Source organism: Coffea arabica, chromosome 5e (genome assembly GCF_036785885.1).
Source record: "Coffea arabica cultivar ET-39 chromosome 5e, Coffea Arabica ET-39 HiFi, whole genome shotgun sequence".
NCBI lineage: Eukaryota > Viridiplantae > Streptophyta > Magnoliopsida > Gentianales > Rubiaceae > Coffea > Coffea arabica.
The window spans coordinates 38,672,314-38,744,402 of NC_092318.1; the positions used below are offsets into that span (position 1 = coordinate 38,672,314).

Below are 72,089 nucleotides of genomic sequence, written 5' to 3' on the forward strand. Positions count from 1 at the left end.
CTTTCAGCAGTATATAGTAGACATGTATGTTAAACTTGAATCCCAAAGGCTAAATTTCTTTGGATTACAACAGGAAGAAATAAGAAAAGAGTTTTTACAAGTTATACAAGACTTTATAGCTGTTTGTTGAACACAGGTAGCAAATATTGGTCAAAATTTTTTTTTATCGATAAACTTTATTTTTTTTCCAACAAACAACAATACAGGGGGATAATCTAACTATAGCTCAACACACACCAAAGAGAGTCTCACTCAACCTAAGGGGGGACCCACAAGACTTACCATCCAGGCAATTGCTGACTGGAAGGCAAGCCCTGAGGACCTTAAATCTTGCTACTCACTCATGCTAAGCTTCGATGTGGGACTAAACTCACAGGGAGAGAGGTCCAAGAAATATGAGAAGTGTGACGACTTGAAAATTCACCTATATTTTCCTTATAATTCCCTCTTATTTTGAATAAGTTAATTTATAAATTCATTTTTTTACAAATTTTACTCTCTCAATAGGTGTAATATATACTAGAATCAAGAGTTTACCTTTACTTTTATAGTTAGCGTAAATTAGGATTTTTGTGCATTTTGGCTGTGTGATCATTTGGTGAGATATGTGTACTAAATTTGGTGGATAAGAGTGAGTATTAAGTAAGAGGAAGTGTGTGATTAGAAGTGCTAATAATCAATTAGTGAATCATAAGTTAAAATACAAGTATAAGAGAGTTAAGGAAAATAGGCTTGAACCGACGTGCACCGTTTGCTACCGATTGAGTATACCACTTGACCACTACTTTCTTACCTTGTTTTTATTTCACCTAATTCTCCCTAAATTAACCCTTAAGTCAGCCACCATTATTGACTAAAGAAAAGGAAGAAAAGAAACAAAAACAAAGAAAAGATCTTAAAGTCACAAGTGTTGGAAATCTATGGAAGTTTGACCAAGACATTTTCCTTTCTTCTTATCTTTTCTTTTGGCTCATTTTTCTTCATTTTCCTTCATGTTGGGCGAAATTCTTGGAGAGAAAAACAAGAGAGGAGAAACCTTCCATTTCCACCTTGATCTTGCTTGTTTGAGTTGAAACAAAAAAACTAAACCAATTAAACCTTCACTTTGGTGCTTAGGAAACGTGGTGTGGTGAAAGTTTTGGAAGAAATAACTTGGTTCTTCACTTAAAAACAAGTATTGGAAGGTATAAGATGATCCACTCCCTCTCTCTTTCTCAATCTTACTAAATATGCTATAGAAGCTTTTAATCTTGGCATATGATGGATGATTTTCTAGTTTTGGGTTGTGCAGTGAAAATTTCAACTAGGGTTTTATATTTTCCAACCATAATTATGTTGTTTAACTATCAAATGGTGTTATTAAGCTAGGAAATGGAACTTGTGTAGTGATTATGGGCTTGATTGTGGCTTTCTAGAGTTAAAAGTTGAATTTCCAGCATTTGATAGGTTCTGCCCTGTTTTTGGAATCAATTTGAACTGCATATTCGTCCATAGTAAAGGCCAAATCAGTTCTTATTCAAAACATGAAAGTTGTAAGAATTTGAGTTAGCTTTCTACCCAAAAAATTGCAACTCAATTGGAGAACTATAGCTTGTAAAATGACTAAAATACCCCTGACTGCCCAAATGTTGTGTTTAACCGACAGCTTTCTGTTTTCTCTGAGATTTCAATTTTTGACCATGAAAATGCATGATTTGGCTTTGGAGGTCATCATAATAAATGTAGGTCTATGTCTTAACTTCGAAACGCCATAAAATTTACCTAGATCCGATATACCTAACTGCAGTTATGATGAAAACACCAAAGGATGACAAATCTATCATTTATAATTTCTTATTTAAAACTGGTTTCCAGCTTTGATCTTGATGGTTTCATTGCTAGAATTGACTTGTCTTTGGATGATATTAAACCTAGTTGAAGAGCTATTTTGTTAAGCTTGCTTATATGTTGAATTTGGGCTGAGTTGAGGAAAGAAATGAAGTCTTAAGTGATTGAAAAATAGCTAAATACAAAGGACACGCTACCCAAATTGTCACTCGAGGGTTAGGCGTATGTACTCGCAACTTGCACGAGGATTTGAGATCGAATTGAACTTGGATCGTCAAAGGTATTCGAGTTTTCTTTAGTAGATGTATATAAGATGAAATTTTACCGGAACTCGTGTCCTTGAAAAAAATGAAAGTAGTGACCCTTGAAAATATGATTTTCTCGATCTTTTATACCAAGTGCGACTTCAAAAATATGAATCACTTCTTTATTGAAACTAAAAGAGTGAGCATGAATTTTCTCGAGTTTGATAAGCCATATGACTACTACTTAAACAAGCTTCATTTACTTGATTTTTTTGAAACGAAACTCCTATGTTTCAAACCCTAGTAGATTTTAAACTCGTAAATGATATTTTATCGCAGATTTGGACTCCAACCAAGAAGTTGTACCTGAGCGTGATTTTGAGAAGCACTAAGTCTTTGGTGAGTGCTTCCAAGTGCATGTTTGTACTTGATACTTACTTTTACATGTTTTACTAATGTGCTTAGACAATATTTGACTTATTTGAATGGACAAGGGTGTACTTTATCGCACTTGTTCTAAACATGACTTGTTGTTGTGCCTTGAGTACACATGATTTGATATACCTGTCTATACGTGAACACTCTGGAATTCCAGAAACCCTGAGACTAGTTAATCTAGTCAAGCCGGCAAGGGCCTGGTCAATTAGATAATGAACTCTGGGTCTCTTGTTTTATCGAGTAGAGTGATACCTCCTCGACTAATCGGTATACTCGAGTATTACCACCCGTGTTTATTGAGAATTTTGGGTCCGGTGGGGGGTTTGAATGGTGGACGAAGACAGTAGTTAAGTGGTGCTCTACTGGACTGGTTACTTTACTTGAAAGTTGACGGAGTGTCAACTACTACTTGATCAAGCTCTGGTGAAGCAACGGGAATTTGGCTCTTGAGAACCATCCGTATCCTTATACTTTGAAATGATTATTACTTGTCGTGTTATTATTTCTTTTTAAAAACTTTTACACTCGCTCATTTTAAGAGGTCAAGTTTTACATATAGCCAACTTGCTACTTGGGTCCAATTCTTGACTTGTTATGCTCGCTACTTTATTACTTTGATACTTGTACTTTTAAATAATGGTCAACTTACTATTTGGAACCTCACTGAGCTTTAAATCACTCTATTCTGTTAAATTTGTTTTCCTTACAGGAAGTACGAGCGAGAGTATGAGGCTGGTACAGATTAGCTAGTTTTTAAATTTTTGGCAATTGTACGTGCACTAGTGCTCGATTAGAGTTGAATGTATCTAGAACTCAAATCTTTTGTTATACTTGGGAACTATTATTTCATTTACTCTTGAGGTTGTAAACTGTTTTATTTGAAATGAGTGAGTGAGTTCTGGCGAGAGTTGGGCAGGCGGTCCACTAAACCTTGGGGTACACCTTAGGGGGAGGTGGGGTCGTCACAAGAAGAAAGTATATAGATGCGATGTCTGAGGACCCGTAAATTTTTCTAATTTTATCTTATTTATTTTATTTCCTCGCGTGTAATTTTCTTCATTATACCCTACTATTTCGATTTTTCAGAGATTTTATAAGTGAATAGAGTTTTTAAATCATTTTTCCTAGTTTAAGTTAGTTCATGATAAATTTGAAGTGTATTATTGACGTGGGACCTGCTAGTGCGATAAATGCGATATATTTTTGACAACTTGTTGGAGTTTTGTATCAAGTGATATTATTTTACAAGGTGTTAGGATACAATTAGAGGTTAGTTAGATAAATTACCATTGGTAGACAAAGGATGAGAATGAAACCCTAAGGTGCCATTTGTTACAAAATCATTGGAAGTTGGACTTGCCTAACTTTCTTACCTTTACTAAATACCAAAAATTTGACCAAAATTTCCCAATTTCTTCTTCCTTCTTGGCCGACCACATTGAGAGAGAAAAGAGAGAAAACCTTTCATTTTGCCACTTCAATTCTTGTCCAAATCTTGAGTTCTAACCATTAACAAGTCAAATCACTCCATAAAAATTCTTTTCTAGGAAGGATTAAAGTGGTTGGTGGAGTTGTTTTGAAGGAGGAACCCTTAAGCTACTACCTTTCTTGAGGTGTCAAGATATTTTGCTTGAAAACTTACTCTTTGTTCCTAATAATGGTAGATTAGTAACTTGTGGTGGCTAAATAGGTTGTTTTATGGAAGATTTCATGGATTAAAGTGGAGCAGATAAATTTCTGATTTTTTTTGGGAATTTTTCTATTTTCATATGATAGTTATGGTTGGCCTTGGATTGATAGCTCTAAATTGTGTTAAATGGAGCCTTTGTACGAAAATTGCGGTTGTTTGTGGAGAATTTTCGAATTTGTGCGGAAATTCCAGTTTAGGGTTTCTTCTTACCCTGTTCTGCCCGATTCTGTTCAGCTATGATGGAGGCCGAATCAGCCTTAGGTTAAAACATGAAAGTTGTAGGAAATGATGTTTATAGTTGTCTGTAAAATTTCAGCTCAATCCAAGCACTGTAGCATGTGAAAAGATAAAAATACCCCTGACTGCCATAGGTAGAGTTCTGTGGACAGTGTTGACATTTCACCAATCTGATCGCATCTGTTCACCCTGATCCGTACTGAATTAGCATTTGGCCAAAACACAGAAGTTATAGTGTTATATCTTAGCTTTCTAACGGCCCTGAAAACACCTCAATCGGACTTCGGTAGCCTGAGTTATTGTCATTTAAGTATAGTACGATTAACTAGCCTGATTGTGGGATTCTGGTTCTGTAATTTGAAATTTTGATCTGATTACACTATGAACTGGACTGAGTGGTCTTAATCAAAGCTGTAGCCCTTTATTTTAGCTTCGAAACGGTATAAATTGTACACCAATTCGATAAGCGTAGCTTCGGTTGTGTCCGATACACTAAGCGACGTCAAATCTGTCTTTTGTTTTATGGCTTAAACTTCATTTTCGGACATTTTCCTAACTTGATTTTGTATTTGTACGACATTGAGCCTATTGAACGGTTATTGAAATGAGATTATTTTGTGTGTGATGTTGGGGCTGATTTGAGAAAAAATGAAGCCATGATGGTTGGAAAAGTAAGGAAATTTAGGGGAAAATGCTGTCCAATTTTTTAGGCCGTCTGATTCCTTTAAGTTGGAGTTGCATTGTGGTTGAATGAGGGGGTTTGGGGTTGTTTGTAATCCTCGTACCAACTGTTATCTGTTTGCTCAAAAATTTCATTTTTATTCTTTTGTACTCATATATAACTTGGAGAGGCACCCGACTAGTAATCGAACCTCACTTGTGCATTCCGTTTACTCGATTTTGGATGTGGAAACCTCAACTACTTTACCTTTGTTATTCTTAGAGTTTCATGGTGATTAAGGCCATTTTGGGTGAAAATTTTGACGTACCTGTACTTGAACTGGTGAGTGTACTACTCCCCTCATTTGTTGCTTAACTTGGTTTCTGCACCTGCAATCTGTGATTTGAATGACTGTACTATATATTTATTTTGTTTGAAACGAGGGTGTACTTTATCACACTCGTTCTCTTGTCTGTCTGAATGCCTATTTACTGTGTGTAATCTGTTATCTGTATCTGAGTCTGTTCGGACGTCGTTTGGAGGCTGGTATCCAACGACCTTTCTGTGACGTCTGAGCTCAACACCTGTGGTTAGTTACTCGAGTCGGACCGGCAAGGGTCTGATCGATTAGATAACGAATCACGGTAGTTTGTTTCTAGGAATCTTTGGGTATTGAGACTCTTAATTCCGGTATACTCGAGTATTACCACTTCTGTTTCTATTGAAGTGTTCGGACCCGGTAAGGGGTATGTTTGATGGACGAAATTTGGTGTAAAGTGGGGTCTACGGACATGTTGGTTCTATATACGTTGACGGAGAGTCAACGGGTTTGGATCAAATTCTGCCATGGAAATCTGGCTCCTGAGAGCCACCTTTATCCTTCCTATTTGAATCATGGTGTCTAACTGCTTTACTTTATATCTGGCATGTATATCTGATTGGTTAAACGTGAAATGCCAAAATTTGACTGCTATTATTTTGATATTTCATTGAGCGTAAACTCACCCCCTTCCCGTTATTTTTGTTTTCCTTTCAGGAGCAAACTTTGAATCCATGATCTTGGAAAAAAGGGTCGAGCTAGTGTAATTAATATTTTGTTAATCTCTTTTGCAATCGAAACCCGAATCATATTTTAAGTGTATGAATATTTTGGCTTGTATTTTAGTTTAGTTAATTTGCCAAAGACTCCGATGTAAATATATGTATAAGTGTTTAACCTTGTCTATTAAGTGTATTCAGTTGAGATTATGATTTTATGGTTTGGTAAGCATATTCTCACCTTAGTAGTCTCTGATTGTTCGTTTTCTTTGGGTCCTATCGCGCGTGCTATATTGGGTTTGTGTGATTCGACTCCATAGTCTTGGCAAGAGTTGGGCAGGCGGTCCGCCGAACCCTTTGATTCGTTTTAGGGTGAGGTGGGGCTGTCACACGATGACTTTGGTCTAAAAATTTGGCTAGTCAAGTTTTTATTTTACCATGACATGTAATTCTAAATGGTCGACAACAAATGAGCACTTAATTGAAGAAGAAGAAGCACAGAATCGGCCAGATTTAATTGTGAGGGTTTTTCATGCTAAACTTGAGGAGTTTAAAAATGAGCTTTTTAAAAAAATATATAGATTTGGTGAATTGACAGCCTATACTTGTGTTATAGAGTTTCAACAAAGAAACTTCCCATATGCACACTTCTTGTTAATTCTAAAACTTCACTACAAAATTTTCAAACTTAAAGAGTTTGACAAAATTGTGAGTACTGAGATTCCACACAAAGTCAAATATATACACCTTTAAAAGATGGTTAAAAAACACATAATGTAATGGCCCATGTGGTGTTTTGAATCCATAGAATGTGTGTATGACTAAGCGAGACAATTGTAGGCATTTCTAAAGAACTTTTGTGAGAATACAACCTAGACAATAGATGCCTAAGGTGAATAAACAATGGTATTAAAGTCAAAGTTAAGGGACACCTATTTCATATAATACCTATGTGCTTGCTAAATTTAGCTGCCATATTAATATCAAGATTTACTCAACAATTTGGACTGTTAAATACATTTATAAACAAATTTGCAAAGGACACAATAGGATCAGATTTCATGTGAATTTTGATAATCCAAATGAAGATATTGATGAAATTCAGTAATATCAAGCAACTCGTTGGGTCTCACCACCTGAGGGTGAATAGAGGCTTTTTCATTTTGCACTAAATGAGATGAAACCTACATTCATCCACTTACAACTTTGTCTAAAAAATTATCAGCCTATTAGCTTCAAAAAAAATATGAGAATCTGAACAATATTATTAGAAATCTAAGAAACAAAAAAATGATATTTAATGAATTTTTCTATATGAATAGAACAAATTCAGAAGCATAGGAACTGAAATGCACATATGCTAAATATCCAGACCATTTTGTTTGCCTAGCCGATGAAAAGCACTGGAAAATTAAAGATAGAGGATACTCTATAGGTATAATAAATTCAGCTCATCCATCCGAGAGAGAAAGATACTACCATAGACTCTTTTTATCAAAAGTTCATACTCCACAATCTTTTGATGATTAAAAAATTACAACAGAATACGAGTAAATACTTTTCGTGAGGCAGCACTTCTACGAGAGCTACTTGAAGATGATAACAGCCAAGAGCATAACCTCTAAGAAGTTTCTCTTTTTCACATGCCTTATAAAAATGAAAAGATATTTTGTGACTCTCTTTATTTATTCTTGTTCTTATAACCCTAGGCAACTATGATTAAAATTTGAGGTTGTAATGTTAGAGGATTTCCTTGAGTGTCTAGATTTGAATCCTAAAGAAGTTAGGAAAAGAGTTTTGCAACAAATAAATGGTTTCCTTGAATCAATGGGAAAAACTATAAGCTTATTTGATTTCGTTTCCAATAATTTCTCATCTTTCGATATTGAGAACCAAAAAGAGAATTGGCAGCAGAGAGAATCATAATGGTTGGCAAAGAGAACCTAAATATACTTGTTTAATGAAAGGCAAAAACATGCATTTGATATGATATCTCAGTGTATATATGAGAATAAAAAAGGTACCCTCTTTGTACACGATCTTGGAGGCACCAGAAAATCATTTCTTTATAGAGCTTTCCTGATTGATGTTAGATATAAAGGGTATTTAGCACTAGCAATAAACCATTTTAGGTATTACTACATCTATATTGCTAGGAGGTCGAATTGCTCATTTGAGATTTAAGATCCCCATTGATATCTCAGAAGTAAAGCATGTAAAATAAGCAAACAAAGTAGCCTTATTGATATGATCAAAAAGTAAAAACTGATTATCTAGGACAAGACTCCATGGCTAAAAGATCAGTAATAGAAGCATTAAATGATCTATTATAAGGTTTGTTAAACTCACAATATCTTTTTGGTGGAAAAGTTGTTATTTTTGGTAGAGACTTTAGGCAAACATTGCTGTTATCCGTACAAGGAACCAATTTGGGACAATAGATGCCTACATGATTAACTCTCCCTTATGACCAAGTCTTGAAAAATTGCAGCTAACGAAAAATATGAGAGCTCGAATAGATCCTTCATTCACTGACTTTTTATTAAATAAAAATCCCTTCTTCAATTTTGCTCAAAGACAGTTGGGATGAGTTCACACTTAATGATCTGATCAACAGTGTATCCAAAAATTCAATCAGAATCAGAAAGTGTTGGCACTCCACTGAATCGAGCAATTTTGACCACAAAGAATCAATTTGTGGATGAAGTTAATGATGTTCTAATTAATAAATGTCGAGGTGAAACAATGAAATACCTTAGTTTTGATCAAACTTTGAATCCAAACGATCAAGGACAGTATGAAGACTTCTTCAATTCCCTTTTCCCTAGTGGCTTTCCACTGCATAGGCTCATCCTTAAGGTTAATGCGCCATTGATTTTGCTTAGAAATCTAGATCCAACTAAAGGTCTTTGTAATTGAATGAGATTAGTATGCAAAAATCTTAGTTGGAATATTATCTATGCGCAAATTGCAGTAGGAGACTTTGTTGAAAAAGATGTTTTCATTCATAGGATCCTATTGCAACCTTCTATGAATGAGCAATATCCCATGCCATATAAGAAAACTCAATTTTTGATCCGATTGTGTTTTGCCATGACAATAAAAAAAGTACAGGGACAAATCCTCGATTTTGTAGGCATTTATTTGAAAGAATCTGTATTTTCACGTGGCCTTCTCTATGATGCACTATTACATGCAAGAGCAGATTTACAAGTGAAATTACTTATTAAACCTCCCTTTCTTGACACACCTAAAATAGATCAGACTAAAAATATTTTATATAGAGAAGTTCTTGAAGCTTCTCCGTTAGCCACCGAGTATATTATACATTTTTCTCCTTTCTATTTTGTATTTTATTAATTCCTTGTGAAAAGTTATTTTCTCTCAACAATTGAATTCTGTTTGTTTCTGAAATGTACACATGACCATACTAAGGTGATATCTTCCAGTGAATCAAGTCCTTCAACGTGTAACAATATGGATAGTACTCATGTAGGTCATTGAAAAGAGCAATATTTAGCTTAGCCAAGCAAAAAAGCTTGTGAACTATCACCGTTTCGTCCTCACAGATTCTGAGGTTACAAAAAAAGAAAAGAAAAAAAGAGCCTATGTTTGATTTTTTTTTTCAATTTTGATACATTTTTAACTATTCCCCATATCCATACTTATTTTCTATTCATAACTAAATAGGGAACCAAATTCTTAGCATTCATTTAAGGCAATGATATTCACTACTTTATTGCTATACTTATGCCATTCAGGAAATATTATATCTCTAGTGCAAGTCTGCATAAGGTTGACAAACAATACATGGTTAGTGATTACCAGTATTTTTGGGTCATATTTAATAAGACACTTGTCAAAGAATATGTGGAGGCAATTCCACCTACTATACTATGCCATTTTGAGCTTGTAGAATTCAAAAAACTCATCAAGTTTGCTAAGACAGAAAGATTGTAAAGTAAGCTTATCTCAACTCACATACTTGAAGTTAAATTTATTTTATTCTTTAATTTATAACTAAATTAAAATATTATTGCAAAAAATATTAGATGTGCTAGTTGTTGTGGTTCATGCTTTCCTCTTAAAAGAACAGGGTCTTGAGTCTACAATCATAGATTTCATTATTGTCAATGAAGAGTAAGTCAATAAGTCCTATAAATGTGTTCTTTTATTCAATTAAATAACACTTTATAATTCTTTCACTTTTCTATTTTTGTAAAGGAAAAGACCAATGCTTCTTATCTTGTGGAATGAATTTGAGGCAAATGAAGGAGCACAACCTGCTAACACTATTATAGTTAGGAACATCATCATAGCTATGAGAGTCAAAGTCATAACATTTAACTGTAACATACCCTATTTGCTAATTTAAATTTTTTTACTTCTTTGTTCATTTTAGTGCATGTCAAACGAAATCTTTTTACTTTATGTTCTTTTATTAGCTCTATCTTTGACAACAAGGCTTGCAAGTTGCCTTCTACTGAATGCTCCAACTTATCAAGCCAATCCACTAAAAGAATTGTAAAGTATTTTTGATTTATAATTATGCACAGATATTGCTAAATAAAGTTTGGTGTGCTCAATTGGATAGGTATGCTCATAATCCAGATGTGAGTTGCTTGTTTGGTTGAACAAGGCACCTACAAAGCCTCAACCAAATTGCTGCCGCCTCTTGCAAATATTGATATCATTTGTCTGAAGGATGCTCTCACGACACTAATAGATGTAGAGATGTAGTTTTCTTATTTCAACCCTTAAATTGTATTTTTACTTGTCAACAAAATTTTCATGTCCAATATCTCAACTCTAAAGTTAATAGAAAGATACCGAACAAATAAAGCATCTCTTGTATTTTATGGATGTTGAACTTAGTATATCAAAAGAAAAATAGAGCATTTTAGTCCCACAAAGACTCGAGATGAATCTTTTTGGTTCATAACACTTTTCTAGTCATATTTTTTCCAAAGAAAGTGATGCATATATGTCATGTATGAAATTTAAATGGAAAAATTGGTAACTCAAAAAGGTCACACCAATTGGTCTCGCTATTTATTCTTCTAAATTTTAGCCCCTCACAATTCTAAAATGCACCATTTTAATCCTTTATTCTTTATTTTCTTGATATTTTGGTGATCCTCAAATAGCATGAGTGTAGGCCACAGTAGCTGTAGGTGCTACAAGTCAAGAGCCAATAGCACTACTAATACTGACTGGAACAATCTTTTATCATGGGTCTCAAGTAATTTGAGTAGCACTTGTAATGATAAAGAACCAAAATATAGGAGTTATAAGATGATGAACGTGGTGTTGGTGGTGCTAGAGGTGGTAGGGGAAAGATATAGGTGATTGGTAACAAAAAAAAAGAGATAGTTTGATCCCATGGGAGGAAGAAGAAAGTAATGACTATTGGGGTGGTGGAGGTAACCAATAAAGGTGCTAGAAGATGGTTAGTGGTGAGACTAGTAAAAGCAGTGGTGATAGAGGTGAATTTGTTGTCTTTTGCTTCAAATTTGGCACATGTTGATCTAGTTATGTGGTTTTCTTTTTTAACAATCTTTCATCTAAAAGATGAAGGAATTAAAAGAATAATTTGGAAAGGTTAAAGAGAATGAGACCTATATGTTATTTAGTTTAAATTCTTTAAGTTGTCTTTTGCCCTTACTAATCAAATATGTGGTATATGAATTTGTTGTCTTTTGCTTCAAATTTGTCACATATTGATCTAGTTATATGTTTTTCTTTTTTGTACAACCTTTCATCCGAAAGATGAAGAAATAAGAATAATTTGGAAAGGTTAAAGAGAATGAGACCTATATATTGTTTGGTGTATACACTGACAGTGTACACCCTATCAGCGTTGGATGAATGACAACTATGCAAAATTTAATTTGAAATTTAACTTTTGCACACATGTCATGAATCAAACGGTGATACTGTATACACTGTTAGTGTATATAAAATGTACTCTTAAATTATTTGAGCTATTTTTTGCTCTTACTAATCAAATATGTGATATCTGAATTTGTTGTCTTTTGCTTCAAATTTGGCACATGTTGATCTAGTTATGTATTTTTCCTTTTTTACAACCTTCATTCAAAAGATAAAGAATTTAAAAGAATAATTTGGAAAAGTTAAAGAGAATGAGGCCTATATGTTGTTTGGTTTAAATTGTTTGAGTTGCTTGTTGCCCTTACTAATCAGTTATGTGATATATGCATGACTTTCTCTGATGACAACATATGATAAAAGAGTGTTTAGTTGGGGGGGGGGATGGTGCATTTTGAATTTTTGCAGTGATAAATTGCTTCATTTTGCTTGTATGAGATGAAAAATCAACATCACCAAAATGTGATGGATGACTAATGTGGATTTTCCATAACCAATTAGTTGGTAATTGAATCTGTTTACGTTTTATTATAGGATAATTATAAAGGCCAATGAACTATATATATATATATATATATATATATATATATAACATTGTTTAATTATATAGCAGTAGAGAAACGCTATGAGAGAAATAAAATTGAGCATTGTTCCGTCTTGAAAAGACAACATTCAACAGTCTAAGTAGAATTGCAGTTGAATTGTAAATTTGGATTCTAAAGCAATAAGGTATGATTAGAGCACAAAATTCCGTGAAAAAACAACATTCAACACTCAAAGTAGAATTGCAATTGATTTGTAAATTTGGATTCTAAAACAATAAGGAACGATCAAAGTACCGAATTCCAACAACTTAAATGAACATAACATTGAACACCAAATGTCAACTTTACTAAATATATGTTCACATTTTCTTAAAAAATGAAAAAAAAACTTTTTGCTATGTGATTGTATGTAATTTTTTTTTTGAAAGAAGAAACATTTTGATTAATATTAGAGTATGTTTGATAAAATAAAAAATTAAAAGTTGATATAGTATCTGAATATGGAAACTTAATTGTTAAAGTTTTAATTTGCTGAACCATATAGGTAAATTGGTTTGATAACCAGTTAATGAATAAGTGATTTGAAATATTTTAGTCCATATGTATAATAGTTTAAGTAATAATATGTTTATATTTATATTTTATTTATTTTTTAAGTAGTAATTTTTAATACTAATAAACTATATGCTAATATGGAAAGTGTATTTGTGTGCGTGAGAAAGAGAATGTGTTTTATGTGTAAAATGCCTATACCTGACAAAAGAGAAATGCAAATCTATATGTTTGATGGAGAGATTATATTTTAAAATGTGTAGTATAAAAGAAAAATATGTGCATATGTGTAAAGCTCTGTTTGATAACTCAATTCAGCATTTAAATTTAATGAATTCAAATCTTAACATATTTAGACATATTTGATGATAAAAAATAAAACATTTGAATTAATTAAATGACACTGAATTTTTTAGGCCAAATTTGTTTCAAAAAAAAAAAAAAAGATATACACTTAAATGTATCAAATTTAGTACTTAATAATTCAATAACTTAACAAATTCAAACTTTAGATTTTAGATTTCAGATTTCAATTTCATTAAATGCACTCTAAATATGTGATAAATTTTGAATATGTATACTTTTTAAGAGACGATGTGTATATGTCTGTAAGAATATGTAGAAGAATGAGGGAAAAAAGATTTTTTTGAGTAAGTGTTTTAGTTTAACAATTCAATAAATTAAGAGATATAATTCTGGCTAAAAATGAGTATATAAAAATTAAGTGAATCATGAAACAAACACAATAGACGAAGCAGTTTGGATTGTAGTTTTTTAATAAAAATTTTTAAATGTTCTATATACACATTTTTCATTCACTTTTCTATCTCACATACATTAAATTGCTACAGTATATTTTTTTTTTATAAAAATTTCAAAAAATAGCAATCCAAATAGCACCTTAATTCTTTAATTCCAAGTGGTTAATGGAGTTCGTTAACACACACTTTTACCTAGGAGTGGGCAAAATTACCCACTAAACCGAAAATCCACTATGTCTAATTTGATCTGATCTAAAAATTAGGATACTCGATTGGTATTATTTGATCGGGTCAAAAGAGGGTTTTGGTATATTTAAAAAAAGGTGCTACTTATTTCAAATTTTTATTAATTTTGAATTCTTTAATTTTTTTCATTTTTCTTGGATTCTCTTTGCATGATTATTTCTTGGTGAAGACTTTTTTTGAAAAAAAAAAAAATCTTTGTTAAATATTATATGAATATGTAAAATACAAATTTAAATTAGTGCATAAATTATTTTTTAAAAAAATTAAATAATAAGTGGAGTGGGACGATTACCCCTTGATCCGATCAAATAACCGGACACCTCTAATATTTGGGACGGATAAAAATAAAAAAATAGTCGACCTCTTGTATAGATTGAGTCAGCAAGTGGTACATGAGACGGATACCCGGCTTGTGCCCCAACCGACTTTTACCACCCAACTTTTACCTCTAGCAAAAAGGCTTAGAAAAAGACTAGCTAGAAAGTCTAGGGAGGTACCACAGTATCAACTCCTATCCAAGCACCCACCCGACCAAGTCTCATTTCTTCCGACCCCTCTCCTCCGCCTTCTATCTCTTTCTCTCTCTCCGTTTCCCCCTATTTTCCAGCAACTAGGGTTTCTGCTTCCCTCTTCACTGCTCTATTTCCCATAAACCCAGCAAGACTTCTCAGTCTTCGGCTTTTCTCAGTATTGTCCAAGCCTTTTAACCCAAAAATAAACATAAAAAACCATTTTTCATATTTTTCTCAGTCCTTTTCGTTTTCCTACTTACTGATTTTCCCAGAAAAAAAATTTATCATTTTTCAGGGTTTTTGAGTAGTCAAAGCTAAAGGGCTCCTACTGAAACTGAGAGTTATGGCGAAGACTAAACCTGGGAAGAAGGACCTGGATTCTTACTATATTAAGGGCACCAACAAAGTTGTCAGACGTAATTTTTTTCTAATTTTTGGTTATTTTGTTTTTTTTTTGGCTTTGTGTTGTGCAAATTACAATGCCTGTTGATATTTGTGTTTTTTGTTGATGGGTTTAAGGTTAATGGCTTTATTTTGCAGTAATCAAGTTTTTAACATGCGTTTTAGACTGTAAATGTGGAAGTGTGTTACTTTGGTTGTTTCATTGCTCTTATTTTTATCGGCACGGTTTGTTTTCGCACATTTGAGCTGATTTGAATTTTTGGAGTTTGATTGCAAGCAGAAATGTTTGTTGATTTTGAAAAGTTTGAATTTTGAATTGTTTTTTTTTTTTTGGGGGGGGGGGGGGGGAGGGCTATGACAAATGTGCTTATGTACTGAAAATCAATGCATTTCGGTTGACTTGGTGCTAAGTAAAGATTGAGGTTTGGTCTGTTGTATTAGTGGACATGTTTGGTTCATTTTTGGCTTTGTTAACTGTGACCTTTATCAGGTCATGGGGCCCGGAGTCTTGTAGACGTTTTTTCTTGCATTGTAAGCTTTGGACTTGGACTCTTTTGACCAGAATCTAACTGTTTGTACTTGCGCATTTATATGAGATCATGATTTTTCTGTCAGTAGAAAGTGATTTGCCAGCTATGTTTGCAGCTGGAGATTGTGTCTTGATGAGGCCATCAGATCCCGATAAGCCCCCATATGTGGCACGAGTGGAGAAGATTGAGGCAGACCATCGAAACAACGTGAAAGTCCGGGTAAGGTGGTATTACCGGCCTGAGGAGTCTATTGGGGGTCGCAGACAATTCCATGGGGCCAAGGAACTTTTCCTTTCAGACCACTACGATGTGCAGAGCGCTCACACCATTGAAGGAAAGTGCATTGTGCACTCATTCAAGAATTACACCAAGCTCGAGAATGTGGGTGTTGAAGATTACTTTTGTAGGTTTGAGTACAAAGCAGCCACTGGAGGCTTCACCCCCGATCGTGTTGCTGTGTGAGTTTGAATGTCTCGCATCTGTATGATGGATGGCACAAATTAAGTTCCTTAAGGCGTTTAATGGTTTTTTCTTTTTTGTGTTTTGTTCTTTCTATAGGTATTGCAAATGTGAGATGCCTTACAACCCAGATGACCTGATGGTGCAATGTGAAGGGTGCAAAGACTGGTAAAACTATTATTTATATTCAGTCTATATATGTGGTTTTAAAACTACTAATTTACATGTAAGTTGAACTAGTGTGTAAAAGTGAAATAAGTTTCTTTATCTCTTTGTTTTGGTCATGGCTCATTTTAGGCACTGCTGATTGAGACTTGTTCTTAATCTGGTACTTTAAAATCAATTTAGAAATTTAATTTGTTTCGTGCACCTGTACTTTTGGAGATGGTTAATCCGTGGTTATCCACTCTGGACAATTAGTTTTTGTGGTAACTTAGAGGATTACGAGAAGGAATATTTTATATTTGGTAAATATAAGAATAGAAATCATGAACTTGTTTACCAAATGAGCCATGTAAGAGAATCCTTTGTCCTTTGATAACAAAAAGTAAAGATCTTTGCTTCAAAAGAAAAAGAAACTAAAAGAAACCCAGAGGTAATGGAGTAAAAGAAATTGTATCCATAACACTTTATAATGATGACTGAAGGTCCACCAATAGTCGATCTTTTCCAGTGGCCATTCAGAGTTAGGACTAGTTATAGCAGGAAGCAGTGTGTTAATGGATCACTAAATGGCATTTGGGGTTCAGAGACACCAAAGTACAATCTGACAAGAAGGAAATTATTTAAGGAGCAGAAAATATGAAACTAAATGAAGATTTCTTGCCATTTTTCTTCTGAGTTTACCGGAACCCAAGACATAGAAAAGTGCAAGGACTGATCCATCATTCACTCAAGAGTATTATAAAGAAATTATCACTAAATGAAGTGTATTGACTATAGTTTTATAGCAAATTTACAGAAAATACTGCATATTAAACACATGTTTATAAGAAAAGACTGACATTTTACTGTAGATTCTTAGCATTATTCTTCAAGCAGGTGCTCTAAGTTAGTATGGTGCATGACCAACTAAACTAGATTTGACATGCCCTTTATGGCCGCCAAAAAGCAGAGCATCACTGTAGTGTAAAGAGAAAAAGGAAATGAAAAAAGAAGCAACATGCATTGTAAGACACATTTGTGGTCATAATTGTTGTAATTTTATAGTTGCAGTCAACCAATCTGGTGAAATGTTGTTCCTTTAGGTTGTGTTAGTTGGGTTCTTTTAGTGACAAATTATTCATAAACCAGTTCAGAATTTGGAAGATTTTCTGTATAATTATTCGCCAAAGTGTATTATGGATATTTAAAAAATTATTACTAAAAAGATTAGGGAGAGAATGAATAATCGTGAATGTAAAAGTACATTAGAAGTTTCATTGCACTAATACATAGTTTATGTCTTCTCTTGGAATGTCCTAATTAGATCCAATTATAAAACACCATTTCCTTAGGCCTTAATTGAGGAAAGAAAATTAACTGTTTAATAACTTTGGAAGCCTGACCTGTTGACGAAATTCAACTATTTTACACCTTTACAGTTTGATAGTTCGTCACATTACTCTTCAATGGCCCTTGGAATTTAAATTGTAATTTTGAATAGTATCTGACAGTCCACTGACAAAGTTAAAAGAGGTTTTGGGCTTTTAGCAATTTGGCATTTAAGAACGAGGACATTAACTATTATATCACAAGAAATGCACATTTTGAATATGTTTGTCTTTGCACTTGTATGTGTTTATGCGGTTCATATGGTTCTTGATTATGCATGTTTGATTCATCAGATGCTTAAATGTTCTGACTTGATCATCTCTTGATGTAATATCTTTATCATGTTTTTGTTGTTTCAGCCAGCTGATTGCCTTAAGGAGAAAAATATAATTTAATTAGGCATCAAAACTGCCAACTGCCACTTCAACTGGTTTTCCTCTTTTATTTGGTTTTGTGTCTATGTTTGTGTATCTTGATTTTTCCCTGTTATTGTTTGTGTTCAGTTTTCTTCATCTCTTACTTGTCCCAACAATTTCTCATGTCAGAATTCTATGTTGTAGCTATATTGGAACTCATGCTTCCTTGAGCTATCAAAATTTGTGGATGAAACTATTTCTTTCTGATAGATGTAAGAAACAACTTGACTGTCTTGGGCTTGCCAAGAGTATTGTCATTTTTATATTGTCTGGTTATTTTCAAGCCTTCTGTTTTGTTTTTCTTTGGTTTAGAATAATTTTTTTTTAAATTACTGGTAAAGTGTAGTCTTCCGGATTTCCAACAAAAATGGCTTAGGAGAGGAATCTAGAAGTGTGCCAATTTTCAATTTTGCAGAGATTATGTGGAATAAGTATCTCTCTAAGCACATATGAAATGGATTGCATGCCTATATCTGTTCATCTTAGCTGCTTTTTCCCTTTTTTGGTGGGGGATTAATGGTTCCATGTGTTCTTGTGCTTCTCAGTGTTTATTCAATAAAAATCTATGTAAATTTGGAACCTTGTGGCCCTAAATTGTGAAGAATGAGGAGACAGATGATGTTTTCAGTGGTGGCTCGTATCAAGGAAAAGTGCACACATTTTGTTGAAAACCACTATGAATGGAAAAGGCAGTGTAAATTGTTTTATAGAAGTACTTGGAGATGGCTTTTATCATTTTCAACGCGAGATCAAATGTTGTAAGATGGTAAATCCAAAAGGAGGAGAATTCTGTGAAGGAAATACGCTTCTCTTCTATTCAAAAGCTTGGCTGTTAAACACAATCTCTTTACAAAATGGGATTAAGTTGTATGAGAATCTTCAAGGAAGGAAACTTTTCATCAGATGAAATAGTTTGTATTACATTTCTCTTTTGTTGGGTCATTGTGTTCTCTGGAAGAAATTTCTAAGCATATCATGTAGATTATATATGGCCTATGCATTTGCTATGCCAATTAATCAGAGTTCCAGTTCCTGAAGTATGTATCAGATTTTCTCAAAAAAAGCTGAAGCAGGCATTGATGCTGACTCTTCCTACATAAGGCTTAATGTTCTGCAAGATAGATTAGCATTTGGAAATGTAACATAAATAGGTGAGTTGGCGTGATCCAAAGCCAAGAAGCTAAGAACTAGTGCAAAAGGATTAATGTGCTGATGATGGGTAGAATTGATCTATCGGTCGAGAATGAAGATCGGAATTGGAACAGGTTTCTGGGGTTGAACTTCTAAAATGAAATAAGATATGATGGCACCTCTGCGTCTCAGTTATAGCTATCTTATTTTTTTTTTCCAGTGAAGACCTGACAGTGAGTAGCAGAACACTGTTATCCTAGCGATGGTCAGTGTTGGTTATTCTGATGCTACATATCAAAATGTATGCATGCCAAATAGGACATTATAGAGAAGTTTCTTGATTTAGCATCCCTTCCTAAAACATGTCAAAGACGAGCAAACTGATTCATTCTTCCTTTCTCCTTTTCTTGGAGTGAATGACACAGGATTTTCTCCTTTTTTTGGTTTCTTCATTTCTTCCCTGAAATCTGATTTCAAAATACCTTGCCTTTTCTTTTATTTTTTTTCCTTTGAATTTCCTGCTAAGTAATGATATATGTCAACTCTGGTAGTCATTGTATCTGAATATGTATGGAATGACTTTAGCTTGTGTTCTAAAACTTAGCCTTTTTGTTTATAGAAACCTAATGATATGTTCATCAAATATCATTAGATCAAATGCAAGGTTTCTCTTAGGGGATTTGGTTCAATTAGATGTGAGTTTCAATTTTGGTAACTAGAGTATATAATAACTGGGTTGTATGGCACTTCCTCCTGTTGATACAGCCTGGGAGGAATGTTTATAGTTGTCTTACCGTTGCTCAACTTATTGACAGGCTTTACATCTGGAACTTTGGATTTTTGAGCTGCTTAGATAGTAAATGTTTATAGTTGTGTTGTCTGTATCTCAAGTTATTGGGCTTTACGTCTGGAACTTTTGATTTTTGATCTGCTTAAAGTGCAAACGTTTATAGTTGTCTTACACTGTAATTTTGGAGTTTTTAGCTGCTTAGGCCTCCCTTCTGCTTCCCTTGGGCTGCAATCACTTCAAGTGGATTTCATTTGATAATAGTTGAATATTTAGATAAAATTCAGTCTAGAAGCAGCAATGCTGCATTGTTGTGGGCTGATTTCTGTTTATGAAATTGGACTTTGGCAATTTACTTGGTTCCAATTGTGTTTACGTGAGAGAAACTTCAGGCTACAGTATGTTCATGGTTCTGCTTGATGGTTATGATAGCTCTGTTTGGTTGCTTTGGCTGATCTATTGTAGGAAAGATTAACAGAAGTCAAGGATCAAAGAATCATGCTAATTTTGTTTTTTCAACTTAATTTGTATGCTATAGTAAATCTTACACTGTACGAGCCTGTAGAACAAAAATGAATAATAAGCGTCTTTCTTCATATGTGTGCACCACTCATCTTGCAGGTTCCACCCTTCTTGTATGGGCATGACTATTGAAGAAGCAAAGAAGCTGGATCATTTTTTGTGTTCTGATTGTTCGTCTGATGATGATGCAAAGAGGTCTTTGAACTCATTTCCTGTTTCACCATCTATTGAGAAGGTAAGCATGCATTACCCTGTGTTAATCTTGATTAAGATGCTTGTATCGGATTAAGTCTGACATGGTTAAGAATTTATGGCAATGTTACTGACAATAATAATAGCTTAATATAGATGTCTTGAATCTCATCTGTCAAACCAACAGTTTGCGGTTGCAAAGTTTGTTTGCTAAGTTTGTGTCATTGCATGATTAAATAGTTGTCAAGTTTGCCAATTTTCTTCAAGTCACATGAAAGTTGGAACACTTCAAAAAATATTCAGACACGGGTATAGAAATTGGCTGGTAAAGAACACAACATGAAGATATATTGCTAATATCATGCTTTCTTATGCGGCTTAACTGATTCTGTTATTGGCTGAAGAATAGCATTTTTTTCTGCGTGTGCTAAAGAATAGCATTTTAAGAACATTGCAGCTATCGAGTAAAACTTTCATGCCTTAGCCTTAGATTGGATGTCTTGGGGTAAAAGGTGTCAGAAGGTAGTTTTTGATTTCAGGAGCATATTTTGCTGAGCACGGCCTAATTTTTAAGAGCCCAAATACAGTTTCTTTTTATCTATTCTAACAACATCCTGTCTCTGATGCCTTCGCCCTATTACTTTTTGGAACAGATCAAAGGCATGTAGTTCTCTTTTCTTTTAGCACCATGTTTATCTGTGTCTGTGATAGTTGCCAGGGAAAGTTGAACGTTTTTTCAACATGAAAGTTTGAGGTCGTAAGCCACTTCTATTGTGTATTTGCAAGGTGTAAAAAATGTCCTCTAGCCTCTGCATTGGCTTCTTTTCTTGTAATATTCATGTGATACCCTTCCTTAAGAAGCTTGTATGTTTGTGAACTGTTGCTTATGATATCTATTCTCTGTTTCATTTAAATTCACTTGGATCCATCTGACTTTGTTCCTGTATTTGATTGCTAAGTGGAGCCTAAGCGCAGAAAGAGATGACAGGTTGATCTTGTTGAACTGCGGGGAGAGGCTCATTTTCGCGTTTAGCTCCAGAGTTTGTTGTTGTGTTGTTGAATTGTACAGTGAAGAAAAAGATACTGAGTGTGTTTGGATTGAGATGATTTGAGATAAAATAATTTGCTTCACAAATTCTAATCACCTTTTTATCTTCACAATTAATTTTTTTTTATCTCGGATACATCACATCACAAAAAGTACTACAGTAATTATCTCAAATAAATCATCCAAATAAACTTCTATCCAAACAAACTCACTGTGTTTGCAAAAAGATCACACCACAAAAAGTACTACAGTAATTATCTCAAATAAATCATCCAAATAAACTTCTATCCAAACAAACTCACTGTGCTTGCAAAAAGACCAGATATTTCTTTATTCACTGCAAAAATGTCAACCTATAAATATCTGTATGAACATGAGTAAGAAATGACTTGATTTCTGATATGCACGAGTACAACTTAATCCATCCAGGTAGAAATTTCTGAAGTCATCTTTGTCAAATGGCAGAGAATCACATGAAATATGTCATGGTTAGATGAGGAAAAATTGTTAAAGAATCTGATGTCTCATCTTGCTAGTTAAACGAAGCAAAGTTTTGATGTGTTGTAATGCTACTCTATATATGCTGTACTGAGCATCCTTGCCCCGTGTAATTTCTTTAATAACAAGATGCAAGGAGGAAGGGGCAGATATTATAGAGTCCGAATCGTAGGCAGCAGCAAAATTTACCTGGAGTCGTTGTTGCAAGTGATAAAAAGATTAAATTTGTACACAGGCTTAGAATAACCGTCCTGGACAACTATGGTATAGAGCAGAGGCGTCAAGTACGATTCAATTATGTTGGCTTGTCCAAATTCGTTCATTAATAACCTATTAAAATTAGCCCATTAATTTTGAATGAGTCTAAAGGGGTATTTAATTGAATTTATTTAATTGGTAGGTTGTGGATTCATTCAATTCATTGATTTATATTCATATAAAAATAATTAAACATTTAAATTTAACTATTAGTGAGTGTTAAACAAATAAATTTGAATGTTTTACCTATCTAATAATAATAAATACCGTTATTAATTGTCAAATAATATGCAAAAAAAAAAAAAGAATAAGTAGAATTTTAAGTAACTCGTAAATGGATAATTGGATATACTAATATTCATTTATTAGTTGGATACCTATTGATACCCATTTATTTAATGGATAAATTGTGTTGATTCAATTATACTCATTACCTAATTATGATTTGTTCAAACTCGTCTGAATCACTTCTTTTGACTCCTCTGGTATAGAGTACCTATAACAACATACCTCTATTCAAAGCCGTTCTTTAGGTTTATGATTACTTAAACATCAATTAATTAACTTACTATATTTAACAGGTTTTGTAACTACTTAATAATAGCTAAATTGCTGACTATAGTTGAACATAAAAGAGAGAAAAAAACACGATATTACGAGGAATTATGTTAAACTTAAACTAGACAATATTCCAGTTTATTAGTTTGGTCACTTAACAGCTCCAGGCAACTTGGGTCCAAGTTGCTTGACTCCTATAATTTGGGTTACGGATATGGACTGTACCTGCGAAAATGGGTCACCCATTTTAGACTTAAGTGTCAATATAATTTAAAAGACGTTTAGAATTTACTTTTTAAAATGGATCAATATTGGATGGAAGATATATAAGAGTATTAATTTTATCTTTATTTGTATTATTTTTTTAGATCTGTTATATCTATTGATTTTAGATCTATATGTATTCGTGTCATGTTTGTTTGATGTATTTTCTGCTATCAGTGGAGATTTATTTGAATGAAATGATATTTTCTATATATAAAAAAAGGATCAATATTATAGATTTAAACTCAAATATAACCCAAAATGGCTCGTATTTGACAAGTTTAATTGATATATTAACACAAAGCGTTCACGCTTTCCGATTAATACCAACGATGAGTTGTAAAACAACCCACAACAATATTAGCTTACTTCAAGCATCTCTATGTGTGTATGTGTGTATATACATATATGCATGCATACATACATACATACACACACATATTTGGGTCCCAAGTTCAAGTAGCCTCATTGCTTGATCTATGATTTGAAAGGTCAAACGATAAAGAAAACCAAGCACATCATTTTCTTAAAGAAAAATTTATCACAATACACATGAGAAACAAAAAAAAAATTTTTTTTTTTACCTAAACACTAGTTAGGGTTAGGGCCCCTATCAAGTGATAAATTCCAAAAAAACCATAAATCATTGTGATTTTAAATATGCATGGGAGCATGTTTCTGGATTTCCAAGTACACCGAGGAGAGGAGTTACATGCATTGTGGGGGAAAAATTGGTCAGGGCTGTGCTAATAATTCTGACCAGTTGACTAATAGTTGCAGGTTAATTGGATAGATTGGTATACTATTAACCCTTTGTATTGCGGAATATAAATGTAAGATCCAATAAAATCTAGTTTGCTAAGTATTAATCACACAGTTATGTGAACGACTTATAATTTGTTGTATTAATCACACAGTTATGGATTAGATTTCACAATCCTAGGCACAGTTTTAGCTTCTTTCTATTGATTGAGTTATTTCGATACCATTGACTCTTGAATAAAAAATGACAATCGATTTTCGTTACAAACTAATCATGTCTCTTTGTATTCACTATGAATCTCAATTGACAAAAATGATGTTAAATCTTTGCAACATGTGTAGATATGATTTTTATCATTTCAAAAGCGTTTATGAGTTAAGCATCTAAGGTTGAGATTGCAAAAATTAGCTATTTTAGATTCAATTCCTCTCTTCCCCTTCTCTGTTTCGTAAATTTCAACCCTCCTTTGCCGAAAAGACTGAAAAAAAAGGCTTTACAAGGTGAGTTAAAGTGTCTAAGGAATGAAAACAATTTACAAGAGGATGCATAAGAAATTGCTCTTATGTTTTCTACAATTTTTCCCCCTCTGTTCATCGAAGATTGCAAAACACATTTCTCCTACTTTGTTGGGGCTTTTCTCCAATTTCTTTTAAGTTACATACACCCTTTCTGAAGCATAATCTTAATTCAATCAATAATATATATTCACAATGTTCTAAATGTAGACAATCCTCATGCTTTACATAGTTCTTCTTATTAATCTGATTTGAAGTTTGACCCCCAAAAAAAAAAAAAAAAAAAAAAGAAGAAGAAGAAGAAGAAAAAGAAAACTAAGCGCTACCAATCCAGTATTCAGCCACGTACAAAATTAGACCTAAGCCTAAAAATAGTACAGTATGGTAGGCCAGTGTAATTAAGGAAACTTTTAAGGGAAATCTTTATAATTATGGCAAATTTGAAGGCAGTTCGCATAATTATCCGCGCTTTACCTATTTCTTCCCTCCTAAATCCATCAGACTGAAATATTTCAAAATTAGGGTTTTTTTCCGATCAAAATCCACCGCCAAAATCCCTCTTCGAACGTTCTATACTCTAGGGTTTCCTTATTAATCCTCTCATACACTAAATTTCTTTAGTTCATCAGGAATTTTCTGTTTATCCCATTTGTTACTCCCTACATTGAATTGATTTTTGATCAAATTTCTTGGGTGTTAGATTGAATCTCATCAATTAAATCTTCAATTCATACCTCAGATTCATTGTTCAGAAGGTAAAACTTTTCTTTTTGGGTTTCTCGATTCTTGATGATTTCAGATTTTTGCCTTGTTTTTTGATTGATTTTTTATAGTGTTTGATATTAGGATTTTGTAGATAAATATGATGAAGAAGATAATTGGCAAGTTTTTTAAAAAATCATCGTCCAATAAGGATAAAGATTCCAATAAGAACAAAGATGGCGAACACTTTAATGGCTTCTCATCAGTTAAATCAGATTTTGGGATGAATGTTAATAACAGCTATAATTCCGTTGGGAAATCCAGTTCTGTTATGCGTTCTGGTGGTTTCTATGGTTTGAATCCTTGTAGCTATAGTCATGGAAATGCTGATCTTATGAACTTGAAGAAATTTGGTTCTAAAATGGGCACAAAAGTAGGCCCTGTTGGAAGGCTGGATAGTGATTCTTTGCCAAGGTTTGGGGAAGTTCCAAGTTCAGAAAAAGTGGGTCTTTTTATTAAGAAGTTGAATTTATGTTGCGTGGTACTTGATTTTAACGACCCCATGAAGGATTTGAAAGAGAAGGACATCAAGAAACAAACTTTGGTTGAGTTGGTTGAATTTGTGACCATTGCAAATTTGAGGTTTGATGAGGTTATAATGCAGGAAGTTTTCAAGATGGTGTCTGCTAATTTGTTCAGAACATTGCCAGTTTCTTGTCAGGACATGAAAAGGCTACCGGTTAATATATATGATATGGAAGAGGATGAGCCAATAGTGGACCCTTCGTGGCCTCATCTGCAAATTGTGTATGAGTTTCTGCTAAGACTTTTGTCCTCCTCAGAAATGGATCCAAAAGTGGCTAAAAGATACATTGACCATTCATTTGCGTTAAGACTGTTGGAATTGTTTGATTCTGAGGATAAGAGAGAGAGGGAGTATTTGAAGAATATTCTTCATAGGATATATGTAAAGTTCGTAATGCATAGGCCATTTATCAGAAAAGCAATAGATAACATCTTGTACCAGTTCATTTTTGAGACAGAGAAGCACAATGGAATTGCAGAGTTGCTGGAGATCTTGGGCAGTATAATCAATGGGTTTGATTTTCCTTTAAAGGAAGAGCACAAGCTTTTCCTTGTCCATGTGTTGATTCCCCTTCACAAACCAAAGTGTCTCTCAATGTATCATCAGCAACTCTCTCATTGCATCATGCAGTTTTTGGAGAAGGACTTCAAGCTAGTGGACACTGTAATTCGAGGTCTTCTGAAGTATTGGCCAATTACTAATTCTGTTAAGGAGGTAATGTTCCTTGGTGAATTGGAGGCAGCTCTGGAAGCCACCCATAATACAGAATTTCAGCGTTTCATGGTCCCCTTGTTCCATCAGATTGCTCGGTGTGTCAATAGTTCACATTTCCAGGTAATGCAGATGCACTTTTGTCATTTTTTTTTGTGTTGTATCTTTTCAAAATCTGCAGTAACTTTTGTCCAACCTATAGCTGGTTTTCTTCTGTGAAATGTTTTTCCTCTACCTAGTGACTTCCTCATTCTATTTTCCTGTTAATGTTTTATTTGCTTACATTAGTTCAACTTTCATCTGATTTCTTGATAGATTTGCTCTAATTTTAGTTTATGGGGATCTTCTCCCTCCCCTTGTATTATGTATACATGGCTTGACAATCTGATCTCTTTAATTGTTCTACATTTTTTATTGATATTGTAGAAGAGTTAAATTCATAAATGCTTTTGACTTTGTGTTTGTTATATGTGCTAAAGTACGTGAAAGATGGATTAACATGATAAAAGTATTGATAAACCCTTCTAACTGCTTATATATAGTATTGGCAGTTTTGGACAAAGTCAGTACTAAAGCAATCTAATCTATCTTTAGACCAATTTTGGTTTCATACTCTGAGATAATTATAAGATGAAAAGTCTTTTGCTTGCATTTGGTCCGAGGGGAAGGGGAAAAGTAAAATTGAAAAGACCTAAAGAGATAAAAGGGATAGTGAAAAAAAAAGGCTTCAAAATAAGTATTCTTAAATTATGCAATGAAAAGAAGAATGCTACTTCATGTGAAGTTAGATCATTATGCCCCATTTCTTCCTTCCAGGTTTTGGAGTGAAGCCACCATTTTGATCCCTTGCCTTTTCATAAGAGGCAGGTTGTTCAATGGGCTCAAAGAGCTGTACGTGATGTTTCTTTTAAGCTTTAAGGGGATCTATTTTCCCTCATCTACATTAGATCTCTTGGAGGTCAAGTTGGTTTCTGTACCTTGTTGGTTATGATGTTTGGACGGAACTCCTGTTCATAGTTCCTGCTGTCATTGGCTTATAATGTTGTTTTGCAGTTTATTTCTTTAACAACTGTTTAGCATATGCTACTTACCTTCTTCATATTGCATGTTTTCCTTTCTTCTGATGCTGCTCGTGGACAAGAGTTCGTGATCTTAAACTATGATGTACAATTCTTGTGTCTTGTGTAGTATATGCCGCTTCTGAATGTCATCTATGCTTGAAGACCTAACTTGTCTTGCTGCATTTTTTTCTGTTTTCATCGCTGTTCAGGCAGAATAGTTTGTGGTCTTCAACAGAATGTATGACTAGCACTGTTCTTGTGCTAATGTGTTTCATTTTTTACCTATATAGAGTTGACTGTCTAGAGAGATTAAATTGCAGGGTGCCTTAAATGTCTGCATGATGTTTTCATGAGATGCATATGATCCTTTCCCTTTGGAACTTTCAGGTAGCTGAACGTGCTTTGTTGCTGTGGAACAATGATCATGTAAGAAATCTGATCATTCAGAACCGCCTCGTGATAATGCCTATTATTTTGCCATATCTGGAAAGAAACAGCCATATCCACTGGTATCAGTCGGTTCATAATCTCACGTTCAAAGTAAAGAAAATGTTTTTTGATGCTGACAAAGAATTCTATGAGGAGTGTATGGTGAGAGTACAAGAAGATGAATTCAAGGCTGCGGTGGCTCGTGAGAAGCAGGCGTTCACGTGGAAGCAACTAGAAGATCTTGCCATGTCCAAGGCTGCGAGGGAAGATGCTGTGAATGTCTCTAGGATTGCTTCCTCTCCAGTTACTGCTGCCAGCACCATCTAATCGTCAATTGTCAAGTTAGATATTAGTGCTGATGCAAATAATTGTCATCAGCTTGTTCGCTGACAGATATTGAAAGATGGACAGTTCATAAGATTAGGATCCTTTAGTCCCATGTGATGTTTTCCGTGCATATGAATGATAGAGTAAGAGGCTGGGAGTTTCTGTAAATACTTTTTTTCCCCCTTTTTCTGGGTAGAATTCTCCTTCACTCAGTAAAATATCTGCAGGAATTTGGCTCTTTTTTTTTTGGTGGGTTCACCAATGAGGCATGTATCATATTGACTATCAGGGTAGTGGCTCATAAGATCTCTACCTGATCATAATCATCACATCTAACTTAGTTTTGCTTAAGTTTTCTGGCACTGTCAACTGGAATTATTTAATTCTATGATGTATGCTGATAAAGTGACCTATCTCGTCTTTTCGCAAGGACTGATAGTTGCCATCCTTCAGTCTTCCATGAAAATTCAGGAAGCGTGTGCTGGTCTCCTTGTTTGTGAACTTCTTGGGAAAATATCTGCAAAACCATGCAATAAAGCTTCTCAACTAAATTGTACCAGTTCCTCATTTTTGTTTGAAAGAGTTGTCATCGAGTCTTCAGGCAACCCCTGCCATTTGGGTGGATTGTGATTTTGGATGATAGCCACTAATATTGTACAAATTACCAGTGGCCTCCTGGGAGTCAGAATCTTCCTTTTGTTTCAAGAGGTACCAAATCTGTGATTCCATACAATTGATGACTAGCCTCAAGGAAACTAGCTTTTTTGTCTGTCTTCTCGTCAGGGCTACATCTTAAGAAGTTTTATATTGTTGGACAAATGCAGGCCACTGTCCTCAACCCGTTATCTGGAAAACCTTGGCTTCGTCGGGCGACTATGGTTTTGCTTTGTAGTCACCATTCAATATGTTATTCCTTGATTTGCCATCTGTTGCTAGGAAGTCAAGCATTTGATTGGATGTGTTTTAGGAAAAGATGTCCTTGGTTATTAATTCGGTATGTTACACTGTGCGGGCACGGGTCTGACTTTCCCGACCTAGTGCAAACTGCAAATGCCTCTCGGTAAGGTCGACTCGCCAGCAACAAAGAACGGGGTTTAAGGTGTGGAGTTTTACCTTGGTGTAACTCCGATGCCTAAGTTAGCAACTAAGTGTTGAATGATAAGTTCATGAATGAGTAGTTAGTGGGTTTCGGAAAGATTTGATTACCTTCAGAAGATAGAATGAGAGGGTATTTATAAGGGTAAAATAGTATGGTTCATTGGTATTTGAGCCGTCTACTTGAACCGACTTACTACTGTAGGACGGTAAATGTGAGATAGGCCTGCTAGAGATCACATCAGGCAGCCTTTGTCCTATCAATCTTGTCATGTTGCATCCGAATTATTAATAATTCGGACTTCTCGAACTACATGAAAGGCAATAATCAACAAGAGATGCTCATCGATAATCGAAAGGCGAGGAGGCACTCTAAATCCACAACCACTTTACCAACCTAACCTCCCTTAAAAAATCCTTTAACATGAAATATCTAACAAATGGCAATTTTGTTGTGAAATGACAAAAAAGCCCAAAATAAATCATTTACATATCTTTTATCCCTTGCACGTTGCACCCACAAAAATAAAAAATAAAAAAAAAATCTAAGATGCAACTCAGCCAATGTAATTCAAAGTTCATGATCATCACGATCAATCGAGTAAATATCATTGGTTCCGTTTGTTTCACATTGTTTTTAAGAAACTTATTTTGAAAAGATTACCTATAATGGTATTGTAATAAAAGTTTCTCTGGAAGTACCTTAGAAACAACCATCCATTGGAGCCATAAAACAATGGCTGTGGCATAGAAGCATCATTACACATACATGGACAAAAGAACTCTTGAAGGACATTTTATTTGTCGTTGAAACTGTGAAACTTTTTCTCCCCTATATGAAAAAGTCTTGTTAAGATTTTTATGAAACAGATTACAACAATAAAAATGTATTGGAATACAAAATGACAATGCTTGTGGGTGTTTTCCAGTGACTTGAGCCTCAAATATGTCAAAAAAGGAGCATAACTAGCGATATGGAAATTGGAATTCTAAAATTCTTTTTTCAGGTAACAAAGGATTTAAAAAGGTCTCCTCATAAATCATTCAGGGTTATGTTTATTTTTTCATAATATATTTCTGACTTGTCCAATGCTTTTCATTTTGATCATTCAAAGGGGCTGAAGTGTGTATTCCTTTGGTTCACCAAAGTATTTTCGTGGTCATTGTTCACGATTAATAGCCTAGTCTGCACTGACCAAACATGTTGAAAACAGGCATAGTGTGGAACTTCAGAAAAGAAACTCCGTAAGCTATAGTAAATGTAGTAAACTCAAACCACAAACTCATCCCTGCTACAATCAAAACTCAAGTGGAGAAAGTGATTTACTCCATATGATGCATTAGATGCATCATTGCTAGTCATCTCCATATGCTCGAAACTTGTAGCGTTCTTGGTAGAAATCATTGAACCATAGATCTGCTTCAAACCATTTTGGGTAACGAACAAGGTCACCAGCCACGAACCGCATAAAGCGTTCGCTTCCTTCAGGCACTACCCTTACCTCCCCTTCTTCGATATAAACCAACTGATCGACATGCCAGTCCCAAGGAAGCTTGCACTTGCCTGTCTTCCACACCGACCATTTTGAGACACTGAGCTCTGCTAATCGCTCCTTTGACACATTCCTTTCTACCCTTACATTGTATAGTTCCTCCAGTGGTTTCTCTATTCTCATGGCTTTAATACTTTGACACGGCCTAGAACAACTACCTGAGCTTTTATGCTCTCTGCTGCTACTTTTCATGGAGAAGGAACTCCATGAAGGAGTCATAGTTACCGTGGCCATGTTCAACCCTCAACTATTGCCAGCACGAGACAGTTGAATTTGCCTGCAAATCTGCAATGGAGATAAAATTTTAGTTGTAGTTTACTCAAACAAATAACATATACGTCCTCCAAGCTTGCTGCCGGCACATGATGCCAGCTTGCTGAAAATAAATTCAGTATCCAAACATGTATAATGGTTGCTTGGATGTTCTATGAATCTTTGGAGCAACCAATCAATTTTATCCGGAGGAAATATTGAGCACAACAACTCACAATGACAAATACATCCAAAGCTTTCTCAAAATTGCTTCGGAACAACATGGTGCGAGTTGAAATCTACATCAATGCGTAGACAATATACAGTACCATCAAAAGGAAATCCTACCAGATAGCTTCTTTGCATTGAAAGAAGCAAAAGAACTAGGAAAAGGGATCTGCCACCAGTGGGGAGGATGATTTTGGATTAATCTTTATAATGATATTTACAGAAATAAGGTCCAGGAAAGGTCTTCATTAACAGTTTAAAAGTATTTAGGCAAATGAGTCAAACAATTTAATGTAATAGAAATCAAAATACAAGATATCAGGAACACTCCCTGTATCAATGTGAAAAATCAGTGAGAACTATCACTACGACAAAGAATGTATGCTGAATTGGAACACCACTGGGCCACTCCACACATAAACCCCAATTAGCCTTTTCATATCTTACTTTGTTTACAACCAGCATTGTACATGTCTACTATCATCTGCTATTGAACAATACCCACATGTCTACTATCATCTGCTATTGAACAATACCCACATGTCTACTATCATCTACTATCATAGTAGAAAATACCCACAAATGAATTTAGAGGGTTACTTCATTCCTAGTTTCCCAGAGGAGGTAAAATTGTAGGAGATAGAAAAAGTAACATTATCCTTCCAATAAACGAAATTTATCAAAAAGATTCGATCTACTATGGAAACTTTTTACTGCTTCTTCTTTTTCTGGAGTTCATTCTCCAGGAAAGTCTGCGTGAATTTGCAGTCAAAACTTTACATTATTGTAAACTAACCTACACACTTAGTGACACATCTTCCATGACAGGGAAGAGTTATGAATTAGCATGTATTAGGTATGTATCCATGTCGAGAATCTATAGCGGAATGAATTTGATTCTGATACGTTTTGTCTGATATCTGATTAGTGGATAAGTCTAGGATTAGGTACCCAAGATTCACATCACTATGGCACATAGCTGACTTCCTTCTCAGCTACCAATATAGCAAAATTGCTGCTCACCACCACTTTTAACAGTAAATTTTTTTTTCTTGTACACTTTATTACACTCGGGTAGTTTGTATGCCACATCGTCTTTGGCTTGGTCTTTTACTTTAGGGTCATTGGATCGATCGATTTAATATGTAACAAGGATTAATGTGCTCTAAAATCTCTCTCTCTCCCTCAGCAGCTTTAGTTGCCATTCCCTTCCAATGATTTCTCTTCTGTTGGCTTCACCTATTTCATTCTCCAAATCAGCAGGCTTCAACTTCAAGACTAATAATTAAATGCCCTGATCCCAACCTACAACTAATTGTTACATTTTGTTTCCCTCAAGTGGGTAATCATGTTTTTGTTGAATTATTAATAATTTCGCCAATCCGAAGAGAAAAATTTCTTCCATATTACAATGTCTTGTGTAATGTATATCCAAATTCTTCATTTTCCCTCTTTTTGCTTTTTCATAATAATTTATACTTGCTTATATCATCTCCAAAAACAACAAGACAAATACGAACATAGGGATCATTCAATTCTCAAATAAAATATTTCATGCTGATTCCACAGGTACAACAAAGGTAAAGGCAAAAAAATGGCTATCAGTTCAAGACGATAAGTAACAGGAGGAGTGCAAAGCCACAAAAAATAAACTTTTTCAACATCTATGAAGTGTGTGTGTTTGTGTGAGTTTGCTGGGAAAGAAATTCTGGTGTCCCATCCTCTCAACCAACTGATCTAATTAGACCAAGAATAACTCCTTATGAGAATACCCTTGCCCTTTCTGCCAAATGCACAATATTCAAGCTGAAATTCATCCCAGATTAACTAATCTTGAAAATGCTTTATTTTTTCTATTTTTCATTTTCTCAACTCAACAGAGGATTTTCCAAGGAGAAAGTAAAGAAATGAAAAGGGTCAAATTCAACAAGCTAACAAACAAGCAATTATTGGCAATCAACAGCAAGGAATAAGCAAGCATCTGAGAAGAATTGGGTTCACCTTTTTCTTGATTTCTGATGAAACTGGACGATTGAATTGAACTTTCTTGTGAAGATTGACCAAAAGGGGTCTTAATTCTTAAACCCTTTCTTGGTAGAGACCAGGGAGCTGGCGGGGTTTATCAATTGTCTCTGCCTGTTTCTCTCATCATCTTATCCAGAAAAAATGCACTTTACAAGAGGTGTATGAGGAAAAATAAGATACAAAAAAGTTTTATTTGAATTATGATCCCCATAAGAGAGCAAAATGCTGTGCTGCCCCACCAATTATTATGCATTTTCGAGCATTTTGAAGTCTAATTTGGAAGGAGTCTGGGAAAAATAAGATTACAGGTTCTTGGACAGGTTCTGAGTCTTTCTACAAATTATGGGAAGATTTTACTGTTATTGTACCATTCAGCTGGTTTAACAGTATGTTTATGTAATAGTTTATACTTGATTAAAAAGATTATTATTGAAAAAAATATACTTAACCAAACTCCATTTATATTGAGTTCAGTTTTGAATTATGTACATAGAATGTGACGAATATTACTATCAAGTATAACAAATGCATGTATATGGCTATTTAGCACATAGATTTACCAAAACAAAGAGTAAAGAAATTTTTGTATCTTATTGCATATTTAGAGTAAAGAAACTTTTGTATCTTATTGCATATTACTTGCATGTCGATACTATAAAATGATAAGTTGATTTTAACTTTTTCATATCACTTTATTGTTAAACAATGTTGAACAAATACAAAATGGGGCACCATGATTATAGAAATTTTATTCTTTTCTCCTTCTTTCAAAGATAACGATTACATAAACTTGAGTTGTAATTGACTTAAAATTGTGACGCCATTATAAGATATTTTGCCTAGTCATAAATTTTATTTTCTCATTCTTTTAGAGATAATGATTAGAAAAATTTGACTTGTAGTTGATTTAGTTAAAACAACACCACAAGATATGGTCCATTCAACTAAGGCTGAAAAGCATGTTCCCATTTTTTCCTCTCACTAATTAGTATTTGGATCTAAATGTAAATTAATACACATTTACAAATAATTATATATCTAAATCAACACACATTCACGTGTCATACAAATATTACGCCAATCAAAATTTGATTTTTATACATTAGTTTAGTATCCTGGAATCCAAATGATAATTTGGGCTTTCACTTTGATATGATCTTGTTCCTTTGATCGATTGGTTATAAATCCATTAGCTTTAATCGTTTGCTTGAACTTTTGAAACATCGAGGGGAAAATTAAAAGATTGACAAAATTTTAAGGGCTAAACATCAAAATTTTCGAACTTTTATATTTGGGAATAGCGTGTCTAAAGCTTGTTCTTACATCCTATGTTCTACAGCCTAAAGCGGTTTTATCACAATCTTTTTTCTTAGGAAAAAAAAAAAAAGAAAACAGCATGTTCGATAAGATAGTGCTCCACTTTATCCAGTGGCTTGAAGGAAGTGAAGAAGATTCAATTGTCACCATTTTCACTGCTTAATTATAATGTTGCTGCTTCAACTTCATCAATCACCCATGAAAAATGGAGTCTTTGGAAGCCCCATTAGAGCTTCACCTATTCCAAGAAGAAGGAAGCTCTTCCTGCTATCACAAGCCATTCCTTCCAGAACCCAAGTACACCCTTTTCTCTATTTCCTCTCTTCTACATTGTTTCTTGGTCTAATACTGCTCTGTCGTCAGTACTAATGAACTGAAATGTACATGCATTGGATAGAATTTTACATGCCCAGAAATTTTCTTTTCTTTTCTTTTTTTTAATAAATTGAGAGCAATTCATGGTTGTATTAAGTTCTTGATGAAATTCTTGAAGCTGATATTGTCAAAAATATTCAATCTTGAGTAGAGGATAATGGAAAGCATTTCAGTAAGCGGGGAAGTTGGTGGTGCTGGTGGTGCATATTCATATAATGCCTTAAAAAGACTGGACCAGCTGTGGTCTACCATCTGCTCTGCTTCATCAGGTGTTATGATCACCTTGGCTTCTCCCCCCTGTTTGCTTGTTAGTTTTCTTGATTGTGTGCTGTAAATTAGAAAACATGATGATATATATGAAATTGTATGTTTGCAGCTGTCCAAGAACCTCAGCAAGTAGTTTCAAATGTTGCTGGTCTGTTTAGCAATTCTGAACTTGCTGAAAGATTTGAGGATAAATTTGATGTTGTAGTTTGTGGAGGTACACTAGGTATCTTCATTGCCACAGCATTGAGTTCCAAAGGACTACGAGTGGGAGTTGTAGAGAGGAACGTATTAAAAGGGGTATGGTGCTTAATTGCAGAACCTTTGTTTAGCCTTTGTTAACCTGGAGAAAATATAATTGATTTTCTATACATTTTCACGGAAGTTTCATATCTGGTGGTTAATAATCAGAGGGAGCAAGAATGGAACATATCAAGGAAAGAGCTTCTGGAACTTGTAGAAGTTGGCATTCTCACAGAAGATGACATTGACGAGGCTATTGCTGCCTCTTTCAATCCTGTATGTTCAATGGTCCTAGACAGCTTGAAACTTTTTTTAAAGTTGGTGAAGAAAATTATGACTATAATCTGCACAATACAAAGCCTAACAGGCTATGTGGTTGGCATAATGCTACCATTCAAGTATTTCAATCTGCTCGACTTTTGTCTGCAGGACACATAATTTTTGGCATAACAGACTGAATCCACAGAGATAATAGCTGGAAGTATCTTGCTAAATGCATCAGATGTCTTATTTAATCCACCCACATTGTATCATTTCTTTGTGGAGCATTTATTGGAAGCTCAAATGTACACTAATTAACAAAATATGGAAAATCCATCTTGAAGTCACCGCTTTGACATCTCTATCTTCTTGATGCTTGTTTCTTTAATAGCATCTTTTCACTGTTATTTGTTAATCTCTGCAGAACAGATGTGGGTTTGAAAGTAAGGGTGAGATTTGGGTTGAAGACATTCTTAATCTTGGGATTTCGTAAGTCACCTTAATTAATTTCGGCACGTGATATCGTGAAACAATGTTAAGATGTTTGATAAAGGCCATTATTTTCTTATTATAGCACTACTGGTTTTATCTCATGGGCTGCAAGCCTGCAAGCTAGGTCCACTGACAATGGATCTTCCAATTTGATGCTTATGCAGTGGCCACACCATATTCATATTTTCTCCTTATCAAAAGGTGTACAATACTACATGAAAATAGGTTTTGCTTCACATAGATTAACCTTAAATAGACATAAAAAACAAACAGCATCGTAATGACAGGTAGTCGTTGCCCTTCTATGTGTAGATGACTGGGCTTTTCATTATAGCAGACAAAGTGACCATGTTGAGTGGTTGAGCAATTTAGAAAGATTTTCCAATCTTTTCCTGCTTAATGGCAGAAAAGGATAAGAAAAAAAGGCTTCACTGGTTCAATTATTGTCAGTGTTTCTTTTGATTTTTCTATCTCTCTCTCTCTCTCTCTCTGTTGGGTCCCATGTCTCTTGAATTTCACTTTTTAAGACACGATGTTAACTGTGTGCAAAAATGATGAAATTCTGTCAATGTTATCTGTAAAAACAACTAAGGTGCATGGATGTGGTCATCTTTATATGCTGAAAAATTGAACTTGAGCATATTACATGAATATAACTTGTGACTGTGCTCATTTGAGTGGCTTTCTTTTATGAGTTTGTCTTTCTTTCATTTGTGCTTTGTTGCCTCACTGCAGGCCAGCTAAGCTCATAGAGATTATGAGAAGGCGCTTTGAGTACCTTGGTGGTGTCATTTTGGACGGGTACAATGTGGCTAGCATACGTGTCTACGATGATACAGCAGTAGGTTACTAACATGAGATATGATATCACATTGCTTTGTTATTTATGGTCTTCTGTGATGTTTACTGCTTCAGTGTTTCATCGAATATTTTATTCAAGATTAGAATTACAAGATGTGCTCAATCGGTTGCCAAGATGTAATGATATATGTGTATGTACATGAACTAGGAACTGTCACGAAATACAATCCTTGAGATCAACACAATGTTTGCTTCAACATGGAACTTGGGTGTCTTAAGTGAGCCTTCAAACTAGTGAGAAATTTGGAGTGCATCCTTGTGGATACTTCAATGGTGCCAGAATAATCTCTTAAATTGTTTTAAGTTCTATGGATGGACATAAATTTTGAAAATTTCGAAGCCGAAATGTAGTGACACAATGCTTTCAAATAACTATGCATGTGTATGCAGCTTTGGAGTATAACGACTGATCTTTTTCTTGCAGGTCCTGGAGCTTTCAAAGGGAAGGATTTTGTCTTCAAGTCTCGTAATTGATGCAATGGGGAACTTTTCCCCCATTGTAAAACAGGTAAGATTTGTCTACCCCAGTAGCTGCAGATTTGTGCAGGGTCTTCAAGTTTACAGTAGGCCTTCTATGATTCATATGTATTCTCTCCCTTACTATATGCATGTGTCACGTGTAAGATCTTCTATTTTGTTTTATAAAAAAGTCATGGTTACCGTCACATCCCTTTGGATTACGAATTTGTTCAACATAGAAATTGAAAAAACAAAAGCAGTTAAAATTCAAAACTCAGATGATTGGGAAATGCAGATTACAATACTATAAGGATTAGATGAAACTATTTCATAATTTGTCCAAAATTTAGGACCACAGAGCTTGCTGGTATTGCTTCAACTGTAGTTATGAGTTTTATTGCTCCCAGTTCCACTTTTTCTAATTTGAATCAATTGACAGTATTAGATCCTTCGCAATAGTTAATCTCAACTTGATGTCAATTTTGGAGATGTTGAATTCCTTCTTTAAATTGCTTCTTATGCTACAGACATATTGCAGATCAGATGTGGTAGGAAACCTGATGGTGTATGCCTTGTTGTTGGCTCCTGTGGTCGTGGATTTAAAGAGAATTCCAGGAGTGATGTCATATACAGCAATGCTTCTGTAAAGGAAGTTGGAGAATCACAAGTACAATATTTCTGGGAGGTAATTCCAATTGCTCTTGTTTCTTGTTCATGCCTTGATATGATATGATAGGATGAACTTTGGGATAACTTTGCTCCAAACAATTTGCAGGCATTCCCTGCTGGCTCAGGCCCAACAGATCGAACTACTTATATGTTCACTTATGTCAATCCACAACCCGAATGTCCAAAATTAGAAGAGTTACTAGAAGATTACTGGAATTTGATGCCAAATTATCAGGTAGCTGTCAAAGTGTTAGTCTGTGATTTGACAACCTGCGAAGCATCTTGATCATGTCTTTATTTAGATCATTGAGCACTATCAGTCCTATTCTGGAGTTATTTGTTGCTCATGGAGGTATTGGCTTATCTAGAAAAAGCATAATTGTCTAACATATGGTTGTCCATGACATAAGTAGGTTTAAATGTCATTGCTGCAGATTTTCTCTTCTGCATGTGCTAATGTTGGAATCGTGCTTTTTCAACAGGGAGTGTCACTTGACAACCTGGAGATACTGAGAGTTGCATTTGGCATTTTCCCTACCTATCGAGACAGGTAAAGACATGGATGTGTTATATGAACTGTAGTAAGTTTCTTCTTGCATGTAATATGGGATTGTGCATTCCATATGTGGTTTAATAGAGTTCTAGGTCAATATACCACCTTTTATCATAAGAAGCTTAAACAAAATTAAGGAGCAATTTTGCAGCATCTAGACTTTTGACTATTTATCCATCTTTACCCAAAAGTTTTCCTGGCAATAAACTCTAACACTTTGAAATTGCTCTGAATTGAATTGGCAGCCCATTGCCTGCAGCTTTTAACCGCATTCTACAGGTGTCTGCCATCATACCTTGAAAAACCACATAATATTCTGGTGATATAGAGTGTGACGTATATGAATATATTCTCTACAGTTTGGTGATGCTAGTGGGATACAGTCACCAGTCTCTTTTGGTGGTTTTGGGAGCTTGACCAGACACCTTTGGAGATTAACAGAAGGTGTGAGTTTTTGCTTAACCATATAGTTTCTTGTTTATTTTCTCATTCCTAAATTTACAAATAAAACTGAGCATAAACAATTCATTTTACTCTCGTTCTGTTCAATTAAAATCTCTTAGCTTTTCTATTAGTGCGTATGTTATAGAGTACATTCAAGGACACTGAAACCAACATATGTTTGTATTGTTTGGTCAAGTTTATATAGGTCCTAGGGACCAAGTTCATTCGATTTCCCAAAATCTGCAAGTCTAATTTTTGATATTTTATTTCATTGGTAGTGTATTATTTGGAGTACTAATCACTAGGAAGGAAATTTTTTGCATGAACTTGTATATTTTGTGACGTTTATAAATTTTTTTGCCCAAGTATCTTATATTGCTTTAGTTTTACAGACACCTGATAACAGAATTTTATCATATGGACTTAAATACCTGAGATTATAAGTATGGTGAATTTTGACACTTTAAGCATGATGGCTAACATAATAGTATAACTTTCTGTTACGATTAGTCAAAATAACAAGTACATTGTTTTTGCTAAGACCACCTATGATGATAGTCATGCTTGCAAGACAAGTATGTTTTTCATTTTCCATCACCAGAATCTCAGCAGTGTCTGGAGAGCTTCTTACCGATGAAGAATGTGCATATCTTTTGAAGCTGATCTCTCCTAACCAACAAATTTTCAGTCTGGAAATTATTGCATTATTGGAGAAGGAGACTGTAGAATAAAAGGCAGCAATAGCACAGATAAACAAAAATACTCCCAACCCACTGTTACCTATGTAACAGTCTAAAAGAACAAAGAAGAAACAAATGGAAAAGAAGGCATGCCAAAGAATAGCATTGCTTTTCATCTATCTATGTTAAAAGGAAACAAAGAAATAGTTGAAGGAAGCTTGAAATTGAGAGGAGCAACTGATTTAGTTTCAAGCTACAATATCTGCTGTGATATAGTGTTTTGTATGCAAGGAAACATTTACTGAATTTTACTGCTCCACCATGATTGTTTTCTTGTACATGGTAACCACTCTTTCCCTAGGGGAAACTAATTTCTCGTGTCAGAATGTTGCAACATAATTAAGGTGATTTGCTCCTGAGGGAAAAAAATGTAATAATTGGTTTAAGGACTGTAAGCCCTTGATTTCCTGTCATGCAGCTATTCACAAATTTTGTTTTTGCATCATCTGAATTTGCTGCACTATTGTCTCACTTTCTTCTTTTTGAGGATATAGGCATTTGTGAAGCAATTGAAGGCAATTTTCTGGACCATAAGAGCTTGTCCTTGCTAAATCCATACATGGTAAGTTGTTAGTATAACATAAAGAATAGCATCGTTCTGCAGTTTTTGCTAATATTATGTCTTACAGCCAAACTTAAGTTCATCGTGGTTGTTTCAAAGAGCAATGTCAGCCAAGAAAGAGTCCAACGTTGCTCCTGATTTCATCAATGAACTTCTCTATGCGAATTTTCAGAGCATGCAGGTAGATATTTGTTCACAAGTGCATATGCATTCTCATTTTGCGGGAATCTCTAAGCGATCATTCTGTTGACTGCTGTGAATGAAAGAACTCATCTTTTTCTCTTCTGCTTTCTGTTTTCTTCTCAATTTTTGTTCCATATATATCAGAAACTAGGGGACCCTGTACTGAGACCATTTCTCCAGGTATATCTAGCTTGTCTCTAATTTGCAAGTCAGGGTATGGAAGTTATGAAAAACTTGTAGTTAACTTCAGATATGCATGTGCTAAAACAGGATGTCATTCAGTTTGGACCTTTAGTGAAGACATTGGGCCAAGTAATGTTGACAAGACCTCGAATTCTTCCATCAATATTTCAGCAGGTATCGTACTTGGTAGCTCATTCTTCGTATGTTTGCTCAGTTGCTGTTAAATGTCAGTTTTTGTTATAGCAGGTATTATCCAGTTGAACCTCTTCCATTGTCCTGACTATCAAATATTGATATTCTAAGATGAATCAAAAGGCAAAAGGAAAAAAAAAACATTGCTTTGCTCTATGAGCTGCTTCGAGAAACCCATATTTCAATGGTTCACAAAAGAAACAAACTAGGGACTTTACAGTGATATCTCAGGCCTAGAACTGTAGGAAGAATGAATACTTCATCTCATTTCCAAGTTGGATTGCCTCTGTAAAACCAGTGCACGTTAAGCAAATTGCATGCATACTTTAAGGTGCTATCTAAGAATTTACTAATTCCACCTGCATACTGACCTTACAAATTCTTATGTAATAATCCATCAGAATAGGTCCTTTGTTTTTGGGGGGTCGGGTCTGTGCTGTTATCTGCAATTGTATTTTGCTCCATTGAGGAAAATTGTTTCGAGTAGATTCTCAAACAGCTACTAAGACGAATTTGTGTCATTTTAGAGGATCATATTTGGGTATTGCTATCAGGTCTTTAAGCTAAAGGTCATACTTAAAACGAACTTAAATCTGTACATCTTCTGTTCTGCAATTCTTCCTATGTGTCAGCATTGGAATTCTCCTGGTTCTTTAAAGCTAATGCAATTATGGTCCCAATTTCAGGTTGGAATACCTGTACTGCTTGACTGGTCTGGGCATTTTGCCATGTTAGGATACTACACATTCCTTTCCACCTACATTGACCCTACAATTAGGTAATGGCCTTTGATTTAATATGCGTTTCATCTAGCGTTGCCACTAAGATTTTCACAAACTATTGCTGCTCAAAATTCTTCATCTGTATAGCAGTTCTGATGAGAAAAATATATTTAGGCCATTGATAAAGACATTCCCCCCAAAGATGGAATACAGATGGAAGAGGCGTCTTGAGGCTTGGAAATATGGAGCTGGTTTAGACTACAAATTTGAGGCACCCCAGAACAGGACAAATAGATAAAGCACCTATAGAAAATTATCCAAAATAATGCTATTTTTTTCTTTGATGAATAGCTATTTACTATAGATAAGAAAGAAAATTCCCTTGTCCCCTTTTCCGTTTCTCAAATCCTACCCTTCCCTTACTAGGAAAGAAAAAAAGGATTAGCTGTAAGTAAGAAGAGCAAACCCTCAGATCCTAGCTGTGCTTATTGGAATTTCCTTTACTAATTGACTTATTTTTCTTGGTTATTAGAAAATTACAAAAACAAAGACCAGTAGCAGAATTGCAATGGCTACAAGAAAAGAAACCTTTTGCATGAAAGCCTTGCTCAATCTAGAGGGTTATGATCTTTTAACCTCTTGGAAGATATTCTAAATAACAAAGACATAATCTGTAACAAAAATGAGAATTTCAAATTAAGTTCAAACATATCTGAAAGAGATAAACATCTCACAATTCAGGGGAAAAAAAAACAGAGCCTATGCAATTGTATTGGCCACAAGAAGTTTGTGTAATTTCCAAGGATAAACGTGTTCTCTGGTACAACATTTTGTTTTTCTAAAAGTTAACACAAACTAGCTCGTATTATATCCAGTCTTGTAATTTCGGCATAACTTCTTACAAACCACTGATCTTACCTTTACTTCCATCTTCAAACGATCGTTGATAATATCACCAAAAAGTTCTCTTGGATGCTTTTTGAACACCTCCTCAAGTTCCTCACTCATTCGACCATCGAAATACTCCTCCCCAAGTTCTTCACTCCTTTGACTATGCAATTCTCGCAGAGATTCCAAATCATCCTCTGAGAAGTACACTTCAATGTCTCGGATAAACTCACCCTTGCTAATTGAATCCGAACACTCGAGCACTCTACCAGCAAGTTCTAAACTGTCAATCCCTCTCTTGATAGCTTTTTCAACTTTAGACAGCTGATTTTCGATTATAATAGTTTTAATTTCTTCGATTTTTTCCCGAGTTTTCTTATCTAGATCAGTGAAGAAGTAGCCAAATTCCTCCATCAAATCAAAGTGGCCAATGAACAGCTTCAAAATCTTCTCATAAACTTCTACCACATTATTGTCACCTTTTTCATAATCTTCCAATACTGTCAGGAACTTTTCATAAACTTTAGCGTTTTTCTTGAATCGATCCTTGACTTTTTTCAGGTACTTCATACATGCTTCGTCGTTCAACTCATAACCACCATGATTGCCGTTGCCATTCTTGCTTTTGCAACTAACCAAAGAAGCTTGATCAGTTTCTTGGCCGTTAAGCAAGAACTTCTTGAACCCTGAAAACAAGATTTCATGTCCTTCAAATGTATCTTCCACTATGGACATTAAATCTTCGAAACTAATTCTTCTAAATTTGTAGTCTTCCATTCTGAAGAAAAAATTGTCATACTTATTTTTTCCATCTTCATCGCTGGAGAGGGCTTGTTTCATTTGTTTGATGAATAAAAGTGCTCTATCCTCTAGGGTTAGCTTCCTCAGATTACCACATGAATTTGTGACCGGCTCCATTGAACAAATAAGATAATAGAATTCTGGTTAAGCAAATAAGACAGAAATTTTACGACAAAGATTCTTGTTAAGGCAGTACATATTTGATAGAGAGAATTCAAGAACAATGAAATCCATCTAGGAATTGGACAACGAATATTGAAATTCAAGTGGGATTGAAATTGGAAGTTTCCTTTTTCTTGTGGTTAAGCCAGTACACAATATTGAAATTGGACAACGACTATTGAAATTCAAGTGGGATTCAAATTGGAAGTTTCCTTTTTCTTGTGGTTGAGCCAGTACATAATATTTTATAGAGAGAATTCAAGAAAATCAAATCCAATTAGATAATGAATATTGAAATTCAAATGGAATTCAAATTGGGAAGTCTCCTTTTCTTGGTCTGTCTGTGTTTCCTTAGTTTACAAAATCAAAAATAGTTATCGTTTTTTTTTTTTTTTTTTTTTTTGTAGTTACATATTGCTTCATTAGCCCTCCAACAAAAAGAAAAGAAAAGAAAAGAAAAGTCTTCGTTTATTAAAATTCAGTATTCCTGTTTTTAAATTCAAAAATTCTCTCTCTCAAAAAAAAAAAAAAAAGAAAACAAGAAATTAATTCTTGAGGAATATTTTTCAATCCATCTCCATCACTCTTTTTCATTTTTTATATTTAGTTGCCAATTAATGTGAGTTGGGATCTAATAGCTAAAAATGCTTGATGACGTAACTCAGCAACTTGCTGATTGGATACATAAATCCTTTTAGTTACTAGCACGTCTAGAGAGCATGTTGGAGAAAAGAAATTTTGAACTTGACATCAAAATTGATCAAATGAACTTTTTTCAATTATCTATACAAAATCCTATATATTTTCATTAGTTGTATTTCCTTAATCATATGTCAAGTGTTAGCTTTTTCGGCAAAGTGAAATTAAATCTAGAAAAATTGTAAGTGTAAGGGGGCATTTATGGAAAGTTAGCAAGTGTACGGGGACCAAGATGTAGTAATGAATCTCGTTACACTCATTAGAAAAATACTTTAACTTTCTTGTTTGGAAAATTTGATGGCGAATTACGTGATTTAGATTAGATTGTAGTTGAAACTAAAAGTAAAAAAAAAAAAAAGAAAAGGAACTCAAACACAATAACAAATGGTAATTGGACCCGGTATCTTTTGAGATTTTGTTAATGAATACTTAGTCTTCGACTCAAAGTTTCCCAACCGTGGTGTCTGCATAGAAGTCCTTCCATGTACATAACTTCTTTCACTATTTATAAGGGCCAGATTCATTCACTTATTAATATACTTTTTGGACAAAGAATAGCTACCATACTTCTTGATTTTGAAACATTGGAAACATTTTTCCTGGCTTTCTGATTGGAAAGGCTTAAGGCTGGCAATGTGGATAAATTGAATCAAAACACAGTTTATTTCCACTCAAAATGAAGTAAATGTTACAGCAGAGGAAGGGGAAAAAAAAACACAGACACAAGCATCTGCTTACAGTCTTGTCTAGACATAATGCAAAAGGCACAAAGAAGAATGTGCAGAAATGCACTTATTGAACCTTTTTTCAGAATTTGACCAAAACAAAAAAAAGGGGAAAAGAAAAAGAGAACCTTTTTTCAGGAGGTTCTAAATTGTTTTTCAGTACTCTCTTCTCTGATCATGCAGGAAGGACATAGGTGGGAACTCCGGGGACCAGAAGAAGTACTGTTCCAATTATGGCATCAACTATCCTAAACACTACCAAAGGGTACCTAAGGAAGCCATTTGGGATGTTAAACATGCAGGAATTTTACGGTATGGTCGCTTTAACATAGCACTTGTTGGGGTCACTTATCAAAGTATCAGCCGTCGTGAAGAGGAAAAAAATATGCCCCTTCAAGATTGGTTACTCCGGATTTTATAACACTTGAAGCAGAGCCATCTCCACACGTGACATCCACCGGTGCATTGGATATCGCGGTGTAAGTTCCTGCTTGGGACAGAGAAGTGTTGCTGCGCTCAACAGTTCCTGCAAGGATAGCACCGGCGATGGACGGAACAACGGTGTTGGTATTGGCATTGGCTGGTTGAGCTAATGGAATAGTGACTGAGACAAAAAGGAGAGTGTTGATCGAGGGAAGTGTTGAAGGAAAGGGTGCCATAACTGATTTTTTAAGCTGATGCTGGCTAGTTGGTTTGTGACTTTGCTGTGGTGCTAGGGGTCCTAAACCAGTGCCAATTTATAGGAAAACAGAAGGGGATTCTCAACTTGGCATTGATTATAAGATCCATTTGTCCATTGGCTTTATTCTGAAGCCCATACCTGTGAGCACTTGTACCAGTCTAACAAACCAAACCAGGAGTATAGGATTAAAAGAATTCATGTGGCTATTGATCATCCCCATCTAGCTTCTTGATTCTTTTTTTCAATCTTAAGGAAGCATGGGTTGGACTGAGATGAGTACTGACCCTAACGGAATAACTTCAGTAGAGTATTCTAGCCCTGAATTGTATTTAAATCAATGGCATGTAACAACCTTTGGCAATTTAATTATTAATTTCCTCTCCCATGAGAAAGAAAAGAGTCTCCCTTGGCTTCTGCAGGCTACAGCAGAATATACTAAAGCAAAAAATATTACAGGTACAAAAGCAGAAGGGGCAGAAGGAATATAATTAAATGCTATCATTCAATTGAGTTCAAAGAATTAATTGATCCACCTTCCAACCTACAAGATCGGTAACTGGTTTTAATTTGACTAGTTATAGACAAGAATTCTTGAAACATACCCCAAATTAGTTTCACAAAAATTAGTTAGTTGACTCTGAGTACAACATATTCATCTATGTTCTATCCCAAGTCCCAACAATCATCAAGCATCAGCCGAGCCTTCCTTTTCCTGGAAATACAATGCAACCGGCGAATTTCTACCAGAAAGTTGAGAGCGTATGATCGATACCTTACTAGTTCCTGTTCTTTCTGCTCCAATTGAGATAATACATCAGGGAAAATCTCTTTGGGACTCTTTTTCAAGGCCTCAATTTTTTCCATATCAAATTGTCCATAAAATCTCTTAAAACATCTGAAACGAAGTCCCCTTAATGGATCTTCAGATTCTGGGGAGGAATTTGACTCAGGATCTGATTCAGGATCTGATTCAGGATCGAACTCAGAATCTGACTTCAAAAGCCCCAAGACTTTCTGCAGGCGCCTGATTGAAGTCCTCAAATTCGACAACAGCACTTCCAGTTCATTCATGTAATCATCGATTGTAAAAACCCGAATCTTTTCAACTTCTTTTCGAGTTTTGTGGTCTTGATCGACAACGAAACCCTCGAATTCATATACCAAATCAGCATGGCCAATTAACAGAGTAAAAATCTTCTCAGAAACTTGTGCGATATCTAACTGACCATTCTTATACTTGATCATCATCTCCAAGAACGATTTGTAAACTTCAGGATTGCCTGCGAATCGAGCCCTGACTTTGTCCAAAAACTCGTGGCATTCTTGCCTCCTGGATTCAAAACTGGGATATTTCTTGTTTCTATTAACAATCCGAACAACCCTTTTGGTTTCTTGTTTTTTAGGCAAGAAATTCTTGAACCCTGAACTCAAATTTCCGCAGCCTTCAAATAAAGCTTCAATAGTAGCAACTAAACCTTCGCGACTCAGTCTGTGATGGTAGAAGTTATCAAGCGCAGAACCAAATTGTTCATACTTGCTTTTTCCGTCATTCAAATAGACAAAGACTTCTTTTACACGTTTGATGAATTCTAAGGCATCATCTATGGATGGGTTTTCCATAGATTCTTCCATGGTTCCGCCGTTTGAATCCTTCAACAGTACTTGAACACTAACTATGATGGTACAACAATAAATCCCATATGAATTAATTTATATATTTTTCAATAGATATAGTAAATCCGTATCCCTTTAGGAGTTGGATGATGAATATTTGTATTCGAGTTGGATTCAAATTGCATTTTCTCATATTTTTGTTTACTTTTTGTTAGTTTCCAAAAACAAGAAAAGTAACGGTGTAAAAGAGAGGCATGTAAAGTGATTATGTCGATTTATGTGAACACCACAATGTACACCTCGTAGTAGGAGGAGGAGAACTTAAGCAACCAAATACTGATTAGAATTTCAATTAATTTTGAAATTAATAAGGATTTTTCTAATGGACACTTGGGACACTCATCAATGTATAAATTATGCCTAATTCACCATGTGAGTGTGTACACTCGCATTTATTGCATTTGCATGTAGATATTTTTCAAATTAATTTTATTTTTGGCAAAAAATTGATACTTGAAACCATCTGACAAGCGTCTCAAGGGACCTTAACCCAACTCTGGCAAAATTTTCAAGCAAAATCTTGATCAAATCTAGAGTTTGTCTTCTAAACATGCAAAATAATTCTTCTCTTTTTATGAGAAAATCATAAAAAGAGAAAAATCTATAATAACAAGTAAATTCGGTAAGACAATTAATTGTTAGCCGTGATTACTATAATCTTGTCTATTTTGACAAGATTAAACTTTTTGTAATTTCCAACAAGGTAAATAATCTTCAAGAAAGATCACCTAGTCATCGAAAGTTTGAAAATTGATATTTGTACGCTTTTCTTAAAATTTTTTTCGATGAAGGTTCTATTAATTTTGACATAGTCATACATAAGAGATTAGGAAATTCAAACACTATGGGATAAATATTCAGACCACAAGACAAAAAGATAAGGTGTATAACAAAGAAATTTTGTTGAGTTCAACAATTTTATAAAGGGTGTTTAGGGTACTCGTTAAGAGTGGCCTCATTTGTTAAATTTTTGAGAAAAAATAAAATTAATTTGGGAGAGTATATAAATGCAGGTGCATTAAGAACCTATTTGGAGTTGCAGTAGTTTATTGAAAAGTATTTCACCAACGGATCTTTTAATAAAAGCATTTATTAAATGCTTAAGTGCTTGTAAGTATATTGTTTGAGTACATAATTCAATAAGTCTTTATTATATTAAGGGAAAATAACTTGTTTCATCCTTCACATTTCGCAAAAATATTCTTTTCGTCCCTCACTTTTAAAATAAAGCAAATTCATCCCTGACATTTAAAAATTAAAGCTATTACATCCCTGAACCTAATTTTCAATCTGAATCAAACCATTCAATAGCCCAGTAATAAATTTCGGAAATAGAATTGATAGATCACTCGGTCAATTTCATCATATTCACATGACATTTATTAAACCAAAAAAATAAAAATTATAACATAAAAGGCCATTCTTTGTCTTGGAATAGTGGGATATTTTTTTTTTTGGTAAATCTTTTCATACACCGTTAGTATATCCGCTTGCGAATCTAGATGTGTATCATAAATATAAAATTTGGTGTTTAAATTTAAATTGAAATGATATGGCGGTACATAAAACCGTCAGTGTATACAATGATAATGTAGGAAAGATTAATCTTTCTTTTTTATGTTATAATTTTTTCTTTTTTCTTTTTTGGTTCATTAAATTTTACATGAATATTAAGTTGAGTTAACCAAATGATCTACCAATTACACTCCCAAAATTTGTAATCAGGTTGATTGGTGGTTTGATTCAGATTGAAATTTGGGTTCAGGGATGTAAGAACTTCAGTTTTTAAATATCAAGGATTAAATTGCTTCGTTTTAAAAGTGAGGGACAAAAAGAATATTTTTGTGAAATGTGAAGGATGAACCGATCATTTTCCCTTATATTAAATAATGTGTAATTTGAAAATTTTAAATGTATTTATCTCTTTATTTAATTCATAATACATGATAAAATGATAAAATTTAATATTTTTTAAACACAAAAGTATTCTTAAAACACCAAATTTTAACTTTTACTACAAGTGCTTTTAACCTCAAAAACCTTATTTCTAATTTTATGAAAGATGTTCACTAAATGTTTCTAAAGTACTATTAGTATTTAAAAATTTTTTTTAAAGCACTGCAACTCCAAACGGACCTTAACAGTGTGTACTGGAGCCATGGGAAATGAAGGATAGATACTGTTGAGCATTTGCAATTGGAATATCACGATAACTATTAACTATTTTGGGTTTCAAGTTAAGTTTCCCACAGTTGGACCAGAAAAATTGCTGAGTGGAGGTCGTCCCTCCTATTGCTAGCTAACAACCAGCTGAAGCGGCCTTTGTATGGTGGTCAATACAACACTTAGTTAGAAAATTTATGTCTTCCAATCGATTTTGATGGCAAAAATGCTCTTCAAAATTATGACTTGGACATCTTAGTTATAATCGTTTGATCTAGTAATGATTTAATTTTAGTTTCAAATAATTTCGTGAGATTTTATGTCATATTGTTATGAAATTATAGAGGAGGACATAAATGTCACATAACAGAACCATATTCTTTTTCTATTATTCTTTCATCCATCGAATGAAAATCCCAAAAGCTGAACATCCGAGCTTGTAGGTCTATTCAAAGCTCGGCTCTCAATGATTCTTTTAGACATGCACAAATTCCTATTCTTGCGTCACTTTATATTGAAAAATTAACTCCTAAAAGAATTTGGGTGTATTCAAACTCGACATTTTCATTTAATTTTTTTTCATGTAAAAGAAAATGAACAAAGGAAGTATGTACCCGGCTTCTCTTAAATAAAATGTATAAAAAAAAGCAAAACCTTTTGTATATAATCCAACTTTTTGGTGATTTTTAATAATTTACAAAAGAGAAATAGATAAGGTATCTTACTTTTTTTGTACACACATACCTATATTAGGAAAAAAAAAGAAGACTATTTGTAAATCTGGTGAATGAAAGGGAGGACGTAATCACTAGTCTTAAATATGTAATTGGCTGTAGTAATATTCTTAATTTTCCTAATAGGATTGGTTAGGAAAATTTAAAGTAGTCTTGCTTTTCACCAACCTAAAGGCTAAGATCCTTAGATCTTTAGCTCATATTAAGCTCCATAAATAATTACCATTACGTCTGGGACAAATATCAGACAACCAATTCAGTATCCTGGCTAGCAAGTCTCCTCTAGATACTCAAAACAGATCTTCCTATTAAGGGTTATCACAGTTTGGGATGAGTTAATGCAAGCCAACCACTTGAGTACTCCTAATAAAAAGACAGCTTGCCAACAAATAGGCTAAAAAACATACAAGTTCTTAATACAGAGGCTATATATACAAAGCCAAAATCTAACAATATCTAAAAGTCCAAACTTCTAGTGAAGCCAGTGGATATTACATTGGGCTCCTCATGTATAACTATACTCACCTTTGGACTTATCTTAGGATCTTTCATCATTTTGATATGAAGACTAATATTTGCTTGAAATGAGCTAAAGTTAGCTGATGGCCATTGTGCAAGACTATGAAACAAGTAAAAGTAAAATGCAGTGCATGTTGTTGTCTATGTTGCTAATGAGATGTTATACTCTCCTATTACTTACACAAGATTCAATTACATCCACAAAATCAGAAGTTTAGCTGCATGCACCAAATGTCCAAAAACAATGTTCTTACAAAGTGGAGAAGTCAATAAAAATTCAATTGTACAACTCAAAGAAATAAAATGTACATAGAATTTTTAGAAATTGTAGGGTTAAATATGATGTATAGGTTAACGTGCAGCACAACTTGAGGAAATTTAACTTGTGCCACCCCTAACTTGAGGAAATTCTGACTTTTACTCCAATAACAAATTACGATGTTATAGAGTTTTCACGAAAATCAATGGTAAACAGTTTGACTCATACCATTTCAGGTGATTTGGCTCTTCATTTTTTCCTTTTTTGTGAGTTATGAAAGGTTTAGGAAGAGGGGAAGGCAACTCATTCTAAGGTCGGGGTAGGCTACTAACGTATTGCTCACAAGCTAAGGCCGGGGTAGGAAAATTGTTTCCAGTAGATTCTCATAGAGCTACCAAGACGAATTTGTGTCATTTTAGAGGATTACATTTGGGTGTTGCTATCAGGTCTTTAAGCTAAAGGTCATACTTAAAACGACCTTAAATCTGTATATCTTCTGTTCTGCAATCCTTTCCTATGTGTCAGCTAATGCAATTATGGTCCTAATTCAGGTTGGAATACTACACATTCCTTTCCACCTACATTGACCCTACAATTAGGTAATGGCCTTTGATTTAATATGCGTTTCATCTAGCATAGCTACTAAGATTTTCACAAACTATTGCTGCTTAAAATTCTTCATCTGTATAGAACTGTATAATATTTCTGATGAGAAAAATATATTTTAGGCCATTGATAAAGACATTCCCCCCAAAGATGAAATACAAATGGAAGAGGCGTCTTGAGGCTTGGAAATATGGAGCTGGTTTAGACTACAAATTTGAGGCACCCCAGAACAGGACAAATAGATAAAGCACCATTAGAAAATTATCCAAAATATTGTTATTTTTTCCTTTGATGAATAGCTATTTACTATATATAAGAAAGAAAATCCCCCTTGTCCCCTTCTCTGTTTCTTAAATCCTACCCTTCCCTTATTAGGGAAAAAATATCTGTAAGTTAGAAGAGCAAACCCTCGTATCCTAGCTGTGCTTATTGGAATTTCCTTTACTAATTGACTTATTTTTCTTGGTTATTAGAAAATTGAAAAACAAAAACCTGAAGCAGAATTGCAATGGCTACAAGAAAAGAAGCCTTTTGCATGAAAGGCTTGCTCAATCTAGAGGGTTATGATCTTTAACCTCTTGGAAGATATTCTCGATAACAAAGACATAATCTGTAACAAAAATGAAAATTTCACATTAAGTTCAAACGTATATGAGAGAGATACACATACGAACTTCCCATCTCAATTCAGGGGAAAAAAACAGAGCCTATGCAATTGTATTAGCCACAAGAAGTTTGTCTAATTTCCAAGGATAAACGTGTTCTCTAGTACTGTTGAATTCAAAGCCAACATTTGAATTCAAATCCAACATTATTGACTATCTCAAGCCAATATTGTTGATTTTTGGCAAAATTTATAAATCTCACATCGGTGATAGTAGTTGGAGATGTAAGGCTGGAGAGTTATAAAAGAAAAAGGATTTTGAATTCAACAAAAAGGAATTACACCAAAAAGAATTACACCAAAAAGGATTTTGTAATTCTTTTGTAAGTCTTTCTTCTCCCAAAATTTATAAAAACGGGCTGCTTAAGCGGTGCTCGAAGAGTAGGCAAAATTGGCCAAACTCCGTTATCAATTTTTCGGGTGTGTTCTTTCCTTATCTCTTTTATTTGTTCCGCATTTATTTATTAGTTTCTTTTCTGTTGTAGTATAGTATTCAATATATTTGTCTATATTTGTCAGGTTTATTTGTAGTGTTTTATACGATTTATTTGGGTGTATTTTTCTTATTCGTGTGTACGTATTATTTATGTATACACGGGTATAGTTGTGATAATACACCGTGCACGTAAATTCTGTCTAGGAGACTGGGTTTTAAGTGGGACCGCTTGTGACCCCTACTTGGAATGGTAATTCTATCTAAGGAGATTGTTTTAATGATCTTTTCTGGAAATTACTGAATTGGTTTAATCACTAGTTGAATAGTTGAGTGGGAAATTACCCGGTTTCCCCAACAAGTGGTATCAGAGCCGAAGGTTCGTCCTTTGGTTTGTTTGTAATTTGTTATATTGAATACTTTCATTTGAGTCTGTAATGGCATCTGACAATTTCACGTCAAGAATTATATCTGGGGCATCGGCTTCCTCATCCACATGGTCGAGAATTCCAATGTCAAGGTTGAAGGTGGCGGTGGAGACATTTGACGGTACTAGCTATTTCGGCATGTGACAAGGCGAAATCATGGACTCCCTTTTTCAACAGGGTCTTGACATTGCCATTGAAGAAAAGAAACCAGATGACATAGAAGAGAAGGAGTGGAGTACCATAAATCAGTTGGCATGCGGAACTATTCGATCGTGTTTGTCCAAAGAGCAAAAATATGCTTTCAAAAACGAGACTTCTGCATGAAAATTGTTGAGGGCATTGGAGGAGAAATTTTTGAAGAAGAATGGTCAGAATAAATTCCTAATGAAGAAAAGATTGTTTCGATTCGATTACCAACCAGGTACTACTATGAATGAATACATCACTATATTTAATCAATTAGTAGCAGACCTGTTAAATTTAGATGTAAATTTTGAAGATAAAGATTTGGCTTTGATGTTGTTGTCGTCCCTTCCTGATGAATTTGAATATTTGGAAACTACGTTACTTCATGGGAAGGAAAATGTGTCTTTAGATGCTGTATGTTCTGCTTTGTATAGTCGTGAATTGAGAAAGCAGGATAAAATGAAAAAGAAAGTAGCTACAGCAGATGAAGCGTTAGTGGCAAGAGGTCATCAACAAAGCCAATCAAAGGGGAGAAGAGGAAGGTCTAAATCGAAAAACAGAGTTGCCAAAGATGAGTGTGCTTTCTGTCGTGAGAAAGGGCACTGGAAGAAGGACTGTCCAAAGTTAAAGAAAAAAGGGAAAGCTCCGCAAGATGTAAATGTTGTAGAATGCAAATGTGATGCGGAATCAGATTTCTCTTTGGCTGTATCACTTTTAACATCCCATCTAGATGAGTGGATTTTGGATTCAACTTGTACCTACCATATGTCTCCCATGCGGGAGTGGTTCTTTGAATTTGAAGAACTTGATGGTGGAGTTGTGTACATGAGAAATGACAATCCATGTAAAACACTTGGGATAGGTTCAATCAAACTGCGTAATCATGATGGATCCACTAGAATCTTGAAGGATGTTTGGTACGTGCCGAATTTGAAGAGGAATCTTATCTCCTTGGGACTCTTAGAGTCAAAAGGCCTGGAAGTGAAGATGCGAGATGGAATTCTTAAAGTAACTTCGGGAGCACTTGTGATGTTGAAAGATGTGAGGAAGAATAATCTATATTACTACCAAGGTAGTACAGTTGTTGGGACAGCAGCAGCAGCAACATCTTCCAGTAGCAAGACAGATGCAGAGGTAACAAAGTTGTGGCACATGCGATTGGGACATGCTGGTGAAAAATCCTTGCAAAATCTTACCAAACAAGAATTATTGAAAGGTACGAAAGTTTGCAAATTAGAATTTTGTGAGCATTGTGTTCTGAGAAAACAGAGAAAAGTGAAATTTGGCACTGGTATCCATAATACCAAAGGTATTTTAGATTATGTGCACTCAGATGTGTGGGGACCTGCCAAGACTCCATTCCTTGTTGGCAGGTATTATTTTGTCACTTTTATTGATGATTTTTTCAGAAGAGTTTGGGTGTTTACTATGAATAGCAAGGATGAGGTGCTAGAGATTTTCCTTAAATGGAAAACTCAGGTTGAAAACCAGACAGGAAGAAAGATCAAGATCCTCCGAACAGACAACGGTGGAGAATACAAGAATGATCCCTTCCAGAAGATATGCCAAGAATGTGGCATAGTTCGGCACTTCACAGTTAGAAAAACACCGCAGCAGATTGGGGTGTCAGAGCGTATGAACAAGACACTAGTGGAGAAAGTACGTTGCATGCTGTCTAATGCTGGGTTAGGCAGAAAGTTTTGGACTGAAACTGTGACATACGCTCAATATCTCGTCAATCGCTTGCCATCATCTGCAATCGGTGGCAAGACTCCATTAGAGGTATGGTCTGGAAAACCTGCAACAGATTATGATTTTTTGCGTATTTTTTGTTCTACTTCATATTATCATGTAAATGAATCAAAATTGGATTCACGTGCAAAGAAGGCTCTCTTTATGGGCTTTAGTGCTGGAATTAAGGGATACCAGTTGTAGTGTCTAGAAGCAAAGAAAACCATTATCAGCAGGGATATTACCTTTGATGAATCTGCCATATTGAATAAGGTAATACAAGATGGAACCAGTGGTACTCCGCAACAGGTGGAGTGTACGTCGAAACAGGTGGAGTTTGAGCAAATAATGGTGAGCCTAACAAACAGCACCTTCAGTGACTCTCCCATGACAGAAGAAGAGTCAGATGAGGAAGAGGTTTCAATCCAATAACTTCAATAGCAGCAAGAGTCAATTGCCGTCAATAGGGCAAGACGAAAAATTCATAAACCTACTCGTTTTATTGACATGGTGGCTTATGCACTTTCAGTTATTGATGATAATCCATCCACATTTTCTGAAGCAGTTCGAAGTACAAAAAATGATAGATGGAAAGATGCTATGGAAGAAGAGATGCAATCTCTTCAGAAGAACAAGACGTGGAAGTTGACACAACTACTGAAGGGCAAGAAGATAATTGAAAGCAAATGAATATTTGCAAAGAAAGAAGGATTTCCTGACAAGATTGATGTTCGCTACAAGGCAAGATTGGTGGCTAAAGGCTACGCTCAGAAGGAGGGAGTTGATTATAATAAGGTATTTTCTCCAGTTGTTAAACATTCCTCTATTAGAATTTTATTGGCCTTGGTAACGCAGTTGAATTTGGAGCTAGCTCAGCTTGATGTGAAGACCGCGTTCCTTCACGGTGACTTGAAGAAGGAAATTTATATGTCTCAACCAGATGGATTTAAAGCTGCTGGTAAAGAAAATTGGGTTTGTAAACTGAGCAAATTGATACACGGATTGAAACAATCATCAAGGCAATGGTACAAACGATTTTACCAGTTCATGATGGACCAGAAGTACACAAAAAGCAAATACTATCACTGTGTGTATTTGCGTAAGCTACGAGATGATTGCTACATCTACTTACTCTTGTACGTTGATGATATGCTGATAGCATCAAAGAGCCAAGTTGAAATTGACAAATTGAAGGCTCAGTTGAGTAAAGAGTTCGAGATGAAAGATTTGGGAGAAGCCAAGAAGATTCTCGGCATGGAGATAAGCAAGGATAGAACGAGCGGCAAGCTTTGTCTGACACAGAAGCAGTATTTGAAGAAGGTACTACAACGTTTTGGCATGAATAAAGATTCAAAACCTGTAAGTACTCCGCTTGCTCCTCATTTGAAACTTAATAGCCTATTATCTCCAAAGACAGATGAAGAGCGAAAGTTCCGTATGATAATGCAGTTGGTAGCTTGATGTATGCAATGGTATGTACGAGACCTGACATTTCACAGGCAGTTATGTGGTAAGCAGGTTTATGCATGATCCAGGCAAAGGTCACTGGCAAGCTGTGAAATGAATTCTACGGTATATCCAAAATACCGTAGATGTTGGATTAGTATTTGAGCAGGATAAATCACTTGGTCAATGTGTAGTTGGATATTGTGATTCTGACTATGTAGGTGATTTGGATAAGCGACGTTCTACAACTGGCTACTTGTTCATATTTGCCAAGGTGCCAGTTAGTTGGAAATCTACTTTGCAGTCAACGATGACTTTGTCAACAATGGAGGCAGAGTACATGGCGATTACAGAAGCTGTGAAGGAGGCAATTTGGCTTCAAGAATTGCTTGAAGACTTGGGAGTTGGTCAAAAACACATTGACGTGTTTTGTGACAGTCAGAGTGCTATTCACTTAGCAAAGAACCAGGTCTTGCACGTAAGAACGAAGCACATTGATGTTCGCTATCACTTTGTGCGGAAAATTCTTGAAGAAGAGGAGGTTTTTCTTCAGAAGATTCGGACTACGGAGAATCCTGCAGATATGCTGACCAAGGTGGTTACAAGGTCCAAGTTTGAACATTGTTTAGATTTGATCAATATCCTGCATATTTGAGTTGGTGCCTGACGGCGCAAATTTGGAAGCATCGCAAGGACCGTTTGGGTGAGAAGGTTTGTATTTTTGGTGGGATTAGAAATTATGCCAAGGTAGAGATTTGTTGAATTCAAAACCAACATTATTGACTATCTCAAGCCAATATTGTTGATTTTTAGCAAAATTTATAAATCCCACATCGGTGATAGTAGTTGGAGATGTAAGGCTTGAGAGTTATAAATAACTCTCAAGCAAATCAATCCAATTGTACCAAAAGAAAAAGAAAACAAAAGAATTACACCAAAAAGGATTTTGTAATTCTTTTGTAAGTCTTTCTTCTCCCAAAATTTATAAAAACGGGCTGCTTGAGCGGTGCTCGAAGAGTAGGCAAAATTGGCCAAACTCCGTTATCAATTTTTCGGGTGCGTTCTTTCCTTATCTCTTTTATTTGTTCCGCATTTATTTATTAGTTTCTTTTCTGTTGTAATATAGTATTCAATATATTTGTCTATATTTGTCGGGTTTATTTGTAGTGTTTTATACGATTTATTTGGGTGTATTTTTCTTATTCGTGTGTATGTATTATTTATGTATACACGGATATAGTTGTGATAATACACCGTGCACATAAATTCTGTCTAGGAGACTGAGTTTTAAGTGGGACCGCTTGTGACCCCTCCAGCCTTTCCTGAGAATTTACTTGGAATGGTAATTCTGTCTAAGGAGATTGTTTTAACGATCTTTCCTGGGAATTACTGAATCGGTTTAATCACTAGTTGAATAGTTGAGTGGGAAATTACCCGGTTTCCCCAACAAGTACAACATTTTGTTTTTCTAAAAGTTAACACATACTAATTCGTATTACATCCAGTCTTGTCATTTCGGCATAGCTTCTTACAATCCACTGATCTTACTTTTACTTCCATCTTCAAACGATCATGATAATATCACCAAAAAGTACTCTTGGATGCTTTTTGAACTCCTCCTCAAGTTTCTCACTCGTTCGACTAGGCGAATACTCCTCAAGTTCCTCACTCCTTTCACCATGCAATTGTCGCAGAGATTCCAAATCATCCTCTGAGAGTACACTTCAATGTCTGCAATAAACTCACCCTTGCTTATTGAATCCGAACACCAATGTTTTCAAACCCGGACCGGACCGGCCGATTCGATCGGTTCGACCGCGAACCGACCAGGTGTCCGGTCCGGTCCATAGCTTATGTTGATTTGGATAAAAAATCAGTCAAACTCGTAAAAAACCGTTCAAACCTTCAAAACCGGATTGGACCGTGAACTGCGGTTTTCCAATTTTTGAGTCAAAATTGACAAAATTTTCAATTTTGACCAGACCCTAATCTTCACTTCACTTCACTTCAGTCTTCCTCTTCGCCGCAGTTCGCATTTCGCTTCGCAGCTTCAGTCGTCCTGGGTTCCTCTCTGGCTCTCTCTGCAATTGCCAAAAATTGCCTTGCCTGCCGTTTCTATTTCCTTCTCCAAACTCCAATTTGATCCATAGCAATCAGCAAAAAGGAAGCACCGAGGTCTGAAGCTTGAAGTTTATATTGCAGTATCAGCAATATGCAGTATCAGCAGTATGACGATGAGGAGGACTGGGTGTTGTTTGGCTGCGGCTGAGAATCCAGTCGGTGGCCTTGACGATGTCGCTGCCAGCAGCCTTTAGAGCTTCAGCAGCCAGAGAGTTGGGGAACCCCATGCTCACCAGTTGCTTCATCCTTACGTGCATCTTTTCTCCCTTCCTCTGGCACCAACTCTCATCAAGGAATTGGAATTTGGCACTTTCCGGAAAGCTGAAATATCAATAGGCCATCCCACTTTTTAACTTTCCTATCTTGCTTCATCTTACGTTGGTCACATTAAAAAAAGTTGCCCTTCTTCTTCATGTTATTACACTAGTCACCCATAGTCACCATAAGGGTTAATTCTAATTAAACCCCCCACCCCCTCAAAAAATGTTTCTTTTTCACATGAATGTCTAATTGAATCAATTCACCTCTTGTGCTATTATAAAGTTTTCAATCAAGTACAATTGGTTGGATAGCCCAATTTCAGCTTGAGTTTGGCATGTGCATTACATATATACTAATACATTTATACTGAATTACCAATTACACTTTTACTAATTATACATTTATTCTATTTAGCCCAAGTTGGCACCGACGAGGGGGGAATGTTTGGGCAACGGGATGAGGGACTCCACCTCCTCCCGGTTGCCATTCCTAGTGGTTCTTATATTTATTGTGGTTCAGCATTTATATATTATTCTATGCATAGGTATGTGTGCCTATATATATATATATATATTTATTTATTTATTGAACCCCGGTTGAACCGGTCCGAACGGTTGAATCTCGACCCTTTCACTTCACCGGTTCGATTGACGGTCCGGGTTTGAAAACATTGCCGAACACTCGAGCACTCTACTAGCAAGTTCTAAATTTCAATTCTTCTCTTGATAGCTTTTTCGACTTTAGACAGTTGATTTTTGATTGCAGTAATTTTGATTTCTTCGATTTTTTCCCGAGTTTTCTTATCTAGATCAGTGAAGAAGTAGCCAAATTCCTCCATCAAATCAAAATGGCCAATGAATTGCTTCAAAATCTTCTTATAAACTTCTACCACATTATTGTCACCTTTTTCATAATCTTCCAACACTGTCAGGAATTTCTCATAAACATTAGGGTTTTTCTCGAACCGATCCTTGACTTTTTTCAGGTACTTCATACATGCTTCGTCGTTCAACTCATAACCACCATGATTGCCATTGCCATTCTTCTAAATTTGTAGTCTTCCATTCTGAAGAAAAAATTGTCATACTTATTTTTTCCGTCTTCATCGCTGGAGAGGGCTTGTTTCATTTGTTTGATGAATAAAAGTGCTCTATCCTCTAGGGTTAGGTTCCCCACATTACCACATGAATTTGTGACCGGCTCCATTGAACAAATAGGATAATAGAATTCTGGTTAAGCAAATAAGAGAGAGAAGTTTTATGACAAAGATTCTTGTTAAGGCAGTACATATTTTATAGAGAGAATTCAAGAACAATGAAATCCATCTAGCAATTGGACAACGACTATTGAAATTCAATTGGGATTCAAATTGGAAGTTTCATTTTCTTGTGGTTAAGCCAGTACATAATATTTTATAGAGAGAATCCGAGAACAATCAAATCATTCTAGGAATTGGATAATGAATATTGAAATTCAAGTGGAATTCAAATTAGGAAGTCTCCTTTTCTTGATTCGTCTGTGTTTCTTTAGTTTACAAGATCAAAATGATTTGTTGGTTTTTTTTTTTTTAATTTTTGTAGTTACGTCTTGCAACATTAGCCCTCCCAAGAAGAAAAAAAAAAGAAAAGTCTTCATTTATTACAACCTGTATTCCTATTTTTAAATTCAGCAATACTCTCTTAAGAAAAAGAAAAAAAGCAATTAATTCTTGAGGAATATTTTTCAATGCATCTCCATCACCTCTTTTTCATTTTTTATATTTAGTTGCCAATTAATGTGAGTTGGGATCCAATAGCTAAAAAGGCTTGATGACGTATGTCAGCAACTTGCTGATTGGATACATAAATCGTAAAACAATGTCAAACCTAAGTTACTAGCACGTCTAGAGAGCATCACTACAAGAAATATGTTTTTCAGTGACAAAAATTTATGTGACAACAAAAAATCTTGTCACAGATAACCTAATTCAGTGACGACATTAGGTGTCATCACAGATGAGTACATCACAAGCATAATCAGTGACAACATTGGAAGTTGTCATTCTCAACTCGTCACGAAATAGTTGGCGCGCATCTCATTTGATGCCGTGGGAAATGAATTTATGACAACTCAAGTAAAGTCGTCACAAACGCTCTCTCTACAGTGACAACATAACTTGTTGTCATTGAAAGTCTACCCGATTCCAATTTTGTGACAACTTTTTGCATCACTGTATACTACAGTATTTTCATCAACTTTCACTAATTCTACTATGACACCCTAATTTTATTTTTTAGCCCCCAATTCTTTTATATTAGCAAAAGCACCGAAGATATGACACCCTAATTTTATAATTTAGCCCCTATTCATTACGTATTAGCAAAATGCAAATGATATAATAACAAACTATTTTTAGATATTTGTAATTTTTGCTAAGTTGACATAATAGACATGTCTGAGCATAAAAATTTTTTCACGAATTGTTTATTATTCCTTATAACAACCCCCAAAAATCAATAACTGAAATAATTTGAAAAAGTGTAATTGAATATAATTTGTAGTCTAATGTTAGCACTGTGAAAGATTAGTATAACGTGTAATACATCATAAGTAATAATTATTTTCATATGGAATGGGTATATACGAAATTAAAATTATTCAGTAAAATATCTGTCGTGTAATAAGATTGAGAGTTGTAACACATTTAACAGAATATTTGATTACATGTTTCTTTTAATTTATTATAAAAACTAAGTAATAGACAAAGAGTAGGATAAGCATGAGTAAGAAGTGCTATACTGTATATAAGCAATTCTATAGTATTTTCATCAAATTTCACTAATTCTACTATGGCACCCTAATTTTATTATTTAGCCCCCAATTCTTTTATATGAGCAAAAGCACCGAAGATATGACACCCTAATTTTATAATTTAGCCCCTATTCATTATGTATTAGCAAAATGCAAATGATATAATAACAAACTATTTTTAGATATTTGTAATTTTTGTTAAGTTGACATAATAGACATGTCTGAGCATAAAAATGTTTTCACGAATTGTTTATTATTCCTTATAACAACCCCCAAAAATCAATAACTGAAATAATTTGAAAAAGTGTAATTGAATATAATTTGTAGTCTAATGTTAGCACTGTGAAAGATTAGTATAACGTGTAATACATCATAAGTAATAATTATTTTCATATGGAATGGGTATATACGAAATTAAAATTATTCAGTAAAATATCTGTCGTGCAATAAGATTGAGAGTTGTAACACATTTAACAGAATATTTGATTACATGTTTCTTTTAATTTATTATAAAAACTAAGTAATAGACAAAGAGTAGGATAAGCATGAGTAAGAAGTGTTATACTGTATATAAGCGATTCTATGCATGTTAAATTTTTGAAACATGTTTTATTGTGTAAGTTTTATTGTAAGGTAATTTCTTAAATAATTTGTATATTGAGTTGTCCAAACCCAAAAAGATGTATATAGACACAAACAAGCACACATATATATACATGCACAAAAAAGAAACCAATATCAAATAACTTATTTGATATTTATAGATGAGATTAAGGAAAAAAAAAAGAGATTAAGTATGAAAAAAGAAACCTGAAAAAAAAAATTGGCTAAAAAAAAAAAGAAAAAAGATGTATGAAGCTAAAGGCGTGAATCCTGGAATCTCAAAGACGTGCTTAGATGCCAAAAAAAAAGAGCGCCAGTCTGAAATCTGAAAGAGGCGCGAGGCGGGTGGCTGAAATCTCTACAAAACGACGTCGTTTTGGTTGTTCACACACAAACAAAAGTCTCGCCGCTTCTCTCTTCCAACACTTAGACAAATTTCATTCTCAGTCTTTCCTTCCTATGGTGAACTAACCCTTCCTTCCCGTGAGCAAGAAAAGCTGAGGGGGAAGCCTGAGAAAGGGCGGCTAGGTTTTAGAGGAGAAAAAGAGAAATAGAAGAGCAGAGAAGCAGCTAGGGTTCTTGGAAGGGAGGCCTTGAGCGTGAAAAGAAAAAAAACAGAGTGAAGGAAGAGTGGCGGCTGACAGGAAGATCAGGAGAGAAAGACGCGGCAACGGACAGAGGAGGAAGAACTAGGTCACCACCAGTCCGCGTCCGCTCTGCTGCTGTCTGCCATCGCCAACACCGCGCACAACCTCCTGGGCTGCTGCCGTTCTCTGTAACACTAGATGAAGGCTCTCGGAGGAAGTCAGACCTAGTCATCTTCCAATTCCAACTCACCGTCTTCAGCTTCGTCATAATCGCCGTCGCCACCGCTCAAGTAAGAGCACTATAAGTCGCCCCTTTTTCTTTGAATTTCAGTTCCTTCCCAAGTCCTCTAAGCATGTCTGCCATGGCTTCGTTTATTGCAATTGCCCCGTTGATTGTTCAAATTTTAGCATGCGCATGTTTATATCATGATTGAATTTGAAATCCATCGTACTTCTAATGATTTTGGGGCCAACCGTGGCTTCATTTGAGCAAAGAATTGCTGGAATTTTTCATGTTCGTTTACTGTTTGTTGAAATGCCCAAGTGGTCTAACAGCAGGCCGTAACAGGGCATTCGTTCAATGCTCATTGCTGCATTTCCCTATCCATATTATTGACTCAAAAAGACTCCAGCAACCAAAAAAGCTATTTTGTTCCAGAAAATGATAGGTCAAGTTTACTCAACTCACGATTTTATCATACGAAAAAACACTTTGAATAAAGCAAAGATTCAAAGTAGGCAACTGGACTTTATTTAGTTACAAAACAGTAGAAAAAGGACATGGTTTTGACGAATTTCTTTTTTTTTTTTAATGCCGGAAATATTCCAGCAGGTTGATACTGAACACCTGGAAAATCATGAGGCTGCTACCTTTTATATCCGTGACAATGCGTAAGGGAATAGGATCCTTCCATCTTCTTCTTTTTTTACAGTAAAGCAAAGCGTATACTACATAGTAATATGAACCTGAGCTTATCCCGTCATCTTGATTCTTTTCTTTTCTTTTTTTTTCCCCGAAGGGTATGACATGCTCTGCCCTACAAAATGGGAGCTATAGTTTTTTTCTTTCATTTCCTTTCTTTTGAGAAGACATGGTTTCATTAGTTTAGTATTATATTTCTGATCATATATCACTATCGGAATTGGTAGTAGTTGTATTCATGGAAGTTAAACATTTATGTTCCTAACAGGTGCATGGGTCCTTATTGTAAAATATATATTAATTAGCTAAATACAGGTTCTCTCTTCTTGGTTTCTTAAAATCAGCTAATTATAGTTTCTTTTAAGCTAAAAGCATCTGAGTAACAAAATCGATTTTATGCAGAAAGGCTATTTATGAGGAGCAGTCTTCTAGTTAGTTTTGAAAACAGCTTTTTAGGTTGGAGAAATTTTAAAAGTGAAACGTAATTCCAAATTTTTGGAGTTCACCTTTTGGATGATCACCTTTTCTAATCAGCTTCAGAAAAGCTGAATCGAACAAGGGCAGCTTATTTTTCTTGCATGGTCTAATTAGTTTTGATAACCTGTGCATGCTAACAATTTCAACAACATGATTCTGTAGGGTACTGGCAAATAAAACTTGATTGCTTGTGTTGGCCATCTTCTATGATTTGGCTATATACTTGGCTTTCCTGAATCAGGAATATTGGTCGATGCAATATGTTGTTGTTTCTTGAGCTGCATGGAGCACATTTTGGTGCCATCCATTTGGTCCTATTTACTGATTTTATTGTGATATAAGAAAAGAATATAGTTGTTATCTTTGGAAGATAACTTAACAAATTGATATGGAAATCCGGATGTTTCCATATAATCAAAAGTTGCAATGTTGGAAAGAGTTATAGGACGACAATTGCAGGCTGGAGGAAAAGATGGACTAAAACCACAGTGGAATGTTAGTAATTTAATTAATATGTGGTCTTGCTGCTTATGGAAGAGCATGACCAAAAAAGGGTAGAATAGAAGTAAAGGGCTGATGTACAAGGGTGAGATTGAATAGGATAAAGTCTTGGTTGTGTTCTTGGCTTCCTGATTATCACCATGTTTAACATCATGGAAACTTTGTCAAATGCAATAAAGAGAAGAAGGCATGTTTTCAATTTATATTTGTATTTACTATGTGTTTCCACATTCCTTTATATCTTTGATGCTCTGATGTCGGGCTGTTATGATGACCTGTGTTTGATGCTTATATTCTTTGATAATAGTCCCCAGGTCATTTTCTTCCTAATTGCATTATCCTTTGTATTATTGCCATCTGAAAGCAAATGCATCTTTGTTACCCCAATTTTGGTGATAATACTTCTCCCTTCCCTTGAGACGCAACATGTCCACTAGCCATATGACCTTTCATTTTCCCCCTTTTTTTAGATAATAAATAATCTGAATATCACCTCATTACATAATTAAATGTATCTGTTGTGTCGCAGGGATTGTATCCTGGGTACATGATTTTCTTTGTTCAGTCTGCTTTGTTTATTGCTGGTTCAAGAGGTATGAATATGGTCTTTACTTTGGCATATTGTGCTTAGGAATGTATTTCATCATTTGCCTGGATGTCTAATTTCTTTTGTGGTATAAATAAATTGTTTGCTCTTCATAGTTATTACAATTGAGGCACTTGAATTCTGGTTCTACAAAATAGAGATTCATTTTTAATACAATTGGGTTGCTTGATGTCAATTTAGTTGCTTGATGGCACTTGAAATCTGGTTCCACCAAATCTGATTCCTGTTTAATGCAATTGAGTTGCTTGGGGCTGATTTAGGTGCTTGAAATCTTGTTCATGTTTAATTACAGCCATTGAGGTGCTGGATATTGCAACCAAAACTTTAGTGTTTTTAAAGCAAATGTGTTTGAACGTTGGGATGTATTCCACTTTTTTCTTTGTCGAACTCATCTAAATTTTTCTGTATCAGAATTTCTTTTTTGTGCTAAGGAAAAAGAGGCACCTGTGATTGTGTGTGTGTGTGTGTGTTTTTTTTTTCTTGATATACTGTGTGGTTCACGATCATCTAGGCTCTCAATGATTTTAGGATTTTATTGCTGTTATTGTTATTGTTATTGCATATATATTTGTGAACATGCAGATATTTATTGTGTTTGTATTGTTATTCTATATTTCACAGAATATACATTCAATGTCTTATTTGCTATAATTTCACTTTATTTTTGTGTTAAGCAATTTACTTGGATTGCTATAATTTCAAATTAGAGTGACATTAGTTTTTATAATATGGTGCCTATCTAGAAGTGTAGTTCCAGTTTTAACACCAGTGCTCATTGCTTCAATTTTGGTAACGTGTAGGTTCTAACACGATTCCCAAGAAGAAGAAGCCAGTCATTGCTGTGAAGATGGTTTTTGAATTGAAGACTACAAGGCCTATCGTGCTCATGTTTTGTTCTAGATGAGAATCGTGCTCATATTTTTGTATAGAACTTTACTACTCTCTATTGTGGATGGGAAATCACTAGTATTGTAACTGAATGGCTTATTTTGGATGGTGCATGGTTTATGACTCATTTGAGGCAACATTTATATATATATGTATTTGGGTTGATCTTTTATTGGAAATGAATGTTGGCTTTCTTTTCGTATGTTGGCTTTTTTTTTCTCCTTGCTACTCAATGAACGTTTTGTGATTGTTGGCAGCTATGTTGCGTAATTAACATTAGATTATTGCTTTTTACAAAAAAATAAATGACAATAAAAAAGTTGTCACTGCCGACAAGTTTCACTAGTGACACCAGAAAGTCGTCACTTTTTATGGATGGAAAACAATGACAACAAAAGTCGTCACTGAACGGAAGCATAATGTGACAACTCCAAGGGTTGACTATGACAAGAATTTAGCCAGCTTAGTGACAATAAAAGTCGTCACACAATGTACAACAATGAGTGACGACAAGAGTCATCACAAAAGCGAAATCGTTTGTGACGACTTTCAACAGTCGTCACATGGACCCCCTTTTGTGACATAGAACTAGTGACAGCTCTATGACAGCAGTAAAAGTCGTCACTGACTTTTTTTGTGACGACTTCTGAATTTTTAGTGACGACTTTTGCCTGTCACAGAAACGCAATTTTCTTGTAGTGCATGTTGGAGAAAAGAAATTTTGAACTTGACATCAAAATTGATCAAATGAACTTTTTTCAATTATCTATCCAAAATCCTATATATTTTCATTAGTTGTATTTCCTTACATATGTCAAGTGTTAGCTTTTTGGGCAAAGTGAAATTAAATCTAGAAAGCTTATAAGTGTAAGGGGGCATTTATGGAAAGTTAGTAAGTGTACGGCGACTCAAGATGTAATAATGAATCTTGTTACACTTGTAAGAAAAATTCTCTAACTTTTTGGTTTGGAAAATTTGATGGCGAAGATGACCCTTATAGATACTTCCATAACCCCCTTCACCTATCTTCAATTCCTGATCAAAATTGTGACATGATTAGGTTAAATTGTAGTTGAAACTAAAATAAAAAAAAATGAAACTCAAAATACAATAACAAAAGGTAACTGGACCCGCTATCTTTTTAGATTTTGTTAATGAGTACTCAGTCTTCAACTCAAAGTCTCAAAGTTTCCCAACCGTGATTTCTGCATAAAAGTCCTTCCATGTACATAACTTTTTAGACTATTTGTAAGGGCCAGATTCTTTAATTCTTTCACTTATTAATATACTTTAATTTTTTGACTATTTGTAACATTGGAAACATTTTTCCTGGCTTTCTGATTGAAAAGGCTTAAGGCTGGCAATGTGGATAAATTGAATCAAAACACAGTTTATTTCCCCACAAGGTGAAGTAAATGTTACAGCAGAGGAAGGGGAAAAAAAACACAGACACAAACATTTGCTTACAGTCTTGTCTAGACATAATTAAAATGGCACAAAGAAGAATGTGCAGAAACGCACTTGTTGAACCTTTTTTTATTTTAAGATCCATTTGTCCATTGGCTTTATTCTGAAGCCCATACCAGTGAGCAATTGTACCAATCTAACAAACCAAACCAGGAGTATGGGATTAAAACAATTCATGTGGATATTGATCATCCCCATCTTCTTGATTCTTTTTTTTTTTTTAATCTTAAGCATGGGTTGGACTGAGATGAGTACTTACTGACCCTAACAGAATAACTTCAGTAGAGTATTCTAGCCCTGAATTGTATTTAAATCAATGGCATGTAACAACCTTTGGCAATTTAATTATTAATTTCCTCTCCCACGAGTAAGAAAACAGTCTCCCTTGGCTTCTTATACAGGCTGCAGCAGAATATACTAAAGCAAAAAATATTACAGGTACAAAAGCAAAAGGGGCAGAATGAATATAATTAAATGCTATCATTCAATTGAGTTCAAAGAATTAATTGATCCACCTTCCAACCTACAGGATCGGTAACTAGTTTTAATTTGACTAATTATCGACAAGAATTCTTGAAACATACCCCAAATTAGTTTCACAAAAATTAGTTAGTTGACTCTGAGTACAACATATTCATCTATGTTCTATCCCAAGTCCCAACAATCATCAAGCATCAGCCGAGCCTTCCTTTTCCTGGAAATACAATGCAACCGGCGAATTTCTACCAGAAAGTTGAGAGCGTATGATCGATACCTTACTAGTTCCTGTTCTTTCTCCTCCAATTGAGATAATACATCAGGGAAAATCTCTTTGGGACTCTTTTTCAAGGCCTCAATTTTTTCCATATCAAATTGTCCATAAAATCTCTGAAAACATCTGAAACGAAGTCCCCTTAATGGATCTTCAGATTCTGGGGAGGAATTTGACTCAGGATCTGATTCAGGATCGAACTCAGAATCTGGCTTCAAAAGCCCCAAGACTTTCTGCAGGCGCCTGATTGAAGGCCTCAAATTCGACAACAGCACTTCCAGTTCATTCATGTAATCATCGATTGTAAAAACCCGAATCTTTTCAACTTCTTTTCGAGTTTTGTGGTCTTGATCGACAACGAAACCCTCGAATTCATATACCAAATCAGCATGGCCAATTAACAGAGTAAAAATCTTCTCAGAAACTTGTGCGATATCTAACTGACGATCCTTATACTTGATCATCATCTCCAAGAACGATTTGTAAACTTCAGGATTGCCTGGGAATCGAGCCCTGACTTTGTCCAAAAACTCGTGGCATTCTTGCCTTCTGGATTCAAAACGGGGATATTTCTTGTTTCTGTTAACAATCCGAACAACCCTTTTGGTTTCTTGTTTTTTAGGCAAGAAATTCTTGAACCCTGAACTCAAATTTCCGCAGCCTTCAAATAAAGCTTCAACAGTAGCAACTAAACCTTCGCGACTCAGTCTGTGATGGTAGAAGTTATCAAGCGCAGAACCAAATTGTTCATACTTGCTTTTTCCGTCATTCAGATAGACAAAGACTTCTTTTACACGTTTGATGAATTCTAAGGCATCATCCATGGTTGGGTTTTCCGTAGATTCTTCCATGGTTTGGCCGTTTGAATCCTTCATATTTACTTGAACACTAAACATGATGGTACAACAATAAAATCCCATATGAATTAATTTATATATTTTTCAATAGATATAGCAAATCCGTATTGCTTTAGGAGTTGGATGATGAATATTCGTATTCGAGTTGGATTCAAATTCCATTTTTTTTTTTGTTTATTTTTTGTTAGTTTCCAAAAACAAAGAAAGTAACGGTATAAAAGAAAGGCATGTAAAGTGATTAGGTCGGTTTATGTGAACACCACAATGTACACCTCGTAGTAGGAGGTGGAGAACTTAAGCAACCAAATACTGATTAGAATTTCAATTAATGTTGCTTAAAATAAATTATTTTTAAATTAATAATGGATTTTCCTAATGAATGCTTGGGACACTCATCAATATATATAAATTATGCCTAATTCACCATGTGAGTGTGTACACTAGAATTTATTGCATTTACATGTAGACATTTTTCACATTCATTTATTTTTGGCAAAAAATTAATGCTTGAAACCATCTGACGAGTGTCTCAATGGCCCACCTTAACCCAACTCTGGCAAAAATTTCATGCAAAATCTTGATCAAATCTAGAGTTTGTCTTCTAAACATGCAAATTAATTCTTCCCTTTTTATGAGAAAATTGTAAAAAGAGAAAAATCTATAATAACAAGTAAATTCGGTAAGACAATTAATTGTTAGCCGTGATTACTACATTCTTGTCTATTTCTACAAGATTAAACTTTTTGTAATTTCCAACAAGGTAAATAATTTTCAAGAAAGATCACCTAGTCATCAAAAGTTTGAAAATTGATATTTGTACCCTTTTCTTAAAAAATTTTTCGATGAAGGTTCTATTAATTTTGACATAGTCATACATAAGAGATTAGGAAACTCAGAACACTATGGGATAAATATTCAGACCACAAGAAAAAAAGATAAGGTGTATAACAGAGAAATTTTGTTGAGTTCAACAATTTTATAAAGGGTTTGGTAAATGGGTGTTTAGGGTACTTGTTAAGAGTGGCCTCATTTGTTAAATTTTTGAGAAAAAATAAAATTAATTTGGGAGAGTATATAAATGCAGGTGCATTAAGAACCTATTTGGAGTTGCAGTAGTTTATTGAAAAGTATTTCACCAATGGATCTTTTAATAAAAGCATTTATTAAATGCTTAAGTGCTTGTAAGTATATTGTTTGAGTACATAATTCAATAAGTCTTTATTATATTAAATAATGTGTAATTTGAAAATTTTAAATGTATTTATCTCTTTATTTAGTTCATGATACATAATAAAATGATTAAATTTAATATTTTTTTTAAACACAAAAGTATTCTTAAAACACCAAATTTTAACTTTTACTACAAGTGCTTTTAACCTCAAAAACCTTATTTCTAATTTTATGAAAGATGTTCACTAAATGTTTCTAAAGTACTATTAGTATTTAAAAATTTTTTTTAAAGCACTGCAACTCCAAACGGACCTTAACAGTGTGTACTGGAGCCATGGGAAATGAAGGATAGATACTGTTGAGCATTTGCAATTGGAATATCACGATAACTATTAACTATTTTGGGTTTCAAGTTAAGTTTCCCACAGTTGGCCCAGAAAAATTGCTGAGTGGAGGTCGTCCCTCCTATTGCTAGCTAACAACCAGCTGAAGCGGCCTTTGTATGGTGGTCAATACAACACTTAGTTAGAAAATTTATGTCTTCCAATCGATTTTGATGGCAAAAATGCTCTTCAAAATTATGACTTGGACATCTTAGTTATAATCGTTTGATCTAGTAATGATTTAATTTTAGTTTCAAATAATTTCGTGAGATTTTATGTCATATTGTTATGAAATTATAGAGGAGGACATAAATGTCACATAACAGAACCATATTCTTTTTCTATTATTCTTTCATCCATCGAATGAAAATCCCAAAAGCTGAACATCCGAGCTTGTAGGTCTATTCAAAGCTCGGCTCTCAATGATTCTTTTAGACATGCACAAATTCCTATTCTTGCGTCACTTTATATTGAAAAATTAACTCCTAAAAGAATTTGGGTGTATTCAAACTCGACATTTTCATTTAATTTTTTTTCATGTAAAAGAAAATGAACAAAGGAAGTATGTACCCGGCTTCTCTTAAATAAAATGTATAAAAAAAAGCAAAACCTTTTGTATATAATCCAACTTTTTGGTGATTTTTAATAATTTACAAAAGAGAAATAGATTAGGTATCTTACTTTTTTTGTACACACATACCTATATTAGGAAAAAAAAAAGAAGACTATTTGTAAATCTGGTGAATGAAAGGGAGGACGTAATCACTAGTCTTAAATATGTAATTGGCTGTAGTAATATTCTTAATTTTCCTAATAGGATTGGTTAGGAAAATTTAAAGTAGTCTTGCTTTTCACCAACCTAAATGCTAAGATCCTTAGATCTTTAGCTCATATTAAG

The 72,089-nt window shown here is 34.7% G+C and overlaps 3 protein-coding genes and 1 long non-coding RNA gene across 8 annotated transcripts; 3 read left to right on the forward strand and 1 right to left on the reverse strand.

The window, feature by feature from the left end:
* The first annotated feature begins 14,604 nt into the window (after window positions 1–14,604).
* Window positions 14,605–21,757, forward strand: LOC140006549 (chromatin remodeling protein EBS-like). Of its 3 annotated transcripts, XM_072048639.1 has the most exons (6): window positions 14,605–14,816; window positions 14,937–15,057; window positions 15,689–16,031; window positions 16,132–16,200; window positions 20,521–20,656; window positions 21,573–21,757. In XM_072048639.1, exons 2-6 carry the CDS (start codon window positions 14,985–14,987, stop codon window positions 21,723–21,725), a joined length of 774 nt encoding a protein of 257 aa, XP_071904740.1. In that variant the 5' UTR covers window positions 14,605–14,816; window positions 14,937–14,984; the 3' UTR covers window positions 21,726–21,757. The 3 variants fall into 3 exon arrangements, with proteins under 3 accessions (XP_071904740.1, XP_071904739.1, XP_071904741.1); XM_072048638.1 differs by having other exon boundaries at window positions 14,605–15,057; XM_072048640.1 differs by having other exon boundaries at window positions 14,608–15,057; window positions 21,578–21,757.
* Window positions 21,758–24,855: 3,098 nt separating this feature from the next.
* On the forward strand, window positions 24,856–28,684 carry LOC113689961 (serine/threonine protein phosphatase 2A 57 kDa regulatory subunit B' theta isoform). Of its 2 annotated transcripts, XM_027207779.2 has the most exons (3): window positions 24,856–25,272; window positions 25,364–26,639; window positions 27,965–28,684. In XM_027207779.2, exons 2-3 carry the CDS (start codon window positions 25,380–25,382, stop codon window positions 28,331–28,333), a joined length of 1,629 nt encoding a protein of 542 aa, XP_027063580.1. In that variant the 5' UTR covers window positions 24,856–25,272; window positions 25,364–25,379; the 3' UTR covers window positions 28,334–28,684. The 2 variants fall into 2 exon arrangements, with proteins under 2 accessions (XP_027063580.1, XP_027063579.1); XM_027207778.2 differs by having other exon boundaries at window positions 24,857–26,639.
* Window positions 28,685–30,656: 1,972 nt separating this feature from the next.
* Window positions 30,657–33,620, reverse strand: LOC113689757 (uncharacterized). Its single transcript, XR_011814205.1, has 2 exons — window positions 33,463–33,620; window positions 30,657–31,266 (listed from the first exon to the last, which is right to left on the reverse strand). It is a non-coding gene; the product is annotated as an uncharacterized lncRNA (long non-coding RNA).
* A 1,197-nt stretch (window positions 33,621–34,817) lies between these two features.
* On the forward strand, window positions 34,818–43,791 carry LOC113688959 (uncharacterized). Of its 2 annotated transcripts, none has more exons than XM_027206789.2 (18): window positions 34,818–35,100; window positions 35,330–35,447; window positions 35,555–35,742; window positions 35,854–35,961; window positions 36,371–36,435; window positions 37,174–37,279; window positions 37,724–37,807; window positions 38,297–38,443; window positions 38,534–38,662; window positions 38,910–38,977; window positions 39,226–39,259; window positions 39,340–39,424; window positions 40,659–40,726; window positions 40,794–40,907; window positions 41,054–41,089; window positions 41,180–41,266; window positions 41,971–42,062; window positions 43,456–43,791. In XM_027206789.2, exons 1-18 carry the CDS (start codon window positions 34,972–34,974, stop codon window positions 43,487–43,489), a joined length of 1,692 nt encoding a protein of 563 aa, XP_027062590.1. In that variant the 5' UTR covers window positions 34,818–34,971; the 3' UTR covers window positions 43,490–43,791. The 2 variants fall into 2 exon arrangements, with proteins under 2 accessions (XP_027062590.1, XP_027062589.1); XM_027206788.2 differs by lacking the exon at window positions 43,456–43,791 and adding an exon at window positions 42,181–42,521.
* Window positions 43,792–72,089: the final 28,298 nt, after the last annotated feature.

Coding starts and splice junctions, on each gene's coding strand:
- LOC140006549 (XM_072048638.1), top strand. CDS start 14,985: ATGGCGAAGACTAAACCTGGGAAGAAGGACCTGGATTCTTACTATATT. Junction 15,058..15,688: donor CACCAACAAAGTTGTCAGAC/GTAATTTTTTTC, acceptor CTATGTTTGCAG/CTGGAGATTGTGTCTTGATG. Junction 16,032..16,131: donor ACCCCCGATCGTGTTGCTGT/GTGAGTTTGAAT, acceptor TTCTTTCTATAG/GTATTGCAAATGTGAGATGC.
- LOC113689961 (XM_027207779.2), top strand. CDS start 25,380: ATGATGAAGAAGATAATTGGCAAGTTTTTTAAAAAATCATCGTCCAAT. Junction 26,640..27,964: donor TCAATAGTTCACATTTCCAG/GTAATGCAGATG, acceptor TGGAACTTTCAG/GTAGCTGAACGTGCTTTGTT.
- LOC113688959 (XM_027206788.2), top strand. CDS start 34,972: ATGTTGCTGCTTCAACTTCATCAATCACCCATGAAAAATGGAGTCTTT. Junction 37,808..38,296: donor TTTCCCCCATTGTAAAACAG/GTAAGATTTGTC, acceptor GACATATTGCAG/ATCAGATGTGGTAGGAAACC. Junction 38,978..39,225: donor TTCCCTACCTATCGAGACAG/GTAAAGACATGG, acceptor TTGAATTGGCAG/CCCATTGCCTGCAGCTTTTA.